At 44.4% G+C, this 72,089-nt stretch overlaps 2 protein-coding genes across 3 annotated transcripts; both read right to left on the reverse strand.

The window, feature by feature from the left end:
- Window positions 1-3,689: 3,689 nt before the first annotated feature.
- Window positions 3,690-12,528, reverse strand: LSMEM1 (leucine rich single-pass membrane protein 1). The gene is made up of 3 exons (XM_066634080.1): window positions 12,405-12,528; window positions 7,976-8,116; window positions 3,690-4,651 (listed from the first exon to the last, which is right to left on the reverse strand). The coding sequence occupies exons 1-3, from the start codon at window positions 12,526-12,528 to the stop codon at window positions 4,464-4,466; spliced, it is 453 nt and encodes a 150-aa protein (XP_066490177.1). The 3' UTR covers window positions 3,690-4,463.
- Window positions 12,529-23,714: 11,186 nt separating this feature from the next.
- Window positions 23,715-39,270, reverse strand: IFRD1 (interferon related developmental regulator 1). Of its 2 annotated transcripts, XM_066633953.1 has the most exons (13): window positions 38,920-39,270; window positions 36,408-36,440; window positions 35,082-35,186; window positions 33,419-33,500; window positions 31,858-31,982; window positions 31,599-31,756; window positions 30,588-30,638; window positions 30,288-30,466; window positions 30,076-30,184; window positions 27,602-27,736; window positions 26,771-26,899; window positions 26,419-26,514; window positions 23,715-24,343 (listed from the first exon to the last, which is right to left on the reverse strand). In XM_066633953.1, exons 1-13 carry the CDS (start codon window positions 38,966-38,968, stop codon window positions 24,254-24,256), a joined length of 1,341 nt encoding a protein of 446 aa, XP_066490050.1. In that variant the 5' UTR covers window positions 38,969-39,270; the 3' UTR covers window positions 23,715-24,253. The 2 variants fall into 2 exon arrangements, with proteins under 2 accessions (XP_066490050.1, XP_066490051.1); XM_066633954.1 differs by lacking the exon at window positions 36,408-36,440.
- Window positions 39,271-72,089: the final 32,819 nt, after the last annotated feature.

The raw sequence follows: 72,089 nt of genomic DNA on the forward strand, positions 1-72,089 counted from the left end.
AGAGAAAGAGAGAGCTCCACCTCACTGCATGTGTTCTGGCTACAGAGGTTCTTGCCCCCTCTTCAGCCCCAGCTGGCTCAGGGGCTTCAGGAATGTTACTGTTCCTTTGCAAGGGGAACCTCTTCCAGGGCTCCAGGGCTATTCCCTGCCTGGGTGAGGCAGAGCCTTTTTGCAGTGTTTTGGGCTGCCTGGAAACGGAGCAGGGCAAAGGAAGCAAAGGTGTGTGTGACATTCAGTACCCCACCCAATTCTCATTGAGACAAATTCACAGATAAAAAATCTGTGCATAAATAGGCTGCACCTGTACTTTGATCTCAATACATGACTGCCAACATAAAAACAAATGAGTTGTCAGAAGCCACCCAGATGGATTTGTTATGTCAGAGGAGAGACATGTGCAGCTGCTATTGGAGAATCAGGATCAGAAAGTAAGTTAAGAATGAAGTCCCAAATTACTACTGAAGAGTCAAGCCAAGAATGAAACCAGCTCAGTTCAGAGGAGTTAAACCAGGAGCCAGGCCTGAAACCAGAAGTTAAGACTGAGGAGTAAAGTCAGGAATCAAAACTGGAAATGACTTTTTATGCCTTTAAAGGGCATTAGGAGGGCCAGGGAAGACATAAAAACAAGATGAAAAACTTGTAGTGGTGTTTTTGCCTGTCAGAAGTATACTGAATCCCTCTGCAGGTTTCAGAACAACTCCGGTTGTGTTTGGAGCTTAGGTGGGCTCCAAAAAACATGGGAGGGGGGTCCAAGAACAGATCCCTTGAAGATAGTTTATGGAAATTACATCAGCACAGGAGGTGCACCGCCTTTAGGTAATGACTGGGCTCTCAATGTCTTTTTCTGCTCACAAAAATTAAAAATTAATAAATATAAATACATATAAAAGCTTTCAGATTTTTTTGTTTGTTTTAGCCCTGCAATGCTGAGGTTACAATATGAACTGCCTTCTCAGAATTTCAGCTGATTAAGTAATTGCCCATCAATAATGAGAAAAAATAGCTTCTCCTTCATTAAACTCAAGTAATAGCAACTTTTCCCCCCAGAAGCTTGCAGATAAAACTATACTTCTCAAAGTGTGGGGTGGGTGGGAAGCAGGAAAAGAGTAATGGGAAGAGAATTCAATTGGGGAAGCAAAGGAAGCTCTGTGCTTGATAGATGCTGAAATTGCCCTTCCACCCATCTGCATGACTGTCTGCTGTCCAGAATTATAAATCAGCGGCTTGGATGTAAGGCTGCTTCTTCTGGGATAAGCACAATGCTGTTCAAGACTTTAAATTGGAGTGCCATGGAGTGAATTTTAATTAGTAGTGAAGTAGCTTTGAAGCCAGTGAAGGGTTAGGAAATAGAGAAGTTCTCTAAATCTTTTCATGGACTGAAGAAACTGGAGCAGATTCTGATAATCAAATGCTATTTGATTCATTCCTATATACACAGTTTCTCTTTTATAAAGCTCAAATTTTGAACATCTTGTTAATTTATGAGTATGGCAGTCTGTAAAATTTTGGCCAGAAGCACCTACCTTAGTCGTAATAGAGCTGGACACCAAATTGTGCACCTGATTTTTACAGTTGTTCAGCTGCCAAATTTCCAAAATATTAACTTTTGTACTTAGTGACAGTGACTTTTTATTTCTTTGGAGAATGCATTCTTGTGATGCTTCAAAGTAGACCTGATTTGTACAGGATGCAGGCTATGGGTAAACTTCTTACCCATATATAAATTCCACTCACGTTTAGTCACATTGAAATGCGGTCTAGACCAGTGATTGGTAGCATTCTGGTGTTACATGCAGTGTCATGCAGTGAGGTCAATGGCTGGAGTGACACTTGCTGTGGCACCACAAGGCATTCGGTGGCACTACCTGGAAGCCGCAAAGCATTGTGGGGGGCTACTTGGCCACAATCAGAGGAAAGGTTGAGCTCATTGCTGCCACACCTCTGGTCTCTCCTTGTGTAATAACAAGTACCTGTTGCTATACTGGAGGAGACCAGAGGTGCAACAGTGATGAGTTCAGTCTCCCCTCTGATTGTGCAACCATTCGGAAACTGGGTGGAGAACAGGCAATCAGCACACGCATGAGGCTATTTCCATTGGAATATGAGAGGTGAGGCTCTGCCTCCCCTGACTGCATGTCCCTGGTTGCATGAGAATGAGCCATCACTTGTGGCAAGTTCATGTCAACATGACCAAGCATATGTGGTGTATTTATATGAGTAGAAGTTTCCGTTTGGGCCCACGTGCCTGTATCAGGCTTGCCTTACCCCGGAGGAGATAACAACCTCACTGTTTTTTGTCCTGTTGATGTTTGATCTCCTAGGAGAGTAACCGCTCCGCCCTTTGGATGTCAAGTTACTTCTCAATGAATCATTATTCCCTGTAATACTTTAATCCCAGAAGAAGTCATGACTAAAAAAAAATAGCAATATAAATGGACAATCAAAAAGAGACCATAGGTAAGTGAATTGGAATGACTTTGAAACTTGGAACAACGTCATCAAAATGAAAAAAGATAGATTAATAGATATACTATCTATTTCAGGGGTGTCAAACATAAGGCCCAGGGGCCAGATGCAGCCTCAGACGCTTTTTATCTGGCCCTCAGGCTCTCAGCTGCTGAGCAGTGCTGAGGTGTTACTGCTGAAAAGGCAGCCCACATGAAAATTGGACTTTCCCATATCTTGAAATATGATTTGCATATTTTCTCTTCTGCCATTTGCAGCTAATGAGCTTCTATGTGAGAACAAAGTGCTGATTTCTGGCCATTAGCTGCTTAATGATGTCACTTTCTGCTTAATGATGTCACTTCCGGTCCTCAGCAGACACCCTGAATGCTAATTTCGGCCCTCTATAAGAAACGGGTTTGACACCCCTGATCTATCTACCTAATATATAATACTTGAACATTCAGATGTGAGAAGGGTACATCCTCCTTAAGCATAGCAGACTAGCAGACACAGGTTTCCAAAAAGTTTTATCAAATGCTACGTCAAGTTTGATCATTCACATGTGGAAATGTATGTGTAGGTAGGAAATGAACAGATGAATCCATACAGATAGAACTTTCATATCACCAGATATCAACTCAAACACAAGTAACTTTCAGTGGAGACATTTGGCTGACAAGTCATTGAATGTTGAGAAATCAACTGACATCGGTGAGGAACCATTTGTGAACCAGTCCAGCAATTCCACTGATACCAAAAGAGTCTCACCTAATTAATCATTTCTATAAACATAAAAGACTCATACACCTGCACTTGCTGTAATGCTGTAATCTAAGGTATTCAATGCTGTAATCTAAGGTATGCACTTGCTGTAAATGCTGTAATCTAAAGTATTCAATCTAGACACTTTATGATGCACACTTATGGAGCTTTATAGAAAGGAAGTATACTATTTTCGTTTTTATTCTAATTTTATACAGAGCTAGAATAGCAAATCACAATACCCCACCCCCGCTGGATTTTCAGCTATAGCTTTTGATAGAATTGAGATATTTCAGCGTGGTTTGTTTTATTGCATTCTGCATGAAATTATGCAATGATTGATAAATAAGAAGGTATTCAAAAATACCAAGTTTTAAAAATTTTTGGTAAGTAGTGGTGTCATCCCACTATGTACATAACCCAGTGCGGCCCACCCCCCCTAGCGACACCACTGCCTTTATGGCTGTCACAAAGCACGATGCCATGCCATGTGGCCTGGCCACAAGCAGCTAGGTCCATAAACCAATAGACCATACTCGTCTGCTGGTGCCAGTCAGCACAGGGGCTGGAGACAGGAAGGAGGAAGAATGGGGCAGAGATCAGGGCAACAAGGAGGGCAGAACAAGACTGGGAACGAGGTGGTAGAGGTAGCAGTGGTGCCACTGATATCCTATCCCCTTCCCAGCCTCAATCTGCATTCCCTATACAGCTGGCGCAGGTCCAAGTAGACACATTCAAGAGGCGAGGGCTTACCCCTGTTCAAGGGAACAAATGTTCCCTTACCTGGAAGAGACTTTGGGGGTCTGAAATTCCCCCACGGGATACAGTCTGCACGCCATTGCCACAACTACACCACCACTTGGGAAGTTACATTGGATTGGGCTGTAGGTTCTAGACATAGCATCTCATAAGCAAATACTTGCTGAATGTATGAAACTACCTTATCCTGAGTCAGACCATGGGTCCATCTTGCTCACCGTCATCTATCCTGGTTAGTAGCACCTCTCCTGGTTTCAGACAAAAGTATTTTCCAGCCCAGTATTTTACAGATAATTTGTTAAGAAAATTTTGTAGAAACTGCTCCTCATGAATTGCTTTTCCAGGCTTGCTTTAAGAGTTATGGACTAGACAGGATGATTAACAAAAAGCTCTGTTGCGCAGAATATGTTTGAAATTGGATTAACCAATTGAGAAAGGATGTTATTGCACAAAGCGGCCCATTGCCCCAGTATCTCCTGATCAGCATTCTTCAGTCAATAGCCTGGAAGATCTGGATCTGATTGTCTTATTTGCATGGTACTGAAGTTTCCGATATTCTCCATCAGTTTGGTCTGGTTGAGGTACTGTAAAATCATGTCATTTAATTTCTTGAGGTCTTCAATGCTTTTCCTTTCTAGTACTATTTTTCTTGACACTTCGTTCATCTTGTCTCCCGTGTGAACTGGAAAAGAAGAGCTGGCCAGGTTTCAATCGGTACTCATGTTGACAGATTAATGGTAGTGCATAAGGCAGCATATTAAATCATTGCTCTAGATCAGGGGTGCCCAAACCCCGGCCCGGGGGCCACTTGCGGCCCTCGAGGCCTCTCAATGCGGCCCTCAGGGAGCCCCCAGTCTCCAATGAGCCTCTGGCCCTCTGGAGATTTGTTGAAGTCCGCACTGGCCCAACGCAACTTCTCTCAGCGTGAGGGCGACTGTTTGACCTCTCACGTGAGCTGTGGGATGAGAACTCCCTCCACTGCTTGCTCTTTCACATCTGCGATGCAGCAGCGGCAGCAAAGGAAAGGCCAGACTTGCTTTGTGCAAGGCCTTTTATAGGCCTTGAGCTATTGCAAGACCTTCATTCATTCATATAAGTTCATCTTTAATATATTCATTTATGTAAACTTATGTAAATTTATTCAAATTTTAAATGTAAATTAATTCTCCCCCCCGGCCCCCGACACAGTGTCAGAGAGCTGATGTGGCCCTCCTGCCAAAAACTTTGGACACCCCTGCTCTAGATCATTGGTTCTCAAACTCTCTGGGTTTGAGGACTAGGATAAGTTTTTGCGAGGGTGGGGTGGAAAGCAGCAATGTGTTCCCCTGGATTGTGCTGCTGCAGGGGAAGAAGGGACTTTTTTTTTTTTAACCTACTGCCAGGATCCGAGGGGGGGTGCAGGGAGCCCCACAGAGCCCTCTACAGGGTTCCTTGTGGCTTTTAGAAAGTAAAAAAAAGCTATTGCAACCCACTTCTGGTTTTATAATCGCAACCCGGAAGTGTGTCACAATTGCTTTTTTTACTTTCTACAAGCCGCAAGGAGACCTTCAGATGGGGCTCCCTGCATCCCGTAGACCCTGGCAGCAGGTAAATTAGTTTTTAAAAAGCTCCCTCTTCCCCCGCAGTGGCATGATCCTGGATATTGCGTTGCTACCTTCCCCCTACTGCTGCCCCTTTAAGGGTAAGGAGCAGTGGTTCGCCAGCTGGTGGGTCGTGACCCACCAGTTTGAGAACCACTGCTCTAGATTTTTCTCTTTAAATTGAATAGTGGAATAGTTGTGGAACAATTGCTTTGGTGCACAGTCAGGTTGGCACTTGGGGCCCAATCCTAACCAACGTTCCAGCTCCGATACAGCCACAATGCAGACCCATGGTAAGGGAACAATTGTTCCTCTCCATGACTGCCCCCCCATCACATGATTCAGTGTTTGCCCCATTGGCACAGCTGAATCAGCACTGGAAAGTTGGATAGGATTGGGCCCATAATCTCTCTTTCCCACACTTCCACTGGGTCCACTTTCAGGTGTCTTGCAGGAGCAAAATGTTGCTTGAACCGGAAATGCTGTTGCATGTCCTTGTCAACCCAGCCACTTGGTATACCCATACCCTGCCAAAGAGAAAAGAAACAGTAGTCCTGGGCAAATGTGCTCATTCATGTGCACAGGAATAGAAAACCCTGGACAACATGCACAGTAGAATAGAGGATTCAGCATCTCCAAAATACCCTACATTCATTCAAACATCCCTGACACCTGAAAAGGGGGGGAAGGTTGTAGGCCTGTTGTTTATACTATGCAGGAATCTCTTCCAACTCCCCACCCCCATCCAAAATTTTGGTCCAAACTACACATGCCTTTAAATGAACCATCATGTAGTTAAAGGTAAATGCACCATCATGTTCGCGTGTGGATTGGTACCACGGTGTGGTGGTAGGAGATATTTGACCCTTTTCCTCCTCATTGTTTTCCTGCCAACCTGTTTCCTGCCTCATTGTTTTCCTGCCAACCCCACCGGCTCCTATTTAATCCTGAAAGTGCTGTGCAAAAACAAACCTTTATGCAAAGTTACATAAAACGGTGAACATTCACACACCCATGTATATACACTCACTTCTTCCTACACATGCAACAGGAAAGAAAGAGGGGGAGGAGAGATAAAGAAAGCAAAGGGGGGAATTGGTGAGGAGAGAGGGGCATATATTCAAGCCAAATGGCACCATTAGCTCTAAAAAAAATGGAAGTGATCAAACTTCATTACCACTGACAGCAGCCCCTAGGGCAGTGGCATCATGTATCTGGTGTACTCCCTGGGGCATTTGGTGGGCCGCTGTGAGATACAGGAAGCTGGACTAGATGGGCCTATGGCCTGATCCAGTGGGGCTGTTCTTATGTTCTTATGCAACGTCAGGACATCACGTAACATTGTGATGTCACTTCCGGGTTTGGAGAAGGGTGGCAGCAGCTTCACAATGTAGCAGCTTCCTGTCCAACGTTCGGCTTCTGTCAACATGCTGCAGGCCCCCAAGCACAGCACTATGCTTGGAGGTTTGCTGCAGCTCAGCAGAAACCAACAGTTGCTGAGGAAGTTGCTGCTCAATGGGCCCCCCCCCTTAACTGGTGCCTAGGGCACATGCTGTACATGCCATACCCTAGCTACACCTCTGTCCATTACCCAGGTCCCATCTGTATCTTTTCATACAGATGACATGCTCCCTCCATGCCTGCTGCAAACTGTGCCAATGCTGAATTGATAGTAGAATTTTAGTTTTCCAGTGAGTTAAAATCTGCTACTCACAGAACTCTGTACTAAAGGATTTTCTTGCTACTGGTATATATTGTTCTTTTGTTCTTGGGCAGCCCAACTAACTATAACTCCCTGTGTGGCAATGCAGTGCTGCCAACACAGCATCTGATGAATCCCACGAGGGAATTTCAGCATGTTGAGGCCTCCTCGGGATAAGGGAACATTAGCTCCCTTGCCCTGGAGTAACCCCCAGCAGCTACCATGGGTCAACTTGCAACTGCACCAGCAATATTGCTCACCATGTGTTGACCCATGAAGGTGGATCAGCAGACCCAAGGAGGAGGTTAGGATTCAGCAGGTGCTGCTGCCACCAAACCTGCCCCTTTCCTGAGCCTGATCTACCCTCTACCCTGCCCCATCTCCTCCCTGTTCCACCCACTCCCTGCCCCCCTCTCTCCAACCTCCCATGTGACCTTACCTGCACCGGCAGGTGTTCTCAGTCCATCTGTGCATGGACCTGGCCACTCACCACTTGAGGCAGAGGTAAAGCCACATACTCTAGCAGTCTCGCATTTGCAATAGCTGTTAAGCGCATTTTTCCAGTGGAACACATGTTCTGCCACCATAATGCACCCATAAGATTCGGCCATCTTTTTATTCCAGTGTCCCATAATTGCTTGCTAGAAAACATTTCATTGAATGCAGGCCATTCCATCCCAGCCTAGACAAGCAATATCCATAGGACTACGGTGTATTTACTTACCTATTAGGATGATTACGAAAGATACAAGCGCCAGGCTGACAATTAGAGTAATGATCAGTATGACAAAGAACCAGCCTTGGCATCTCAGGTTGCCTTGTGTCGCTAAACAACCAGTGTGGTCTGAGGTGTCTTCCCAAACTGCTGTGAAACAAAAATGAGATTCTAAGCAAAAAGTATTAAATGGTCAATGAAAATTAACAGAGTAAATTGGCACTGGTTCCAGCAAGGGAAGAGCAGAACAAATCCTTATTTCTGAATGGGATCCATCTATTTTTCCCCCACCCTAAGTAACATTCATCAGCTTTGCCGGGCACAAACAAAACAGCTGGTCCTCATTTCTTTAGCAATTCTGACCTAGAAAAATAACTCCAAAAATTGCACGTTTTCCATAATCAACACATTGCCTGAAAACACTCTCTTAAGTTTACCCTCTCCATTCTAAAATATCAGTAAGATGAGCAGCTCCAGCTATCTTAAACAAGGCTGGTACCTGGGATCATCTCACTAAGATACTCAGGGCCATCAAAAGGACCATAGTTGACTTCTGAAGCCATGATAATAAAAAAAAATAGTGGCCACCAGCTGATGCTCTTGCTCCTGTCAAGATAACCCTCCCCCAATCTCCCATAGAGGCTTATCAAAGTAGTGGCAGCTCGGAGTGCTCTTTGGCAGCCATCCCAGTAACTGCCATCTTCCATCATCTATAACACAATGCCCCTGGCATTGTGACCAGTGATGCAACAGGAGAATTGCATTCCTGGTTAAAGGAGATGTTGGCCACCAGTATATCTAGTCAACCAGTACATTTTGCTACTATGTCTGCCCAACTCCCTCACCAAGGGGACCACAAAGCCGCTTGGCCATGAGCCCCTACAAACATGGTGCTGCACTGGTTAAATGAAGAGATTATAATTGATCACAGAGATAGAAATAATGTCTCCAGTGCATTGACTCCAGACTTCAGAAAAGAACACCACACACTATCAGAGACCTACACGCATAAATTTTAAAACTGATATTCTCAGGAAGTCAAGGTTTGCTCTGAGTTCTGTACTACAGATCACCCAGCTTGTAGTATCCTAGCATTCTCTCAGGTTGTATAAATTCTTGCTTGAGGAGCTGACGGTCCTCAATAGCTTTCCAGGGCTAGTCTCTCTTTCTTAGCATTTAATGTCTTCTTGCTGACGCATAAATTGAAGCTTGCCGACTTTTAATGGTTGTTTTTTCTCCTCATTTCCTCTGCCTTCATCACAAATTCATTAGGCACTAAGTTCTACCACCACTGATGTGGCTTCCCAGATACAATAATACAATTTGGAGTAGTGCTGGTGAAGGCTTTCTAAAGCTCTGTGGGCTATCAGGAGAATTCTTAACAAATGTCTCTTGTCCGCTCTGCCTAATGAACACATCTCACCAAGTGAGTTGGCCAAGAATACAAGATGACGGTATTTGTAAGTAATCAGTGAACAAGGAACCCTGCCAAGCTACTAACAGGGTGTCCCCTTTAAAGTTCGGAGCACAAATGGAAATGCAGTCTAGTCTCTGCTGAAACCAATTAGAAGTGGATTTGGAAGTATTCCCAGCCTGCAGTGCTATATGTATATTTAATATTACAAATGTTTAGCCAGTATTGACTTGTGAGCAACAGGATGCAGTTGTGTATATTGTTGACATTTCAGTGTGGCTGTTTTCTGTTGGCCTATCATGAAGGGATGTGATGTCCAATCAGGACATGAGAAGCATCTCATTTCAAACAAGAAAACTGTCCATTTAAAACACAAAATCTCTTTTTCTAAGGAGGAAAGTAGCAATGTCGGAATCCAAAGCAGCTGACGGCTTGAAAGAAGGCATCTGACTGAATGTTAGTGGGCCTCAGTGTAGCTATGGCTGCATTCCTGGAACCACATGCTGGACAACAGCCCACTGCTAAAGTCAAAAGATATGGAAATAAATGACCCAGAACGGTATACTCAGTGGTGTCTGCAAAGTCAGACAGTGGTGGCAGAAGCTGTGGTGGCGGCGCAGCATGTGCAAAATGTTTTAAAAGGAGGGTTACGAGATGGGTGTGTGATCTGCTCCAACTGAGGCAGCAGATGCACTTGAACCATGCCAGCTGGACAGCATAGAATTGTCGGCAGGAAATTGGAGAGGTCTGTAAGCATGGGAGAAGCCAGTGGCATAGCTAGGACCTCTGGCATCTGGGGGCACAAAAGTTTTTAACACCCCTCCATTTCCCCATAACACCCCCCCAAAAAAAAAAAATTTTAACACCCCCATGCATCTTAGAGGCCTCCAAAAGGTTAAAACTGGAAGAGCCTTTTGGAGACCTCCAGGTGGCCATCAGAGACTGAGGGTTGGGGGCACTGGGTATCTTCTGAGGCTTGGGCTACCACGCATTGAGGGGGTGTCTTAGAGGTCTCTGAAAGGAACTTTCCCTGGGCCTTACTCTTAGAAGGCACCAAAAGGCACTTCTGATTTTCGCTGTAAACTGGAAGCGCCTTTCAGGGGCATCTGAGGGCCCAATCCTATCCAACTTTCTAGCACCAGTGCAGCCACGATACAGCCCCCAGGTAAGTGAGCAAATGTTCCCATACCTTGAGGAGGTCTCTGTGAGTGCCTCCCCACTACAGGATGCAGCGCACACCTCATTGGCACAGTTGCACTGGCACTGGAAAATTGGATAGGATTGGGCCTTAAGACATCCCCTCAAAGTGTGGTACCTGGGGCAATGTACCCCCTGCCCCCTCTTAGCTACACCACCAGGAGGAGCTGAGGGAACCTGGCCCCTCGGGATATTCCAAACCTCCTTTTTGAGTGTTTAGTTTTTTATTTTAAAAGAAAAGTAACTTTTGGCCCTTTTTATTAAAAAAAAAAAATCAATCTGGGCAACATTCTACTTGACCACTCACGAACGAATCAAAATGTGGAGTGCAGCCAAGAAATTAGGCCTTTGAAAGAGCTTTCAGAACAGTAAGGGAGATGAGAATAAATGGCTAAAAATAATCTTGTTGCCATGTGTACATCTGAGACAAAAACACAGGAGAAATACAATGAGGATAGAGTAATTTTAAAACATTATCCAATGAGGCTACATGGAATGAGGCAACTGTTTCACTTCTCAAAAGACTGGTATGTAACCATATCCCACACCAAAGTAATGCAATCCCCAGGATTCCTGGCATTTGCTCCTCCTTTGTGAAAGAGAAGATCACTGTTTAGTTGTAAGACCAGCAGTGAACCAGCAGTGGGGCAAATGCCCCAGGCGCTGAGTCTGCACAATGGTAGGACCATGAGGGAAGCCTTACTGAGGGTCCCAACACAGTCGGAAACTGCACTTCCGGTTTCCTGTAAGTCTCATTGGCACAGACCGCGGGGGAAGCCTCCAAACAATTTCCCAGTCGGTCTAGAGGTCGCGCGAGACTCTATGGTGCTTAAAAGATAGAGGGAGGGGCTTTGCATGTGGGAGGGACAGTATCTTGAGGGGAAGGCATCGCAGACCTTTGCTCTGGGAGCAAGGAGGGCTAAGTTTGCCACTGGTTTCAGATCAGAATAGAATGATCAGAGGGAGCTTTATATTCTGGCATGCTTCTTATTCTAAATAATCTGATTACTTTCCAGGGGCAAAAAATGTGTACAGCAGCTAGATGCGTCTGGAAAAAGAATAAGACACAACAAAAGCAGGCTCCCATCCCTTTCATAGCTATGTCAAAGGAAGGGTTTGTGGCAGTTGGCATGTGCCTTACCCCTGCAGCATTGTGACATTGTGTCTTACCCCTGCACCTTCCCAACCTCTCTCTTTGGTATGAGTTAAAAATCAGGGACGGTTGTAGGAGCTGCAGAACCCAATGCCAAGCAGTTTTGTTGGGGGGGCGGGAGGGCTGTTAACAATGCCATGAGTCCTATTGCAACTGGTTCACATGGATCGTTGCAAAGTGGGTCTGAGAGCATGTCTTTGAATTTCTATCTTTCAAATGAACACAGCAGTCAGACTGATTTAAGCTACATTCTCTCCTCAACCATTTTTAGGAGTTCTAGTACCCGTTACTTTAATCTTGCAAAGTGCTGAGCCACGCCGCTGTGATTCAAGAACAAGACATACAAGTACTCTTACATTACAAGTAGTTCTTGAATATATTTTGCTACTTTTACTTTTCTGAAAATACAATTGGGTGCATCAAATCATTCTTTGTAGGATCAAAGCCATCTGAGGGGAAAACCTCGAAGGGAATGTGTGTTATCATAGTTGCTCTGACATCTGCATGTCAGTATCAATCAGGTGCATCAATAGTGCATTACCAAGTTGCACCAGTTAACATCTGGTGCCTTCTGTCAAAACCACTCAGAGAACACACTTCAATGTGTTTCGAAATGGGTAACGCAGTTTTGATGCCTTGAGAAGTGATTTACCAATGACATTTCCCATACATACTTTGGTGGTGAGGCTGAGCGACACAAAGATTTTGTTCATTTAAGCTGTTTAAGGAGTCAACAGCATAAAGCTTTCCTTCTTCACGAGAGTTTTGGAAGTCTGTTTCAAGAAAAGAATTCTTCATCATACCTAAAAGACAACAACATAGTTAATATTTCAGAAACAGACCCTGGGAAAAATAGAGGCATTTCTAAGCAGCAGTTTCCTCAGTGAAAACACCAAAATAGAGAGAGAGGTTTGGGTGTAATTGTACAGAACAACACACATTTTGCTGTCTTAAAAGTTAGACCTATTCCTGGGTATATTTGGGGTGCTGATTCCAAAAATGGCATGGGTTTTGCCCTATCATGTCTTCTTTCAGAGATACGGCACAGCCTTGTTAGTGAATGGCTTGAGCAGCTTCCTCATGAAGAAGCCTATGCCATGGCTTCCTCATGAGGAAGCTGCTTGAACCATTCACTAATGAGGTGATGCCGTATCTCCAAAACTAGGTGTGATAGGGCAAAACTGATGTAATTTTTGGAATCAGCACACCAAATTTCTATAAAACCACTATAAATTTTGAAAAAAGAAGTTTTCCTGATCCTCAGTTTCACAGGCCTGTGTTACTGCTGTTTTGTGACACAATGGCTATGCTGATACTGCTAGGCCCCATAGAATGGAAAATGGGGAGTTGCCAGAGGCCCTTTGTGGTTTGAGGATGTCAAACTCGTACATTTTACCAATTTGAAAGCATCCTAAATCTGAGTTGCAAATGTATTCAGAAGGAGAGCAGTATCACCTTGAGAACTTGCATCAACGGGAATACCTCCCGCATAACTTATGATCCTGTGTCAGGCAGGACCTACAAGTTCCATCACTGCTGGAAGTCTTCATTGTGCAATACTGAGCTGTTCTCCCCACTTCCTTTCATTCCAGGTTGGAATGGAGAGAAGGAGCAGACAGGCCAACAGCATGCACTCAGTTCTGAAATGCGAAGGGAAGGGAAGAAGAGGAGAGGCAGAGAGTTGAAGGAGTTACCAGTGGCATAGCTGAGAGATCTGGTGCCTAGGGACACAAAAATTTTTAACACCCCCTGGGGTTCAGATGCGCAGAACAGCCTCAGTACTGCCCAGCATGGAGAGACCATATGTGGCCTCCCCGCACCTCAGAACGCCTTCTGGAGGCCTTAGAAAGACATTTCCAATTTTAGTGAATACTAGATGTGCCTTTTTAAGGCCTCTGGCAGGCCTTCTAAAATCCAGAGAGACAGTGTATAGCCTCCCTGGGCCTCAGAAGGCCTGCTGGAGGCCCCCACCTGCCTCTGGATCCACTTTCAGGGGTGCAGGTTGGCATCCCCTCAAAGCATGGTATCCAGGGCAATATACCCCATGCCCTACCTTAGCTACACCACTGAGAATGACGTGACAAGGAGAGCAGGAAGGTAGGTGGGAGACTGAGGGGGAGCCACAGTTGGAGGTTGCGGCACTTGGCCAAAACAAGCCCTCCAAAAATTCATTTCTGTGTGCAACTAATTGGTTGCTTGTAGTCACCATGTATACAAAAAGAGCTCAAGAGGAAACAGGTACGTTGGAGGACTGGGCTCAGAAGGAGAAGAGTTGTGAAGTGACACAACAGACTGAACCATTTCTCCGCAACATGGCAAAAGGCTAGCACAGGAAAGAAAGGGATTAAACTCTTTATCCTTTATATGTTTGTTTCTTTTCTTGCAGGATGATGGCTTTTTTTCCCACGGGGGACCATTCATTTCACACCTGGAGTCTGAAGTGGTATAGCCTATGCTATCACATGAAGACTGCACCAGCCCATTCTACTGTACATGTAGACCATGCTTAAGAAAGGATGCCAGGCAATGGACGAGGGTCCAGGCATTGCCTTTCACCTTCAGAGAGGAGTGAGTTGCCTTTACCAGTCCTATGGGACAATCCGATCCCAAGCCAGCATGCAAGACTCATGGTCGTCAGCAGCCCCCAGAAGAGAAGCAGGCCACCTCACTGGATTTCCTCATGTGGATTTCTAGCATACTGTGGGGACAGGATTGTCTCAGTTCCCAGGAGGAGGGTGGCTTAAAAGATGTGAAATGGAGGCGGAAGAGAATGACACAAATATAAACCACAGAAAAGAAGACAAATACAGAAGGGGAAGCGCTCTAAAAAGTCATGAAACCAGTCTTTGTGTTGCTGGAGCTCATAGAAGCCTGTTCCGTTTCACCCTTTACTCTCTTGGCTCTTCACCAAGGACACTCTGAATAGCAGGGAGACACTCGGTTGCCAATTGCCTTTAAGGTGTTGGAAAACACAAGTTCCCTGCGTCACAATTTCCTCCACACACCCCTGGTACTTTGAGTCTAGTAGTGGCCGATTCAGTTGCTCCTCAACAAGATGCAAATTCTATTCTCTTGAGTTCTAGTTCCAGGAATTGCCTAGAGAAAATGTCAACAGACTTGTTTGCAAAGTTTGACACCCGCCACAGTATTAGAGAAAACTTTATGGACTCTCACAGACTCCTGCCAGTAGCTATAGAATGCCAGTCACCATGCTTTTGCAGCCACCCAGCCAAGGGCCACAGGTGCTCTCTCTCTTGTGGCTGTCGTATACTTGGTCTCACTCCCAGGGTTTTGGGTGCTCCCAGAGTTGTTGGTTCTGAACCCTAGAGCCCTCAAAGATCCCTGTTCGGTAGTACTGCCACCACCCTGTAAGAGCCAGTGCCTCAGTCCAGGGAAACCGAGACCCTCTAGGCTTAACTATATCCCTTGTAGGCACTGAGCACTTTCTTTACTTAAAGTCTCAGTCCTCAAGTCACTAGTCCTCAATGAGGATTTTTGGTAGCTTGCTGAACGGCTAGGCAGGATTCTGAAACTTTGTCCCCAACAGACAATGAACCAACATGGTAAAAGGATTTTTACTTTATTAAGTGCATAGGGTTACAAAAAGTTACAGAAGGCAGCAAATGCTAGAGGCATAAAAACTTCTAGGAAACATATCAGCATAAAACAACAAAGCTAACTGGCTAACTATTATTCTCTAACCCTCACCTGGGTCAGCTTCTTTTGTAGATCCTCGGGTCAGTTACCTAAGAGGCCACATGGTCCTGGTGGGGCAGGATGTGCACCCACCTCCTATCCCACCAAGAGACAAGACCAAAAAGACCATGTCCTCCAGAAGTGGGGCTGGAAGCTCGCCCTCTCAGCTCTTCCCTCCCCCCTGGAGATCTGCAGCTGCATTCCATCCTTGATGGGCGTCTTTCTGGCTGCCTAGGTGCTACATAATCACCTTCCATTGAGTTGTAAATTCCTAGCAGCTAGGAAATGCAAGCCACTTCTGTGTTACTGTTTTAGCTTGGTTCAGGCCTTGCAATGCTACTAGGCCTAAACTGTACATATTCATGGCAGTGGCCCTCAGTGATATCACTGCTCCTGTCCTTGCTGGACATTGCTCACCAGTCCCCCCTTCCCCATTTGTGCATGGGTCTGCAAAACATCTCGCTTGCGTAATTTGGGTTGTCCTGGTTTGGTGTGCAGACGTCGTAAAATCTCCTCCACAGACGCTGTCTTAAAATGCAGTACAATCATATTTAAACTCTGTCAACAAACTGGGTGTGCTTCATAAATTGCTTCAGGAAGGCAATTTACTTCGCTGATTACCAGCACAGCATCCAGAATGAGGCAAGATTGGAGACACAGCCCTTCTACCCTCAGCCTAGCAGTTTACGAGGGTTTTCCATAGCGAAGGCAAATAGCAGCTGGAGTTGGAGGCAAGGTGTTCATCATGACTGTGACCCAGGAAAAAGTTTTAACCACCCCTCCCACCCACAGTGTGGTCCAAATTCTGATAGTGTGTGCAGAAACAATCGCACATGCGCCCCCTACCACCAACCACTTTCCCTTCCTCTGTTGTCTTTCTTGTGTCAATATCTAGATCAGTGATTTTCAACCTTTTTTATCTCATGGCACACCAACATGGTGCCAATATGGTCAAGACACACAATTGGTTTTTTAAGGATATATTTTTATCATTTTAAAAAACGGATATTAAGATATAGAAATATCAAACAAAATGCATTAGCACAAGCTTACACAGAATAATACAACCTGATTGGAACAGCCTACTGAAGAATGATGCTGGTTCTGCCCTCCCCCAGACTCTCCTCGTAACCTTACTAATTAATGAGCCTCTCACAACCTCCCATGGCACACACCTGTGGACCATTCGCAGCACACCAATGTGTCGTGACACAGGTTGAAAATCGTTTTTGTACACCCTTTGAGACAGAGATCTGCCTCTTCACTCTTGCAAAGCAGCATGCACACTGGTGGCAATTATAAATAAGGAATGATCCGCTGCTATTGACAAAAGAAAAAGTAAAAAAGATAAGAGCAATTGCTGCATTAAGTACAGCATGCAAATGGAGCCATTCTATACAAACTGTGGGGTGACCAGGATAAATTTGGGATGACACCAATCCACAACTCCCCATGGCCAATTCTCATCTGCACTGCACTGCAATTTTGTATAAGCGTGGCTTTCTGCTGTGTAGCAACACTCAACCCTGCTGCACAAACTCTAACAAGGACTTCCAATCGGTGTGCCGTGAAAGGTCCACAGGTGCAGGAGTTTGGCACACAACAGGTGAAAAACACCTCTGGGTTCTGCAGCTCTGTTTCCAGGGCAGACGATTCATTACTACAAGCAGTTGCCCCAAAAAAGTTGCAAAACTGAGAAGAGTCTCCTGGAAGTGACATGGCAAGAGGCAAAAACCATAGAGAAGATTGCAGAGGTCACTGTGCCATGTGAAGAACATGGAAAACAGTGGCACTCACTGACTGCTGCATCTGCTAGTATCTCCTACACTCCAGTCATATTTGTGTGTTTCTTAGCTGGAAGTCAATCATTTGAACATTAGCATTTTCCAACACTCGAGAGCTAAGGCAGTGTTTCTCAAACTGTGGGTCATGAGCCATTTTCAGGTGGCTCCCCATTCATTTCAATATTTTATTTTTAGTGTATCGATGCTACCATGGTATGTGACTGCATTTGCGGAAATGTGACAGATCTGTACTTTGAACCGGCTGCTTTTAACAATGATAATAAATGAGACTTATCCTTGGGTAAGTATGGGTAGGATTGCAGCCTAGGATTGTCAAAAATTTTCCTGCTTGATGATGGCACTTCTGGTCATGACGTCACTTTCGCTGAGTCTTGACAGATTCTCATTCTAAAAAGTGAGTCCTGGTGCTAAAAATTTTAGAACCACTGAGCTAAGGGGTTCCAGTTCATACAAAAGAGGGGATGGACATTGCTGAATGTTTAAAACAACATTTGCAAACCTTTATTATATTCAGACTCAAGGGTGAATCCACTGAGGATGGAGGGAAGAGACTCCAACAGCAACTGACAAGTTCTGTCTGATAGGAAATATTTCATGTATGTCAGTAGTTCTCACACATTTAGTACTGGGACCCACTTTTTAGAATGAGAATCTGTCAGGACCCACCAGAAGTGACGTCATGACCAGAAGTGACATCAACAAGCAGGATAATTTTTAACAATCCTAGGCTGCAATCCTACTCAGGTTTAAGTCCCATTGATTATCATTGTTAAAAGAATATACATAGTAGCTTGTTAAAAGTACAGGTCTGTAACATTTCCCCAAATGCAGTCACATATCATGGTGGCATCAAGTCTAATATATTAAAAATAAAATATTGAAATGAATGGGGACCCACCTGAAATTGGCTCGCGACCCACCTAGTGAGTCCCGACCCGCAGTTTGAGGAACACTGATGTATGTAATACTGATTTCCGGATAGATAGATTATCACACCATTAGGGAAATATCACCTGAGAAAGGTAACAACATCCCAACAGCCTTGTCATTATGGCTCTTTCCGGAATCCTCCTTTGAAGATCTTCATAGCCAGCCGTACAGCTCATCTCAGGATACACCCTGATGTTTCAACACAACCGCAGAGTTTCAAACTTGCACTACCAGATACTCAGGGCGCTCTTTGTATTTTGAAAGGAAAACGTTTCTCAATTTTGCCATTGCAGAGTCAGCAAGAACAGACTTAGGAAAGACACTTGTCTAATAGTTTCAGTAAATGTTCTTAGTTCTGACTGGTTGGATTTCAAGTGCAATTTGAAACACCTAAAGTGACTATTCCATTATGCTCTCATGTTGTATTAAAATTAAAAACAAGTTGCATCCATTTTGTGTGTTCTTTTTGCTTTCTGTGCCTTGGAAGAAACTAGAATTGACCTGACCTAACACCTGATGGAGCACAAAATACTCCTGTGTTTTTTAAGAGTGCTAATATAATCTTCCTGCCATTTGAATGAGTCACAGTCAGTAATGTTCTGGCTGATGACTCATAACTCCTATTACAACTTTCCCCAAACATTTAATTTCTTTGGGATAAAGCCCCAACTTAACAGAAAGGGATATTGCAAACTTTTGTTAACTAAAAAATAAATCAATTCTTGATAGATTTAAAGCGTTACTTACACCGTAAACACACGCAGCGCCTGTTCAGAGGAATTCCAGGATCACGTTCCGGCGGCAAACATTTTGTACGCTGTTCCTCTTGTCCTCTGGAACTCCATGGGAGTGTTTCTACTGCTGCACCCACCAGCTCAACTCTGAAACAGAGTGTCCTTTCCATCTATATTTAGGATTCACTTCAGCCAAGTTGTCAGGTTTCAAATATTTGACCAGATAGTGTGTTTTTCTTTTTCTTATTTTGTACAGAGAGCCTCAGAGACTTTTAAAAGTATATGAACAGCTATGAATCTGCCCTCTTAAGAAACTGCTGGAGATTTTCACACTTCTGCACTCCTCATCTCAAGTTTAAAAGTTGCTGGCATAAATGGCATTCATTTATTAATCATTGGAGACAACTTGGCATCTCAACAGATGCATCCTAGGGCCTAATGGCACCAGGGACTGTGACACAATGATGCAGTGACATCATTCCCCCCCGTGTCACCCCTATGCCAGCCACCCTCCCTCACTTCTGGAAGGGCTCCATTTCAGAACCAAACAAAGGCAAGGGTGAACGTCCAATTTGCTGCACCCCCCCCCCCAGAGCCTGAGAAACACCCGGAGCACTGCAGAGCACGGTCCCGGTCTCTTCCATCTGCTACTTACCTCTCCAACACGCCCTTGTGACCTGGTGTCCACCCACCTCAGCCATCCACTCCATCCGCCACTGCAAGACAGATGGTCTCTAGTTGCTGAGAAGCAATGAGGGGTTTATTACCTTTAAAGTTCGTGGGTCTCCTGGAAGCACCTGGTTGTCAATTGTTGGAAACAGATAGTGGACCTTTGATCTGACCCAGCAAGGTTCTTCTGTTTTTTATCAAGTATAAAAAACAGGCTGTTAATAATAGTGGTCCCAGGAATAACCTTCCCAGACAGTCAGGATGTGCCTACATTATAACCATTTAGGTACCAGATTCCCAGGGTTTTTTATAAAATTATGCTCCTGCTCATCGGTTCAGATCTATTTTTAGACCTGTTCATAAACCACAACCCTACACAAGGACAGTCCATCCATGAGGCTAACAGAAGTGGTTGCTTCATATTGGTGAGGTGAGCCAATCTATCTGCCTTCCTGCCTCCACTGCTGCTCCTTTTCCTTCCACTCCCTGCACTGGAAAAGGAGGGGGCAGAGAGGATTGGGAAATGTGGAGAGGAGGAGAGTACCGAGTTAGAACACTAGAGAAAGGGAGGACCAGACGCTAGCACATCACTGAGTAAAGGGGGTAGCATTTGGATGATGATTCAGGCACCAGAAGGTCTTGAGTCAGCCTATGTGTACACCCAACATACATAGGAGGAAATAGGATGGTGTTCATGTCCCTAACACTATTATCATGCCTGCCACCACTCCATGTTCATATGTTGAACATGCTGCACGAAAGGGATGCTTATACATGTGCACCTCTACACATTAGGCTGCTCTCCCAATCGAGATTGCTGATCACAAGAATAGCCTTCAACAAAGGTTGGCTACCTACAGCTCAAGGGCCAGACCTCCCTCCCCCAAGTCATCCAACGCATGCTGAGCTTGGCTTGGGAGGCAAAACCTCCTGCCCAATTTGCCACATGCCAGACAGGCCATGGTTAAGCCACCAGCCCAGGCTCTGCCATGCCCTGTCTGGCACTTGGCTTCACCTCCCAAGCCAAGCTCCACAGAGCTGCTTCCCAGAAATTGAGCAATAAATATCTCCTAGTGTCCAGCCCCTTTGCCTGAAAAGGTTGCCAACCCCTGGCCTACATGTTTAGTTCCACATACATAAACTCCCCCTTTCAGATGACCTGCTCGTTGGAGAAATGTCTGGTTGTGTCTGTTGGGTGTTCCCTGGGGCATTTGGTGGGCCACTGTGGGAAACAGGAAGCTGGACTAGATGGGCCTTTTGCCTGATCCAGCAGGGCTCTTCTTATGTTCTTAGAAGGCAGGGGAATAGAATTCAATTTCACCCTCCACAGACTGAATGTATATGTTGGAGTGGGCATGCATGAGCAGGAACCCAATACTTGACAACCTTTCAGAGAATGAAGAATCCCCAGTTAGCAAATGACAAAGGAAAGTGAGCAATGTCACCAAAGTTAAAATTGCAGGCTTGAAATAGGACACTATCCTACTCACAACTTCCAGATGCAGCCAAGACCATCTCCAATACCCTGAAATTCTTAGTCCATTTGGAATAAAACATGAGATGGAACTCGGTACCAATTTGGCACCTGTGCAGTTGGCATTCAGCAGACGAGGTAGCAGCCAGTAGCTGCTGGCACTGCTAAACTGTGTATTAACTCAAGCCCATTACTCAGTGAAACTGTCCTTTATCGCCAAAATTAATTTGGACTTTGATCGGGCAACAGATTACAGTCCCAGTACCTTTATGACTGGCACAGTCAATTTACCTTTAGCAAAGTAAATCATGAGCTTGAAGGCTGGGGAAAGTATATTGTCTCATAAAAACCAACACATTTTAAACTTTCCCAAGCAATTAGCTTAACCCATTTCTGCCCAGCCCACAGGAGTGCACATTTGATCTCTGTTGCATATCCGCAACATTGGACAGAAACAGCTTAAAGAAAAAACATCAGCAGGCCAGGCAAAACAACGGAAGCCACTTTAAACCAAGTCACTTTAAACCATTGGCCCACTTGGCTCAGCATTGACGACACTGCCTGGCAGTGGCTTCCAGGATTTCTGATAGAAAATGTTATCTGCCCTACTTGGGGGTAGGGTTAGAGCCTGGGAGCATAAATCACATTCGGCATTCCCAGCCCCAGTGTCCTGCCTCACCCCAGCAGTGTCTTTTCTAGCGGCTGTCTGCTGCTGTTCTTCTGCATCTTTGACTGTGAGCCTTTTAGGGACAGGGAGCCATCACTTATTTGATGTTTCTCTGTAAACCACTTCATGAACTTTTTCTTTGAAAGGCAATCTATAAATACTGAATTGGACACCTCTCCTGATTGGATTCACATCTACCAATTCAGCTGTGCAATTGACTTACTAACCAGGATCATCCTTGGGGGGATAGTGATGTGGGTGGATTCTCCATACTGGTTGCTTGCCCACTTTCCCACATTTTCTGAAGCAGGGCATATCCTAGGCTGCCCCTAGTTTGCTTGTTCTCTTGGCAGAGCTGGGGCCTCTAAACTACAGCCTACAGGCTGGATCCAGTGTGCCCAAGAAAATCCTCTCAGGCAGAGTGGTGGCGCAGCCTTACCGTTTCATCCCTCTGCCTCCTGTCTGTGCCGTCTTTGTAGAAACTCCTGCCAGGCAACCTTCCCCCAGGAAATCAGGGCATCGAGCATTCGGCGGCAATTGGCAGCAGAAGCCACTGCTTGGCACGAGTTTCTACGATTGGGCACAAGTAGTGGAGGAGGCAAGGTGGAACAGTAAGGCTTCACCACTCTTTCAAAGATAATTTTCACAGTGCACCACAAGCTGTAGTTTGGAGGCCCCTGAGCTAGGGAATTCTCAACTTGCCTTTCATATTTAACATCCAAACCACTGGGTAAGATCACCTATGTATTTGAGAGAAGGCAGGATCAGTACGCTAGTGGCATCCAACTGTTTCTCATCTAAACTGATATGTTGTGAATGGGGTCTGGAATCCATTGCTAACTGAATGGCAGCTAAGCAAGCTCAGGGCAGAAATCACTGAAGCATCAATGATGAATGGCTCAGATACACTTGAAGTTTAGCCTGCTCCAAATTAGGCTGAACTGCCCCTTACAATTAGTTGGCAACGATAGGCCCTCAGCCTCTGACACTGTAGATATTGTTTCAACACTTTATTTGGCCTACTATGAACGCTTTCTTCCCCCATCACCAGTACATTTTACAGAACTGTCTCAAATTTTTAATTTGTTGTGCTATTTTCTGTTTTTATTTTGTTTTAAGCCACCTTGAAGACAAGATATACCTCCCTAAAATAAAATGAATCTGTTGGCAAACATAGCACAGGATGTCTTTAATTAGCTTTTGTTGATTCAACTATTTCATTTTCTTCTACAATCTTGCCACTGCCATTCACACCTTGGTGCACTGCAGCAGGAATGCTACCAGACATGGAACTGCTCTTAAAAAGCATTTAGAAGCTACAGCTGGTTCAGAATGCTGTAGAGGGCAGCTTCTGTTAACCCAAACATACTGTTCCAAGCCTAGCCTACTGCTGAAATATCTTCACCAGCTACCAGCTGGTTTCAGTACCCAATTCAAAATGGCAGTACTGACCTATAGTCCTAAGCTGGCTTCAATCCAAAATGCCTTCTTTTCATGAACCTGACCTTATGCAAATGATGACTGATGAGTCTGACCTCTGCCATCTGAGGCAAGATGTGTGGTGATCAAAGGTGGGGCTTTATGACACCTAAACTTTGGAATTTCATCTTTTCTTTAAGAAACAAATGAAAATTCATTCTGAAGGCTTTTGGGGGAGGGGAAAGGAGAGAGTAAGACTTGGTTGGTTTTTGTCTATTTTAGTTATGACAGTTTAGGATTGGCATCTTCAATAACTCACATATAAGATTTCAGTGTATATGATAGCCATCTACATAGAGACTTGGGGGTTTCAGAAGGCAATGCTGCATCAATACCATTGATTTTTGAACCACAGTCGCACTGAGAAGGCTCTTTCACAATATTCCTTTTCTGGAAGGGAGTAAAAGTGGCTTTATCTACAAATATTTGGTCTACCCAATAGCAAAGCGACCTTTAAAGCTATATTGCTCTTGCAGAATACACAAGACTCTTTCACATAAACTCATTTCATATATAAACAGACATAGGCATAAACTTAAATATCTTTATTATCCAAGTTTCAGCATATTATGCATAACATTTGTGTGCTACTTTATCATAAAAGCTGAGATTCAGGGCTCCTACATGGTATTCCAAGGTCACTGTTGCAGCCTGAAGGTCAGTTTCAAAGTGTTCAGTTGACTATAAATAGGAGGTGGTTCAGTGGCATGTTAACCCCTGCAGAGGATTCTTCCTGTTAGATTTTTTCACCTATTTCATTAGATTGCTAAAAACAATGAGTTGAATCAAAACAGTCTCAGCACCATATGACTAATAGTGTTGTAAGAATTATGCCTAATTCATGAGCCAATCTTACCCTCCATAAAGAGTTAGAAGTCCCCCCATATTCTATCTACAGTACATATCTCTCTACGCAGTAACATACATCACATCACTTGTTATATATAAGTTCAAGACATCAAAAAGGTTGAGACATCAAAAAAGCCTCATTTCATGTTAATCGCTGCAATTACACTCAGCAGGAATTAGATCTTAACAGAAATCAAGCTCAAAGTCTTCAAGAGCTGTTCTAGAACACTTCGCCCACATCTGCTCGTTTATCACGATATTTGCTTCTAGCCTTTGTCCGAGCTTTGAATGCTGCAGAGTTGTATAAGTGCTACAGAAAGGAGAAAAAAACCATGAACTCACACACACATACAGTGTTATGCACTATTAAAAATTAGAAAGGTCTATATGAGATTGTGTGGATTTCAAATTGAAGTGATTTACAGTTCCTGCATAGGACTTTGTGGCCACCCTGAACTCTTGTCAGCTTTATTTAAAGACACTTTGCTGTGTTCTACGGTACAATCTGTAAAGGAGTTAATTAGCAGAACCAAATTAAGATGAAGGATTGCAACCAGATGAAAGATTACACTGAAGCAACCATCAAACAGGATTTCCTGCTGCTCTTCCTTTCAGGGAAACATTCTGCAACTTAAAATCTTGTTACTCAACCCGCCCCAGCACTTAAGTGCATGTGGTTTCTGATTTCTAATTCCATCCTGCCTTTCAGGTTTTGTTACCTGAAAATTCAGGAAAATGACCATCTCAAGAGATTAAGATGCTGCTGACCATCCAAACAACTATGCATCATCATCAGTCTTTATGTCACATTCTAACTCAGTGATAAAATATTGAGAGGTCTGGTTGCAGAATTTCCTGCACCAAACACAGCCAAAGCCTATGGGCAAGTTCACGGGCAATTTCTGTCATCTGCACAGTGCTCCTCAAAAGCATTCATGAAGCAACACAAGGAGGGTGCTACTGCAAATACAGAAGTTGCCAATAGACTTCGGTTCATGGAGGTGCTCTCCAAGAACATGCATTCTTGGGAATAATTCATGTACCAACATGATGCAGGAACAAGTCGGACCACACAAACTGGTCTTACAATTTGTATAAACATGTGCCATGCCCTGTGGGACAGCGGAACCAGTCCTTGGAGTCTATGTACCCTACTTCCTCCAGTAGATGAACAACTGGGAAAGAGGGCAACCAGAGCACTATAAAAGGGTTTTATCATATCTAACAGAGGGGGAAGATAGTTGTATTTACTTGGGAGCTAATGCCCTTTCAGGAAGTTTAATAAATGTGCTTGTATTTTTTTGTACTTTCTGGTTATATTTTCCATGAATCCAGAGGCCATGCTCCCTCTGGAACCATTCAATGCATTTGTATTGTTTTGCAAGTTTGCCTGCTCAGTCACCCCAAAGACTTGTCACTAAGCACCACCCATATATTGTCAAGTCTATCTTTGCAGCCCTAAGAGCTAATTATAACCATTGTCTATAGACAATGATGTTCAAGGATGTTTAATTCTACACTTCATGCTGTTGCAGGGCAAATAACTACAGGTGTAGACCCTTCATATTACAGGCACTGAAGTCAGAATCACCCAGTCAAGTAGCTTTGTTACCATGAGGTGCGGTTTAACACTACCTTTTGCCATAAAATTAACTAGAACAGAACCATTTGTAACAGATACAATCTGGAACCACCCTTGGCAAACACAGGCTTTAGCTGTGGAAAGCGCTTAAACACTGCAAGCCCACAGAACTCTAGAGAAGTTGGGTCTCACATATGTAGATACTGCATATCTATTATCTCATCCTGTCCTCCTAATCCCAAGTCGTATCCTGTTTCTCATGTTATATCAAATTCACACAACAGAGTATTGAAAGGCATTCATAGCAGCTGCCTACGATTGTCACACTACCTTTTTAACTAGAATGCCTAAAAGACATTCCCTTACCTGAGCTGGCTTCCAGTTGAGATAGGCTGGGCAGAACAGAATAAGTTTCTTTTCGTTATACACAAAGACCAGAAAGAAACAAATGCCAATTGTGTAGCCTTATAAATTCACAAAATTAATCCAGTAAATCCCAATTTCTACTTCAGTTCTGTCTTTTTCTACCACTGCTGCTCTCTTCCACTATTCCTACACAAATAGACTGCAGGCCATGAGGGGAAAAAAAAACCAAGCCTTATATTAGGCAGTGCCAAATGGACCAAACTATTTTTCTGTTTTTTAATCTATAAGCGGTACTGCGTGCAAGCACTAATTACCCACACAGGATGCCTTCAAGACAAAATTACTGCTGCACTTCATCCAAGTGACAAATTACAAGGCAGAAACAGAGTTGTAGAGACAATAGGTCATTTTAGCATAACATAAAACGAGCAACTCACCCTTTCAAAACGGGGTATCTTCATGGTTTTAAGAGCTGCCTCATCCAGCATCAGTGGTGGCCCAAGTTCAAAAACATTCCGAAGAAGCTCGTTGGACTGTAGAAAAACCATCCCCATTAGAGCTGTGCAAATACTGCATTACCAGCAGTCAGTGATAGCCGTTTTAACACATCTAATATCAAAGGCTTCTAGATGTTAACTGAAGTTCAATTATATGTCTATGGCTAAAACTCTAGGATGTTTTCCAGCTAAACTGGGACATCACAAAGCTATTTTATACTAGTATAAGCCAAGCTTAAAACATAGCTTAAAAACCACCACTAGATGCTAGGCAAGACTAAAAAAAGTTTACCTGCAAGTGATGTTGCATCCCAGATCCTAGGATTTCTTTGAAAGTATCATATGTTTGTTTTTTAACCCAACAATCAATGTACATGCGCTCAGGCCCAAATTTGACTGTCTCTGTTGAGAAGTCATGCTCCTATGGGGGAAAAAACGGAAGAACACAGTTTTACACAGAAGTTACATATGGATTATGACACTGGCAGCCCAACCCGTATTTGCTATTACCCAAAGACAATACATAAGCTAATTTTTTAGAAAACATGAAAGCAGGATTCAAGGTATTAACAATTCATGAAGTTAGCACAAAGGGCCCAGTAAATGCATGAACATATTTCCCAACATATTTGGGAAGTACAGGCTAAAATCAGTCAGCAGGGTATGGATCAAGGCAGTGGTATGCTACAACACATACACCCCACAGCCCCGTATTCAAAACACAGGCCCCCAAATTGCTATTAGTTATGAAAGTGAACACATACAGGTCCAAAATCCCCATTCATCTCATCCTTGTCAAAGACAAGGGCAGAGGTAGACCTCATCCAGGCATCCCCATCACAACTGTTGCCTTAACTCTTGTTTAACATGCTAATCACTTATCTCTCTTAAAAAATTAAATTTCTAGAAAACCAAACTGTAGGTTTATTCTGAAAATTTACATTTCTGCTTATCTGAAGGCTACTTGTCTTAATGACCTGTTTTGGCAATTCCTGGCTCTTGATTGCTGTTCTGTCATCTGATAGCAATTTGCTCTTGGATAATACTGTATACTGCTGCTGATGAAGGGCTGAAGAGCCAAGAGTGTTTTGATCAGCATATTTTGTATCACACTGCTACTTACCTCTACAGCTCGCAAGACATCTCTGAACACAGAGCGTTGCTTTCTTTTGTCCACTTTGGCACGGTGCTTGTTCCCATCTGTAGCCAGAGCCCTTAGTTTCTGGGTTAGAGGCTCCATATCTTCATAAAAGAAATCCTAGACAGGGTTTAAAAAAAAAAGGTTATCTGCAGTGTCATTCTGTATATGGGTTCACACTTCAGAACTTCAAGAGCCTGAACTGGTTTTGTTATTTAAAAGCAGGCTTCGTTTAGTTCAGAGATTCAACTGGAATAAAATGGGCGAACTCAGTACAATATAAGATCAAGGCATCACTTCACTGAAGACCAAGAACTTTAAGTAGCCACATGAGCAGACCTATGAGACTCAATTGAACACTTCTAAAATCTAAATTTGTTCATGCCACCCAAACCCAGAACCTGAAGGGGATAAGACTATAGCATCAGTGGTCGAGCACTTGCTTTGCAACCTGGCACCTTTAGGTAAGACTGGGAAAGATCCCTGGGAAGCCACCGCCAGGCAACAGAGATAATACTCAGCCATATGTTATGTAGCCTACTGTTTAAGAGAAACAGCCTAAGGTTATAATGTCTACTGCCATAGGCTTGTGCTGCTTTGGAAGGAATACATGTATCAGTTAGCTGGTCTAATGCGAGTAATTCAAAGCATCCAGGTTTTAAGTGGCAGTCCTGTGCACCTTGCATCTCTTTTCCCTTCTTTGTCTTTCATGTTCACCCCCTTTGATCACAACTATGTCCTCCTAACCCTGATTTAACTTATCACACTAGCCTATGTAATGCCATGTCATCTCTTCCAATGATTCAGATGACATTTACTGGTGATAGTTATATACAGGATTGAAAGAATGAGCAGGTTGATTTGTTTTCTAGTAAGGACAACATCCATAATGGTAGTGGATCCCTGGGCATGGCGGAAACCAGGAAGGGGAGCCATGGAATTACTGTATAAAACCGACTGCCATATACAGTGTATAGGACTGGAGCCCTACTAGGGAGCCGCAACCAATGGGAGACACTAGGTGAACATGTTTGGGAACCACTGCACAATGGGTAGGAGTTGGTCAAGCAGATGCAATTAAAATGTTACTAACCGTTAAGGGATTCGCAGTTTGAACTTGCATTTGTCATTCCCTTGAAAGTTAATGTTCTACAGGTCAGACTCAAAAAGGCAGCTAGTTACAACTGTATGAATCACAAAGTGCTCGTATACTGTGTAATGCACTGGGTGTCATAACTCATTTGACATTGTTCTTTTTTCTCCGTTATCCTATCTTGCCAAGAATTTTTTCTTACTAGCTTCCCAAGATGGGCACATAGGTAAGCTGGGGCTATTTTGTTCAATGCTGTCAAAGAAAATGGTAATGATGTTAAATAAAGGCCCATTAAAACAAACTGAAGTCTTAAAACAAGTCAGACTAAACAAGGTCTCACTTTATCAACTCCACAGTATTCCACAACACTTTTATGACTAATGGCCTACCATTTACCAAGGCAGACTAAACTGTGACACCCTATGAAGTCACATTACAGTATCTACTGTATTTAAAAGAACGGGATTCTCATACAGTGACAATCAGTGGCTCCAACTTCCTCTGACAGGTTTACAATGTTAAAAGTTCTGAGCCAAATGTTTAAATTAGGTCTATGGCATGGGTGGCATCTTGACTGTTGCTGCTCTCAGACATCTGAAGTTTATCACTATGGCTCTTACATTAAGCAAGTTCAGCTGCCCCAGTCTAAGGAAACCTGATTCATCAGGCTTCTGTTCTTCATTAGGCTTCTGTTCTAAGTTATTCTTTCCTGTACTAACAGAAAGTGGTTTTCTGGATCTTTTGCAGCAATGACACATGGCCCATTTCATTTTCACAACAGAATGGTTATTTTTTGACAAGTCACCAGAACAGGCAGGACTTGTACAATTTCCAACTTCTTCTACTTTGTAACTATTCTCTCAGTTACTTAAATCACCCAGACACATCAGAAGAGGCAAGATAAAACATTACCCATCAACAATAAGTGCCTGGTTTACTTGAGATTAAGCTTGAGATTCACAATAGTCCCTCACAAAAAAATAGGCAGCTTCTTAAGGCAAGATCTTCACTAGTAGCCCAAGCCTGACCTGCACTGGACCACATGGACTGTGCTGTATCTTATGCAGGTTAGGAGCAAGTTGGAGGTCACCTTGGGATATTTGGAGATATTTTCCCCCTTACCCTGTGTCAAGCCCCAGTCTGGCCTATGGGGCTACTTGGATCTATGCCAGTTACTTAGCTGGCACAAATTCAACCAGCCCATTTAAGGCTGCCTGGGCTGGGGATAGGATACGGCATGCATTGCTGCCACTGATCCTGCATCCCTCCTAGGCCCAATACACAAAGCCTTATTTTTCCAGCTGGACAGAGTTTCTACAATACATATCAAACATGTTGCAAAAAACATATGGTTTCTTGAACTTACTGCATCTGATCCTCTTGCCAATTCAAACAGGAGTGCCAATGTTTCACCAGCAGCAATCCTCATGTTTACATCGTCACAGGACAGCAGAATGGGAAATTTATGCAAATGCCTAGAAAAATTAAGAGCATCTTGAAGGACTGCCTTGATGCAAAGCAATATTAGACTGAAAAATACTATTCCCAGTACGGGTGTCTAAGGAAGGAAATACATACATTTCAATCTTTTTCTTCACTTCATTCATCGGACAGATGGTCAACAGAAGAGTCCATGCTGAGAGGGCGCTGATGTGAAGAACAGTGTTCTGGGTGCTGGAGATTCCATTCAAATTTCTCTCCTTCTGGTAAGATTTTGTGAAGATACTTTCCAGGCATTCCATGGTTGAATATAATTCCTGTTTGTTTTTTTTTTAAAGCAGGCCAAGACAGTCACTACACAGCACTATTCAATTAATCCTAATGTAATTTATTTAATTCATCCTAATGTAATTAATTCCATCAAAGAAGTTAACTTACGGTAATATCTTCAGTGGCAATAAAGCAACAAACTCCTAAACAGGTGGCACACTGGATACAAGAAAACAGAATTAGTAATTTTACCCAAGTACTTTTTATAATATTTTAAACTCAGAATTATCAGCATCTAGTGGTCTAATCTCTAATATTCGTTCTACTTAAAAACTGGCTTATCACCCAGCATTCATCTGGCCACTGAGACAACTCATTCCACTTGTTTAGAAACAGCAACATTAAGGTGAAGTTTACATTTTAATTGCTCGGTCAAATGCTGTTTACGTTAGATTTTTCAACAATGATTTAACAAGAAACAAAGGACATTTATGAATTGGATCAGTCTAATACTATGAGATCAGGTCAACAGTCTGCCCCTAATTTTGGCCCATTCTAGATAAGGTACCACAGAATACTGAATAGCCAGCCTTCAAACGTTCAATGTTTGTTCACTAATACTCCAAGATTACTTGTTTATTTGTATTAAAATGCAGAGAGCACCTATTTATGGACTCTTTATAGCAATATGCTATCAACAGTCCCACAAAACTGAGTGAGGGTAAATCAAAGAGGAGCTATTGCTTCTTAACCATTTTTTACTACTATTCAACATGACAGACTGCTGGGTTTGTACAGATCAGTGGTTTCCACCCTTTACAAGTCAGAGGACCACTGAGGCAAAAACTGGAATTGTAATCGATGTCCAACTGGGCAAGTAGCCCTGGAAGTGACTGGAACACAGGTGCGGCCTAAAGGGGGCAGGGTTAGCCCATGGGGTGACAACATGCTATGGGGCGATACTCCGCACAGCCACCACGCCCCTTCATGAATGTCTCTGATCAGAAGCGCCTATTAAAAACACCAACAGCCTATGTTTTGTGAAACCTCATGGACCACTTTTCAGGTGTTAGGTCCATGGACCACAGGTTAGGAACCACCGGTATGGACAGATGCATAAATGATATTTCATAAGAGAAGATTCCCATTTTAAATGCCAAATATCCATTTCATACTTACAGCCTGTCTGGCTTGTACACTTGCTGCCCCATCACCAAGTATCTTCTTCAGAACTGGCGCAAGCGTCTTAAAGATCTCTTCACTTTCAATTCCTGAACCCAGCTGCACACAAAGTAGGGAAGCCAGTCCTGCTGCAGCACGCTGCTCATCGCTCTTGCCTACACACACAGAACCAATCAGGACTGAATGCAACAAGCTGAAGGCAAATTAATCCTCACAAGAGGATATCAATTTATAGCAAGACACAGGAATGAGTTACCTTTCTTTATACAGCGCTCAATGCTGTCTGTTAGTGTCATTCTCCTTTCCAGAATGAAGTCATACAATATTTTGGAAGTCAAGGCATTTTTAAGTCCTTCCAGAGCAGACTGCCGTGTCTTTGCACTATAGAGGGGGGGTAAAAGTCAACCTTATCAGTTAAAAACTCAGCCAATTTTTGATACATGCATACCGCCCCCCCACAGCCTCAGAATGCCTCCAGGCAAAAACTGGAAGTGCCTTTCTAAAGCTACCAAGAGGCCTTCGGAGGCTTGGAGAGGAATCCCCTCAAGGTGTGATACTTGGAGCAATGAACCCCCCAGCCATGTCACTGGGCTAAAGATTGAAACTTGGAATCCATATCTGACTATCTTCCCATGTTGACATAAACATCAACTCAGCTTGGCAGTGGTTAAGCTTTTCTCCTATACGAACCCAATCGTACGTTTCATCATCTCTTAATGGCATCCTAAAGGGAAGCCTTATGGTTCCCAACGTCTTGACAAATTATTTATACCAGGGGGTCTCCAAACCCCAGCCCAGGGGCCAGATGCCCAGCCCAGGGGCCCATGGCAAGCCTCTATTCGGCCCGCAGCCAGCCTCTTGTCCCCTGAGAGCACCTGGCCCACTCAACTGAACATAACTGGAGCTGTGCTCTGGTTGTGTCTGGAGGGTGTTCTGAGAGCCAGAAAGGTTGAATGAATGAACCCATTCATTCATTCATTTATTCACTCATCTAAGTTTCATTTCTAATTTATTTATTTAAATTTTATATTTACATTTTTTTCCGGCCCTCAGCACTGCACCAGATATTTGATGCAGCCCTCTGGTCAAAAAGTTTGGAGATGCCTGGTTTATACATTCCTCCTGCATAGCTCCCTTTTTCCCCCTTTCCTGGAATATGACCTGACTCCATAACTTCAAGAAAAGCCAAAGGGCAACTAGCTCAGGGACAGAGCATATCTTTGCATAAAAGAGGCCCCAGGTTCAATCCCTGGCAACTCCAGGTTGGACTGGGAAAGATCCCATCTGAAATGATGGTTCAGCATTGTCAGTCAGTGCAGACAAGGCTGGCATAGATGACATGTCTGATTTGTTATAAGGCAGCTTCATTAAAAAAAAGAATTTTTAAATCAAACAGGAAGAGAAGCAAGCTGTCAAGCACAGTTCTAAAGAGAGCAGGTGCATAGTATCATTAAAACTATTACTGGCAGCAACAGCTGTAGCACATTCAGTGAATAACCAGGTGCTTGCTTGAAGCAGTGATGGGCTGAGAAGTTATGACAGCTGAATTGAAATCTCATTGAAAAAATGAGATAGTGGGGAAAAAACAGCCTGAAAAATGGTATTTAAATACTAACTGACCTTATCTAGCAATAAAAATGAGTAATAACCAATTTTTATGAGTTAAGAAAGTAGCTCTCCAAATTGCAAAACTCACAGGATTAGCCATCCTACTGAGGTGGTACCCCTCCATAAAGTATGCACTACTGTAAGGTTTGCTCATGCACAATCTGAAAAGAAAAACATATGCCAACTTCAGACACTCCATCAAAAAATACCTCTTGTCCAATGTAAGGTCAATAAGGCCCTTCAGTTTGTATTCCAGATCTTCTTGTGCTGCTTCCTCATCAACTTCAGGCCCTACACAGAAGCAAAAGGTGACTTAACTATAAAAGTATTTACTAACAGAAATTTTAATTCATAGGGTCTAAGGGTCTGGTCTGCACACCTACAATCCCACTATAATCACAGAATGATCATTGGTTTCTAGATCTTTGCAGCAAGGACACATACCCCATTTCTTCTTCACAGCAGACAGGGGGTTCCTTGAAAAGTTACAAGAACACAGGAATTGTGCAATTGCCAACATCTGGTTCCATTTTGTAACTATTCACTGAGTTACTTAAATGCCCCAGACACATTAGAAAGGAAGCAAAGTAAAACTTTATTCTTTAGCAACAAATGCTCTGGTCTACTTATGTTAACAGATGACTTTTGAAGAACAGCCTGAGATTCACAAGAACAGTCATTTCCTTGCCCTACAAAAAGGCAGTATCTTCACTAAAATCTTACATAAAACTGATTAACTTCTCAAAACCTGTAGCTGAAAGTGGGATGTTGAGAGTTGTGTGATGGAACGAAAGCTTCTGCAAAACTACAACTGTCAGATTTTCTTTAAGACTTACAGTGTACAACAGAAAGAAAATGTACAACAGCTCACGGAAATGAACTTTTTAGTTTTAATTCAAGAATTATAAAACAAATCTTGTTAAAATGTTGACAAATGCTTTTCCACAGAACAAAGAATGCTCTAATCATTCCCTCTGTTTTCACAACACCATAGGCCTTGTACTGATGTTAAGAGTACAAGCAATACCTAGGATGCAATGTGTCTTGTACTAACTAGATCATAATCCAAGCAGCTTCCTCTCAGTCTGATTCAGGTCATGTGTTAAAGTATCTTCTGCCAGAAGTCAGATCATACTAGATCTCCCATGGCTTAAGAAAGCACTACCAACCTAATGCCGTTAAGAAACCAGCACTACAGATTTGTACTCTTCCCTCTTAGGCCTTCCTTCTCAATTTTACCTGCCCGCAGGTTTTTCTGCAGCCTCATTTATCAATTACACTTTTCTTCTGTGTGTACCACGCAACACTGTGTCACCATCAGCTGTCCTTCTGTCCCTAACCCATGGAGCTCTGCACCTCCTTCTCTTTATACAGCTCTGCACTATGCGCTTGCTTCCTTCCTTCCTTCTGCTTTGCTCCAAGAGTGTCCCACCATACTTCTATTCCTCAGCAAATACACATGCACACAGCTTTCCCTCTTGCAGCATTCACATTAATGAAAGTCCCTTAAATGGACCTTGCAGCACAGCTGACTAGATGCAACAGACTGGGAAAAAACCGGTATCAATTCCACCATGTGCATGTGAATCCAAGAAGACAACGGAACAGGAGCAACACAGAGGATCTGATGCAGGCACTCCCTCCATGCTCACCTCCACTTTTGACGGGCTTGGGCAGGGGTTACCAAGCTTCCACAAGGATGTGGGGAAAATGTGCACAATGGGTATTCTGAATTCTGGAAGGAGTTACCAGAAATGACTGTGATTGGCCTGTGGGCCTTATGATGTGCAGGCCAGCCCTAGGAGCTTACTACTACTTTCTACCAAATGCAATTCTGTCCAGCTTTCCGGTAAGACCCATAAATCAACATACCATCTTCAGCAGAGCTAGTTGGATCACTGAAGCCACTGCAGTGGCTCATAGTTTCAATTGATGCATCTTCATCACTAAAAGGCTGCATGTTTCTGTTCTGGGCACCTGGAAAAAAGCATTTAGCAGGTAGTTAATATTATGAGATACCTTCAACAGCCTGCCCTCATCAACTCTACTGTCATACCTTTCTAAGAGAAAGCAAGTCAGCTGACATTTAACTAGCTGCCTATGTCAAAGACACAAATATTGCCGCAAACCAGAAAAGTGCTCTCTGATTTAACAGTTGCCCCCTGTTCAATCTATACCAATATCATGTACTAACAAAGGCATAAGTTTTTAGAAAACCCATTTCCAAAAAAACCCATATGTATGATATAGCAGATGCCATGCCTAAAGGAACTAAATATTGCAGCATTAAAATACTAATCATTTAAAACACGTGGTTTATCAGCTAAATGATGAACATTGCTGTTCTTAGCAATTTATAAGTTGTATTTTATTCCATTGCTTGACTTGTTCAACACCACGGGGTAGCATGCCTGAAAAGACAGGCTATAAATCCATATAACAGGAACACTGCTTGAGATTGCAAACATCTTCACCCACACTCTTCTGATATATGGAGCCTGGCCAAAAGCTTGCTGGGATAGGAGGCAGTTTTTGCAAAAAATGTCTGCCCCTGAACATGGTGAGAACACAGCTTGGGCAGACATAGAAATCAGTTTCTTAAAGGAGAGATTTCTGCCCCTCATTTGGCATCAAAAGTATCCTTCAATCATTACATGCTGCATTTATAAACCCTAATCTTTTAGCTTTATCTAAGGCTTTAGCATAAATATTTCCAGGTGGAATGGCTAAAAATCACTGTAAGTTTAGGAAGGCATAGTTAAAATTTAAGACACAACAAACTTAGACAGTGAGAACTAAGACCAATCAAACAGATTTGTTTATTCAGCTGTATCATGCAGTCATTATCACTGACTTTGAACTGCTGTATGTTTACCTGTGCTGACCTAGCAACCAGTTAGTGTTGTACTATCAATAGCAACCATCAGTATTAAGGTTTTGCTGAGATTCATCAATGCCCAACAGTTCTTGTACAAGTGTCAGAAAGCCACATGGCTTATCACACTTCTACTTATCTTTTCATTCTCCCCAAAAGCAATATCATCCCCACACTCTAGAGATTATGGAATTTGAAAGTTCAGCAGAGGCAAGGCAAATCTATTCAACTTGCTTGAATTCAACCTATTTCATCACTAGACCAAAAAAATATTGACAATCCCCATCTTCTAGTTAAGATTTATTTATGAAAATAGCTCTCACCTGATTCAGTTTGTTTCAGACTCTGAGTAATTCCTGTGGAATTTTAGAAAGGCTTATTTAAGGAGCTACACCACACCACCTCTTTTCTATGGTGACATTATAATGCAGTTGTAACACATCAGATTTACAATATTACTGTTTCTATAGTACCTGCGAGCATGGAACTTTACAAATTAGAAGATAAATACTTGACCAAGGGGACTCTCAATCTAAAATACTGGCCATCAGAATTAATGTTTAAAACTACCCAGGGATCTTGAAGTTGTCATTCACTTGCTAACAGAGCCTGGGGGCTTTCTATAATCAAGCAAGTGTTGTGTGGCAGTCACATTTGGCTCTGAACAGGAAAAGTATAGAAAAATCAGGCACAAACAAAAGTAAACACTCCAGCAAACCTAAGAGCACTGCTTTAAGCGATGAGAAATAATGAAAACTGAACTGATATAAAAACTGATATCTTACAATTCCCAAGCTTACAAAGCGGTTTACAGAGAAATTCAAATAACTAAAATGCTCCCTGTCCCAAAAGGGCTCAGGATATAAAAACATGAAGAACAGCACCAGCAAACAGCCACTGGAAAAGACACTGTGCTGGGGTGAAGAGGGACAGTTACTCTCCTGCTACTAAACATGAAGAACACCATTTGAAATGTGCCTCTTGCCCAGTTAGCAGGGGTTGGCTAATAGCTATTTAATTGGAGCTAGCTACTTAACAGGGGTTAGCTATAACCTCAAAGGAGCTATCTATTCATTTCCAGTGAGTCTCAAACTTTTAGCACCAGGACCCACTTTATAGAATGAGATTCTGTCAGGACCCACTGGAAGTGATGTCATGACCAGAAGTGACATCATCAAATTTTGAACAGTCCTAGGCTGCAATCCTATCCACACTTACCCAGGAATAAGTTCCATTTCCTATCATTGTTAAAAGCATACACACAATAGCCTGCTGAAAGTATAGATGTGTGCCATTTCCCCAAATGCAGTCACATACCATGACAGCATCAAGTCTACCATATTAAAAATAAAACATTAACATGAATGGCAACCCACCTGAAATTGGCTTGCAGTGACCCACCCAGTGGGTCTGGACCCACAGTTTGAGAACATAAGAACAGCCCCACTTGATCAGGCCATAGGCCCATCTAGTCCAACTTCCTGTATCTCACAGCGGCCCACCAAATGCCCCAGGGAGTACACCAGATAACAAGAGACCTACATCCTGGTGCCCTCCCTTGCATCTAACATAGCCCATTTCTAAAATCAGGAGGTTGCACATACACATCATGGCTTGTAACCCATAATAGATTTTTCCTCCAGAAACTTGTCCAATCCCCTTTTAAAGGCATCCAGGCCAGATGCCGTCACTCAGCTTTCCTGGATGTCCCCTGGTTCTGGTGTTATGTGAGAGTGTAAAGAGCATCTCCCACTTCATCCTTCCCGTGCATAATTTTGTAAGCCTCAATCATGCCCTCCCCTCAGGCGCCTCTTTTCTAGGCTGAAGAGGCCCAAACACCATAGCCTTTCCTCATAAGGAAGGTGCCCCAGCCCAGTAATCATCTTAGTCGCTCTCTTTTCCACCTTTTCCATTTCCACTATGTCCTTCCTTTACTGAACAGGGTAAAGGTTAACTCAGGGTAAAACTGAGTTACCCTGTTAGTGTTATTAAATAGTTATTTAACCTCTCCTAACAACAATACATCAAGGTCTTGACTTTAAATGAGACACAATAAAGGTGAGTTGAGGGTGTGGAGATGCAATAGGATGGCTAGGCAGGGACAAGGGAGTCAATGAACCAGATGCCTCAGGGAGCACCCAAGACCACAAGAGAGCTGCATCCTGCTGCCACTCCCTTGCACCTGGCTTTCTGAGGTAGCCTACTTCTAAAAGCAGGTTGCACATCCCCACCACGGCCTGTAACCTGTGATGGACTTTTCCTCCATAAGTCTGCCCAACTCCCTTTTAAAAGCAACCAGACCAGATGCCTGTCACCACATCCTGGGGCAAGGAGTTCCACAGGCCAATCAGATCCTGGGACAAGAAATATTTCCTTTATTAGCTACTTAATAGGGGGTCTAACTGCCCACTTCCCCCGTTAGCAGGGGCTGAACGCAGTCACTTAAGGCCACTAGCAAAAACACATTAAGGCCCTGACTTCCAGCGAGCCACAATGGCTGGGAGTCCAGGGCTGTACAAGGGTGAGGATGGAACTGGATTGCTGGGCAGGGCCTAGGGAGCCAAAGCACGGCGAGGCACAGTCCAGGACGGGGTCACGTGACGCGCCCTCACTGCATGCCTGCCCCCTCCCCGACTGGAACAAGGCTCGCGCCACCAAGCCCTCAAAACCTACTCCTCTCGCCCTCCCCCGCCCCTCGCCTTCACACCGCACGGCATTCTGGGACACGCAGTTCTCATTAGTAACCCGGGAATGGGACGCGACGGGAGAAAAAACTACAGCCCCCAGGATGCCCGGCGGCGAGGGCGACGCAAGTGCACTCAGTCCTCGCCTCACCTGACGTGCCGCGCGAGGTGCCCCCTCCGCGTCGCTTCGACTTGGGCATGGCGGCGGCCCAGGCGGCGGCGGTGGTCGCTGCGCGCGGCTCCCGATGCTCCGGCCTGGCTGGCTGGCTGGCTGGCTTCTCCTGCCTCAGTCCCCTCCCCGGCCCGGGCGGCGGCGTCGATCAGCCGATGGAGGAGCAGGCGCGCTTTTTACTATGGCAACGTCTCTGTGAGGCCGGCTCTCCGGACCGAGGCGGCAGTGGGTGTGGTTGAAGGAGGCAGGCGATGGGCGAATCTGTGGCAGCGGCAGAAATCCCCGTGGATGCTCGTGAACGGAATCGATGCATCTTTCTCCTCTCAGACGCCAGGAACCAAAGGCGCGGGGTTGGCGCTGGCGCCGCTTTTATACCCTTCCAAGCTGAGGCGAGTGACGTTCAACAGGCGTGACCGTGAACTAGTCAATCGCGCCTCAGCATTCTGGTGACGTCAAAGCGCGCGTCCGCACATTGCACTCTGGGGTTTGTGGTTTTTATATTCTGCCGACGTTGACAAGGGCGGTGCCTCTTATCGACCGCCGGGCTGGGGCAGAGTCGGGCTGACTGATGTTAACAAGCATGGCCAATGGCGAGCCAGCATTCTGATGACGTCAACGCGCGCGCACGCATTGGACTCTGGGGCTTGTGGTTTTTATACCCTTTTTCGCGGAGTCCTGCTGACGTTGACAAGTGCAGTGCCTCGAACGGCGCAGCGTCGTGGATAGCATGAAACGGTCCCGTTGCCGCGTTGCATCGCGGGAACTGTAGTCTTTGAGCCTTGGTGGCTCCATTATGGTACACCAAGGTCTCACGTCTGCTGTAGAGCGTCTATAGCTTGTCCTCATATGACCCTGCGCTGCAGGTTGACTGTTCCAGCCGGGCAGCCTCAGAGGGGAAGGTTATTTGCTTGCAGGGGCCTTCCTAGAGGGAGTCTCTGCTGCAACTGTGCAGTGATGCATGGCTACTATGCATGCCTACTCAGAAGTAAATCTCATTATAGGCAATGGGGCTTACTCCCAGGTAAGTGTGGGTAGGATTGCAGTTTAAGAGCCCAATCCATGTCTACTCAGAAGCAAGTCCCATTATAGTCAATGGGGTTTACTCCCAGGTAAGTGTGGATAGGATTGTTGCGTAAGAGCCCAATCCTATGCATGCCTACTCAGAAGCAAGTCCCATTATGTCAATAGAACTTACTCCCAAGGTAGGATTACTGTTTATATCAGCTGCTTCTTGGTGGTGATAGCTGAGCAGATGGAGCTCTTTGAAGGAAGGTCTCAGATTCTGAAACACCCACAAGGAGTCTCTGGAAGGGAATTTTTATTATTCTCTCACAAGGTAGAATCAGAAACAGATGCATATCATTTTCTCATTTTCTGATTTCAGTTCCAAGAAGTGGAAGCAGAGTCAGGCCAGAGCTGGGTCCCACTTTTTAAAACCACAATCTATCACAACCCACATAGCTTTACTAGACCAAAACAAGAGAGAGAAATAATACTTTATTGATAATTATTAATTAGTAATCAAGAGTCCTGTGCTCCTGAGGCTGCTAGAGGCCTTACATACCTTTCCTCATGATGCTGTCATATCTTTCCTTCTGATCTTCTCAGGGAGTGTCTCTGGCCAGCTGCTTCCACCCAATAATCCAGGTGAAGTGTCTGCTGGGGCAACAGAACACAGAAGCAGCTGCCAGAGTCACTTCCTGACAAGACTGAAAGGAAAGACATGACAGCACCACATGGAATGGTAAACTCCAGACACAGCAGATACAGTGTTTTGCAGGTGCCAAATCAGGCCCACAAGCTGGGGTTGGTTGCCTGCTGGTCAGTGGTGATCCTCCTATCCAGGGCCGTGACCACAAGCTTCCACCCCCTCCCACTGTCCAGGTTGTCACATCCTACCTCTCTTCTGGAGGCCCAGGGAAGCAGCACACTGGGCCCAATCCTATCCAATTTTCCAGTGCTGGTGTAGCTGTGCCAATGGGGTGTACACTACATCCTGTACTGGGGAGGCAGTCACAGAGGCCTCCTCAAGGTATGGGAACATTTGTTCCCTTGTCTCGGGTCTGCATTATGGCTACACTTGTGCTGGAAATTTGGACAGGATTGGGCCCTGCCGCCCCAACCTTCTGAAGCCTTGTGAAGTCCTTAGAGAGCAGAAAAACATCACTTCCGGTTTCACGGAGGAAACTAGAAGTTTCCACTGATTCATTTCTAATGTGCCTTTGCCTTGCTTGCCTTATTGTATTTTAGCACCGTATTAAAAACCATTCTACTATTTAAAAACCATTTAAAACCATTTGAAAGTACTAGATTTGTGATATATATATTTTCCAAAGTAACTTGGTAATGATACTATTTAAACTACTTCCTAATGACCTTTGGAAGCTACCTTATCAAATGACACTGACTGTCATTGCTGCTGTGTTGTACTGGTCACTGATAAAAATAGATTGTTTTTATTATTTTTATCACAGAAACAGTTTCTCTCAGTGGCGTAACACTAGAATGATTAATATGTCCATAGTGTAAGAGTCTGAGGTCACTCCACTGAACCCATTATGTATAATTGGGCATCCCTGACTTAGCTCATAAATTTCTCAACAAGATGAGTCATTGAAAAGAATTTTGCCTACAAACTCTCTCTCTCTCTCTCTCTCTCTCTTTCTCTGTCATTTCCTTTCAAGTCTATTATTAAACGTTCTTTACATCCTGTTTCCTCATATATAATAATTATCACAGCTTGACCATGTATGGCACTTAGATATGCTGGGATAAAGATCCAAGATAAGATATATATCTGTTTTAAAGACTGTGTTCTAGTAAGAACAAGTGCCCTAAGCCATTTTTCTTGGAAAACTATCAACATAGTTTGTAAGTTGAACTTTGCCTTTCAGGTGAAGAAAAAACAATGTTCTTATTTGATAGTAATTTTCCTGTGTAAACTGTTCTCAGGTCTGCAAGCAGTTGTTTTTGTTTTTTTAATACTTCTGGGAAACATGTTGGCTCGAATAGAAATATTGCATAATTTATACCACTAAAAAGTAATCTGCCCAATAAGTGTGGTGACAGTATAATATCATTTTTGTTACAGAGGCAGACTAACTGAATATTAATAGCCTAACATTCTGCTAGGCTGATTTCCTGCACCCTGCATTCTTCAGTGGACCAAGAATGTTGCTTGCTTAAGCAAGGAACACCCATACTTCAAGCTCTACTACAGAAAAATGAAAATAATGGGTGTGTGAGAGGGGTACAGGGGATGCTATTTACATAGGGTTTCCCCATATATGCGATTTCCACATCCCTTGGGGGGAAGAACAGAACCCCCGAAGATATAGGGGGGTGTCCGTATTATGCAAATACAGTTTTCATAGACTTTAATATAGAAAAGGACGTGGCTATAACCCAGTTGCTCTCTGAATTATATCAAACCCTCACTGATAAACCCTCACTGGTGTTCACCTATTTCCAATAGTCAAGATGGAAAAAATTTACTTTCCCTGAGTGTCAGCATTGCAGTTTTCAGTGGCCAGATAATCAAGCATTGGAGTTATAGATCACCCTGGAATTCAACTTCCTAAACCAGGGGTCTCCAAACTGTGGCCTGGGGGCCAAATCTGGCCCACCACTAGATTTTAACTGGCCCTCAGCAACTTGTCTTTTTTAGAGCATTTGCTAGTGTTTAATATTTTTACTCATTATACAGGTATTTATTTCTCAATTTAAGCATGGCATTATTTCTTTGTAATTGTCACATTTTTCTTTTCTTCTGAATTATATCATACTGATTACAAAAAAAAATCCAAGTAAAACTTATTCATTCATTTAAATTTCATTCATTCATTAATTTCTTTTTGGCCCACAAAAATGTACCAAATATACGGATGTGGCTATGATGTGGCCTTTGTACTGAAAAGTTTCTGTTTGGTTAACCACTGAGATCATACATACCTTGCCACCTGTTTTCCAATTTGTGTGACAGAGTGTGGCCAGACTGACCCGGGTTACTTTGAGGCAATTGGGCTCTCACTAGGCCTACCTTGCTGTGATTTCAGCTTTGTGTCCTCCCAGCTCAGATGCTCACAGTCTTACAAAACAGTGGGTAGAAAACCAACTACATGGTGAGAATTATAAGGACAGCCTATTCATGCTGTCTTTTTAAATTTTTCAGTGTAGCACCAAGCAAAATTGAATTTACTCAGTTAAAGTATGGTCAGTCACGGAGTGAGTGAAGAGAATCTGATGTTAGACAAAGAGATCATTTATTTCCTCATGAGCTATACAGCTAACAGCTCAGTCCTAGGCTGTGCTGGAACAGGCAGGCTGACTGACTTGTGCTTGCTCTAGGTTTTTTGGGGTGTGATATTAAAACACCACTCTAGTGGCTCGCACAAAGCTATAATTAGTGGGCAGTAAAGGGATTTTTTGGGCACGGTGCATTTCTTTTAAACACACATAGTATACTTTCCGGGAGCATGCCACAAATTCCAGGACTATCATAAAGGCTGATGCCAAAAGTCTTTCCTTCATATCTCTATATCACTTGGAAGACTGGAAGTCAAGCTGGCTGTTTGATGTGTAGACTATGTGCACATTGAGAGGTGAAAATTGTAAAGTGTCTTGTGTACAGAATCATTTATTTATTTAAAAGATTTATATGCCACCTTTCCTAGGCAGCAATCTATTGTTGTTTATTAATTCTTATCCTACCATTCCACCATGTTTTCAAGCCTGTACACAAAACAACAGTTTAAAATACTGTGGAAAGTGAGGAAAGGATCATTCAGATTTGACTCTCCCTATTGGTCAGCTGGACATGGTTGGCCTGCAGTGGGTGTGGACCACAGGGAAAACTTGGTCTCTCTGACCCATTTCTGACCTATACATTCCAGCTGTTCCCGGGACACCAGTCTACCCACTTACGTAACCTCACTTCGTGACCTTTAAAGCCCTTCACAGTTTGAGTTCAGGTTATCTGAGGGACCGTCTTGTCCCAAACATTCCAGCCCATTCTCTTAGGTCATCTGAGAGGACTCTCCTACAAGTGCCACCTTTGTTCCAAATTAGAGGGATGGCAGCATGTGGGCGAGCCTTCTCCGTAGTGACACCTCAATTACGGAATTCCCTGCCAGGGGATTAAGGACTATCCCCTCCCTCGTGTCTTTTCAGCAAGTGCTCCAAACATTTGTTTTGTCTGGTGTTTGGGTGATGGGTTGATGTCTTTGCATCTGTAATAGTGTTTTGGTTGTGCTACTTCTTTCTGGTCCAAACAGTTCCTCCCCCCCCCCCATGGTTTCATCATTTTCATTAATTATTATTTTATGTATTGTTTTATACTTTGTACGTGTTACTGTGGAACCTTTTAAGCTGCCTTCAACATGGGAAATGTGTGATATAAATGTTTCAAATAAACAGTTTCACTGGCAGGGATCATTCCTCTTGGATGACAGTGTTGTACCATCACATTTCCAATAGGTTTGAAGGCAGGCTGAGCAGCATGAACAGAGTGAATCACCAAGAATTAAGGAGAGTATTTAACAATTTCTATTGCATAGTAATGCAGTGTTAGATCACGTGTCAACCAGCTTGGAATTCTGTGAACCATTAGCTCTGAGATCAGCATTCCAAAATGGTGAGACAACTGTTGACGTCTAACCACACCTGGACTCTAACCACACCTGGTTAAGGCAAGTCAGAAACAAAGTCCTCTACACTTTGCCTCTACACTAACCTTTGGCTCCAAAGGGGAAAAAATGATCATGAAATAAGAGAATGTATGCTAATAGATAACCTAAGAGTGTAATCCTAACATTGCGCTGGGCCAGCTCAAGTCCCTTTCACATGCCATAAAGCACGTTTGCATCTTCAAGTGTCACCAGGCCAGCAGAAGGACATGCGCTGACCCACAGTGGCTGCATCCAGCCTCCACGCTGATGGAGGAGCTCAACTGGTGCGGAGTTTGGGGGGCGGGGGAGGGCAGGCAGCCGGTGGGCCTGTGGACAGACAGCAGAAGAGCATAGGGTGGAGCCAGGACCCGGCACCTCTTTACTTGGCACAGATCCCATTGGCAGCAGCTCTCTCCAGGGTAAGAGGAAGTAAGTCCCCTTGCCCCGGGCTGAGCCACTTTCAGCCCCAAACTTGCGTTGGATATGGGGCAGGCATTCCAGCCTCCGTATTCCAGCACAAGTTAGGATTGCGCTGCCCATTACTAAAGAAGACTAAATCACAAAACCATTCTGTATGCAGAGACCAGGCTACGGAGGCCTTTTCAGCACCTAATCTACACTTCCCCATCCCCTTCCATGTCATAACCCAGCAGTAATGTACCAGCAGATCTCATTGGACAACAATTCAGACCCTTCTTGCTCTTTCACTGGGGCCCAAATCCTAACCAACCCACCTGCACTGACACAGCTGTGACAATGGAGTATGCATTCTGCAGTTGGGTGGCAGTCACAGAGACCCCCTCAAGGTACTTAGCAGCTTGCACAATGTAGTCCATACACACAGGTATAGGCCCTCATTATCTGCTAGGTTCTGTTCTCAGAACCCCTGCAGATACTAAAATCCGCAGATGATTAAATCTGTGGATTATGGCCTCTTCTGAGGTCTGGGGAGGCCACTTAGAATGCTCATTTCAGGCAAAAAAAGTGACTTCCAGTTTCTCAGAAAAACTGTTGTTTTTATTCCCTTAAAAGGCATTCTGGGACCCAGGGAAACTCAGACCTCAGAACACCCACCAGCTGTGACGGGAGCACAGCTCTGAACACATTCAGCTGGCCCAGGTGGCCCCCTGCATGAGTTCAAAATCCACAGATGATGAAATCCCTGGGTACCAAATGTGCAGATAATGTGGGCCCACCTGTATGTATGCATGTATGTAATCATGAATGTCTAAAATCTGGTGAATGTTGACATGGAGTTATACAGGTGTTTCTCCAGCATGAAAGGAAATGCAGGTTCCTTGTAAAGGCAGGGCACAGAAGAAAATAGAGACATGGGAAAGCATAAGCTAAAAGAAAGAACCTGGTATAACACCAGCCAACCATAAAATACTTATTTTTTTATGTATTTAAAATATTTGCACCCTTCACCTTTCAGGCACCATAAAAAACTGACCAAAGGAACTTAATACTAGCCACATATAAAAGCAAACAAAAACATTTGCAGTCTTTATGGTGACACTAGACTTTTAATCAGGCGTTTAAAGAAATAGTATTGGGGAAGGGTTTTTTTTTCTCCCCACTAGCTGTCTTCTCAGTGCTTCTTCAGTCTAACACACCTTTCATTTTTCTTTTCTATGTGTCTCCCAACCCTCCACATTTTCTTTTTTCCTTCTGTAATGATCCCAACTCTTCCCAGCTCCTGTCTGTCAACCTAGTAGTCCCTTCTGTTACAGTACTGTCAGTATGCAATGTCGGCTTTTAGTGACAGAACATGGGGGGAAAAAGCTGCATAAAAAATTATTTAATGCAGAGGGTTGCAGTTTTTCACCCATCCATGTTAGAAAGCCTTGGTGATGGAACACTTTTGGATGGTTGAACTTCATCTGCACTGCATTTATTTTGCATAATATCAATGTATGTCAAGGGAATCCATGACCCACTTTTGAAGCAGGGACTCAGACAGGTTGAATGAAGCCTTTCCCTGAAGGACACCATTGTATCTGGGCCAGGTTTCTTTTTTTGATTTCTTAGAAGGCAGATGTTCTTGAAGAGACCTGTGGTGATGGTGCAATCTAATTCCTAAAATTTGCTAACGCGGCCTCCACTGTTCTCAGATCGGAAGTCTTCACAAATGGGAGAAAGAGATTGAAAGAATCCTGGACATATCTACCGTAGGTGGAATCTTCGGAATTCAGGTATTCCAAAGCAGAGGCAGCCCCAAATCTCCTGGTACCTGAGATGGCATAGCGAATGCTGCCCCTTCTTACCTGGTGATTTGTCGGACTCTGCTCCTTCCAGTTCCAGTATTGGAAAAGGAAGTGTGAAAGAGATGACAGTCTTTAGAAGAAGAGCAGCAGAAGAGGAAGTGTGGAGAAGAAGAGGGTCTTCAACTGTCAAGCTCACCACATTCCTCTCCTCCAGCAGCGTAGCCACGGGGGGGGCACCGTGCGGTAAATATTGCAGGTGCCTAAGTGGCCCTTTCCATTCACCTTTGGAGCCATTCTGGGCTCCATACCACCAGGCGGCCCATTCCTAACATGTGTTGGTGCAGTCAGGACACATGGCGTGAGCTAGGTTAGGAGGAGGTTGGAGGTCTACTCTGAGTAAGGGGATATTTTTCCCCTTATGCAAAGTAAACTCCCAACCTGCCCTATGGGGCTTCTTGTATCTGTGCCAGCTATGTAAGCTGGTGCAAATTCAGGAAGCTCAGTGTAATGCTGCAAGGCCAGGAGGGATGATTGGATATGGTGGAGGACGCCTCCACCAATGCTAGCCCCCTCTCGGGCTGGGATCCCAACAGAAGATCACAGAGAAGGTCACAACAGGAGATGCTGAGTCATCTCTCTGATACTGCAGGGCTCGTTGTGTATATAAGTAGAACCATTTGAGAGTGGCCCAGCAAATTCTTCCCAAGCCCCTCAGTCCAATGGCACAGTTGTATCCAAAGCTTCATTGTGATGGATAAGCGGCTAATGCAGACGAGAATGAGACTCTCATCGTATGCGCACTTTCCTGGGAGTCCCATTGAACACAATGGGACTTAGATATATGCATTGGATTGTGTTGTGAGAGGCAGGGACAGTAAACCACCACTGAATGGATGACTAATAAATTGTACACATGATCAAAAGACAATTACAGGTGGAACGTTAGTATCCACAGGAGTTTAATTCTGGAACCCCTTATAGATACCAAAATCCTCTGATACCAGGGTCCATATTTCAAGGGTTTTAAAAAGAAAAAAGCACCGAAATCAGGTTTACTGCCTTCACTTGGCCAAACGGAGCCATAGAGCTATTTTTAGTGCTTGCAGATCCATTTCTGAGTCGCACAAAAGTTCCTTGCTCCTCCCAGGTTCACCCTAGAATGCCTCTGGGCATGACCTGGAACCTCCTCACAACCCAGAAATGGGTCTAAGGCTGCAATCCTAACCACACTGTCCTGAAAGTAAGCCCCATTGAACAAAATAGGACTTACTTCTGAGTAGACCTGATTAGGATTAGGATTATTTTTACCCTTAGTGGTAAAAATAGCTCTACAGCCAGGAAAACGGCACAAGGTATGAAAAGGCACCTTTTTATTCTTTTAAAAGCCTTTAAATACAGCCCCAGGTATCCACTGGCACCTGCGGTGAATCAAATCCGCAAGTGCCAGACCCACAGATACCACGGGTCCACGTTATCCCTTTAAACAACACTGGACACCATGGTGGTTTGGGAGGGAATGGAGTTGCTACATTTTGTCAGGGTTGAAATCAAGCTGCTCCCCCACAAAGCCGGTTTGCGACTGTGTTTATGCTTTCCCCTAAGACAGTGTTTTGATGGTTTAGGGCAGGGGTGGGCAAGCTTTCAACTTTAGGGATCCTAGACCTTTAACAGTTGTATAGGAGAGGGAATTTCAGCAGGTGCAGCTTGTTACTTCACAGATGACAAGCTGCACCTGCTGAAATTTTCACTCCTACACAATTGTTAAAGGTCCAGGATCCCTAAAGTTGAAATTTTTCCCACCCCTGGTTTAGGGGAAAGGGTGGACTTAACAAAGTGTCCAGTGCGCTCCTGAGTCCCCAATCATTGTAATTTGATTATGGAAAATTCCCCAAATCTGTCTCCAGTTTAAGCACTAAAAAAGCAAGCAGCATGTGTAAATGTTGTGCATTTACAGTTGCTGTCCTGCGAGTGCAGCTGTGTCAATAGCTAGGATATTTTCAGCGGCGGTTACAGAGTTCACCTCTCATCACCTGCAACCATGCTTTTGCAGTTGTCACCCTTTGTTCTGCGTTAAATAAATTATAGGAACGGCTGATGTGGAGCTGGTCATGCTGCTGCCACCTGCTGCTTGAAGGAGCACATTTCACTTAAGATAAGATCAGCACTGTTCTCCCGCCCCCCCAACCCAGGAAAGAACACCTGCCATGCCACCAGATGGGTGCCTTTATCCCTGTTAACCTCCAACCTGAAACCTTGTATTCCCCCCTACTAACTTCTGGCATCTTCCCCCCCCCCCCGTATTTTTTTCTGAAGTTGATTTGATGTTTTAAGCTGGGTATGGTGAAGGCCAGCTTGTCCGTGATACTTCTGCAATGGCAGTCTGAAGCTATTGCCTCAGGCAATGCATTGAAAAGAGACACTTGTTGTCTTCTGGTGAATACTAGGGGTGTTGCAAGGTGTGGAGGGTGACACCCACTCCAGGCTATGCCCACGCTGGTAATGCCACTGCAAAAGTATCAAGCTGATATAACCAGAATCTGGAAAAAAAATTATATGTTGGCCAAACTTGAGTCTGTATTCTAAAGGAAAGTCTCCCATTTACTAACCTCACTTACTGCCGCACCTCATGACTGTGGCTGAAGTGTGTAGAAAATTCCCCGTGGGTGTGTATTCAGAAAATTCAGATGTGTGTGTATGCCAACTATATATTGGATTTCACTTTTGGCAAGCTAGCAAACTGCTTTTTCCTTCTATCGCTCAAAATTACAAACAAGTGGTAAATGTGACTTCCAAGTTACAGCCTTGTTAGTAGCTCCTGAGTAATTTCCTAGAGGTACCTCCTCTGATTAGCAAACAGGTCTAATGAAGTGCTGTTTTCATTCAAGCCAGTTCCTCAGGGGCTTGAAGGAGCAGGTACAGAAGTGGTTTTCTGCTTGGCCCTGGCTGTCTTCCCCAGGGACGGATTAAGCTAATGATGTGCTCCTTGTTCACCTTATACCAAGAAAAAACTGAAGGAATTGTCACAGCCCCTTGAGTGTAAAATTTTTCTCCACAGGGAAAGATTTCACTGGCCCCTTTCGTCTGCTTATCAGCCAAGAAAATGTGCCCAAGTAAACATTTTGTTCAGCCGTGCTTGCCACAGAGTTGCTCTGATGTATAGGCCTCCCCTGGGGTGGGCTTGATATACTGACATGTGGAGAACTCCCAAGCAATCATTTAACCAGTAATGAAGAAACACAGCTGTGCAGATACTGTTTTGGGATTTCGGTTCTCTTCTGGCTAATCTGTTGTTGATGAAGGAGCTATTATAGGGGCCAAAATGGATCATTATGGTTTCAGTGACACCTGTGCGGCTCACAATAGCACTAAGCTAAAAAACGACTGAATTTTAACAACGAACAGGGGTTTTTTATTGTTTTTTTAAACAGGAAATTGAAATTCTCATGTGTCCAGGCATTCAGCCACTCATGTTCAGGTATCCAATCTGGTAGCCAGCTACTGAGCTCAGGGTGACCAGATGCTTTGGAAGATGGAGTACCTATACCTTTAACCATTATATATTTTGGCACGTGAAGCTTTTTAAACCCTTCCATGTTGAGCTGCAGCTGCCAAAATTTCCTCTTCTATGCAATCACCCTGCCTGAGCTAGGAACTTCCATATACATGATTAAATACTGTAGCAACTTGTTGATGGAAAAAAAAAAAACTACATCTTCAAAGGGACCCAAAGGGGGGATGCAAATAACTGTTCTATCCACGCATTCATCGGGTCCCGTGCAGGTCCCAAATTCTCTCCTGGTCAACCACAAAACATGCACTCAGTTATGACATAAAAAGAGTTTTATTAGCTTAACAGTCCAATCCTATGCTTGTCTACTCAGAAGTAAGTTCCACTGAGTTCAGTGGGGCTTACTCCCAGGAGAGTGTGCACAGGACTACATCCTGAGGGCCCAATCCTATCCAACTTTCCAGCTCCAGTATAGCCACAGTGCAGCCCTATGGCAGGGAAACAAATGTTCCCATACCTTGAGAAGGCCCCAGTGGCTGCCCCTGCACCATAGGATGCAGCGCACACCCCACTGGCACAACTGCATCAGCACTGGAAAACTGAATAGGATTGGGCCCTAAATCAGTTAGTAGTAAGGGATCCTCATTCCACCCCTTGGTAAATTTGGGGGTGGAAAAGGAAAGGGATCCAAGAACAAATGAGTTAGAATAAGTAGGCTTTCCAGATACAAAGGGGGACAAAGGGCCTATAACTTTAACCAGTGTTTGAGAAACTGTGGGTCAGACCCACTAGGTGGGCTAATTTCAGGTGGGTCCCCATTCATTTCAATGTTTTATTTTTTATATATTAGACTTGATGCTACCATGGCATGTGACTGCATTTGGGAAAATGTTAGACCTGTACTTTTAACAAGCTACTATGTATATTCTTTTAACAATGATAGTAGTAAATGGGTCTTACTCCTGGGTAACTGTGGGTAGGATTGCAGCCTAAAAATGTTGCTGCTTGATGATGTAACTTCTGGTCATGACATCCCTTCTGGTGGGTCCTGACAGATTCTCATTCTAAAAAGTGGGTCCCGGTGCTAAATGTGTGAGTACCACTGCCTTTAACCAATGTGTAGACGAGGGAATTTTGACTGGGGCACCTTTTTAAGCCCTTCTATGTTGAGCTGCACCTGCCAAAATTCCTTCTTCTCTACAATGTTTAAAGGTATAGGCACTTTGTCCCCCTTTTAATCTAGTAACCCTATGAACAGGCATATTTAAAGGCAGCAGCAAAATAACAGGAACTAAATTATCTGCACTATTTTCTAAAGACTACATTCTGCCGTCCTAGTCCCAGGTCTATCAGATGAGCCTCCGGCAGGTCTGGAGTTAAAAGACAGACAGTTCTAAGCTCACATTGCTCACTTTAATGCTAAAATCCTATGTTGGTTCAGGGGTGTCCAAAGTTTTTGGCAGGAGGGCCACATCATCTCTCTGACACCGTGTTGGGGGCCGAATTAATTTGTTTCAAATTTGAATAAATTTACATAAATGAATATATTAAAGATGAACTTATATGAATGAATGAAGGTCTTGCAGTAGTTCAAGGCCTATAAAAGGCCTTGCACAAAGCAAGGCTGGCCTTTCCTTTCCTGCTGCTACTGCATCACAGACGTGAAACAACAAGCAATGGAGGGAGCCCTCATCCCACAGCTCACTCGAGAGGCCAAACAGTTGCCCTCACGCTGAGAGCAGTTGCATCGGGCCAGTGTGGGCTCCAACAAATCTCTGGAGGGCCAGAGGCTCATCGGAGGCTAGGGGCTTCCTGAGGGCCACATAGAGAGGCCTTGAGAGCCGCAAGTGGCCCCCGGGCTGGGGTTTGGGCACCCCTGGTTTAGACCAATCAAGTATCTCAAATTCTGCTGACTCATGATGTTTCCCATCCATCACCCTGTCACTCTCTTCCTAGGTCTCCACTACATCGCTTAACTCTAACACCTGACTTCTGCCCTTGAAGCTCTTGTCCACCAGATAACTGACCACATGTTTCAAGCAATAATTCTCTCTCGTAACCTCTTCTTAGAACAGTTTTAATCTCCAACTTGGCTATGGTTCTGCAAATACTCTCAGGCACTTCAAAGAAGTTCACATCCACATGCTATTAGCCCTTATGGCAGGGGTGGCCAACCTTTCAATGTTGGGGCTCCTGGGCCTTTAACAATTGTATAGAAGAGGGGTTTTCAGTAGCTTGTCAGACAAGTCATCTCCCCCCCCCCCAGTGCAGCAAAGCCAAAATGTCTACCACTGTAACAGGGGTGTGTGTGTGTGTGGAGGTCACCTCTGGGTAAGGGAGCAATAATTCCCTTACCCAGGGGTAAGCTTCCATGGCATGGAGGGGGGCTCTACTTGGACCCACCCTAGCTAAATTGCTGGCACAGGTTCACTTGGACGCATGCCACATGATCAGGTTCAGAAAGGGGATTAGGATTCAGCTGCTACCGTATCCGCATCCTTTTGTCCACCCATCCCCCACCCCTGCTGCTGTACTGTTCTACCCTCCCCCCATTGCCATCTCACTCCATCCTCCCCCCACCACATCCTGCTTTCCACCACCTTGCCTCCATCACCTGCATCTTCTGTCTGCTCCAAAGGGCTCCGCCCTTCCCTCTGGCATTCTAGCAGTGTGCAAGTTTGCACACTATTGGAGAGCTTTTACAGCTGGTGCTGACTGTTTTATAGCAGTCAGCACCAACAGAATGTGAGTTCTACTGCCACCCAGTCTCAATAGGATTGGGTCACAAGTCTGCCAATATTCTCTTTCTTAAAAACAATGCAGAAAACCACAGCAGCACTAGCCACAGAAGGTTTTTTTTTTTCTTAACGTCTCATAAAATTCACAATAGCTCCTTGTTCTGTATGTAGCTAGTCCTAGAAAGACACTATCAACTGTTGTGAATTTTGGATGATCCCCCAGTGAAAGTTTATTATGAGATTATATTAATACGGAAAAAATACAGTAGTATTAGAGAACACAGGGGCATAATTCAGTCACCTAAAAATCAGGGATGCATTGTGTTTGCTACCCTGCATTCAGCCTTTAAAATGTAGTTTTCAAATGTAAAAAAAAATAGCATTGTGGTTAGCATTAGCCCCTATATAAAGGGTCCCAAGTCATCTCCTATCAAGAAATCCCACGCAAGAAATGAGCATTGGACTGCCTTGAGCTGGACTGTAGTGCATGGCTGAGCAAATCATGTTTGACTTGAAATGCTAGAAAGAGGGGGGAGGGAGCTGTCATGTTCCATTCACATCAAGGGGCCACAAATTATCACAGGCAAAACTGATGCCCTCTCTGTCCCTCAAGTGGAAGATTGCAGGCAGTAGGAAGACAAGTGCATGATTTCTACTCCGGAGTGCAAGCAGATGCCTCTGTGCTGTGTCACTCACCAGGTTGCGTAGTGTGGAGGAGTCATAAGAGGCAAAGTGGTTGAGTAATGCGAGCTCTGTTCAGACATAATAGAACATTTGTAAGATGACAGCCGACCATAGCAACAGTGTGTTCATGGTAACAAGCTCAGTGATTGATAGAAAACCTTGCTCCATTCAACACAGGCAGGAGAGAAGGAGCAGGATTGGTGCTGGTGGAGAAAAGTCACCTTCCCATGCCAGGTTCTGCACAGCAGGATGGAGATAATGAAGGATATATTGGGTTGCATACTAATTTATTCTTCTCCTTGCATGCCTGTGCATGCCTGATGGCCCAATCCTATTCGGGGCCTGTGCCAGCACAGCACATGTTCTGCTGACACATGCTGTAACAAGAACCCTATAAAGTACTTTGTGACAGTGTTAGTAGCTGACACATGGGCAGAAAGGCCAGGAGCCTTCCCACGCACAATGACAGCCATTGGGCTGCCCTTTGGACCAGGTAAGTCCAGTGCCCGGATGGAGAAGGGCGGGGGAGAGCGGAGAAAGGGTGGAACATGGAGGACATGGGTGAGTGTGGGCGGATCAGGCCCAGGAGGGGGCAGGATCAGCAGTGCCAGCACACACTGCTAGCCCCCTAACCTGGGCCCAATCTGCCTGTACCGATCAATTCACACTTGCACCAGTGATGTCGCTGGCACAAATCCAAGCAGACCCATAGCAGCTACTGGGGGTTACACTGGGACTAAGGGACAAATGTCCCCTTCCCTGAGGAGATCTCCTGCAGTCAAAAACCTCCCACAGGATACGGTGGTAGCTGCGCAGTGCTGCTACATCACCGTGTGGGGATTTAGGGCCAAATCCTATCCAACTTTGCAGCACTGGTGCAGTCGGCACAATGGGGCATGCACTGTGTCCTGTGGTGTGTGCAATCACAGCGGCCTCCTCCAGGCAAAGGAATTTGTTTCCTTTCTTCAGGACTGCATTGCTGAAGCACTGGCACTAGAAAGTTGGATAGGATTGGGCCCTTAGCTAGTATTTTGCAGCTGGTACTGAGAGGTAGCTGCATCTCCATGTGGGGATTTAGATAGGATTTTACAGCTGTCACTGAGAGTGGGAGGTTCTTGCATACAGAAATCTAAAAGATATCTTGATTTGGCTTTTGCATATGTGCAACACCTTGTGCCACACATTAGACAAGATGTCACATATGCCTTTTTTAGGACCTCATTGTTGCGCAGTCTCCCACATGTGCTTAGGCAAGTTCCTGGGGAACAGTGCTAAATGCTACCTTATTTCCACAGGCACTCCTTAGGACACTACTCTAAACATGTAAACAGGAGAAGAGACTTTGGGTCCAATCCTGTCCAACTTTCTAGCACTGGTGCAACCACATTGCAACCCCAAAGTCAAAGAACAAATGTTCCCATACCTTGAGGAGGCCTCTGGGACTGCCTCCCCACCACAGGATGCAGTGAACGTTCCATTGGCACGGCTGCACCGGCACTGGAAAATTGGATAGGATTGGGCCCTTTGGCAAAAAAAAGAATGTGTCTCCTGCACAGCAGTAATGGGAAGGAATACACACTTCTGAAACAGAAGAGACCTCAAGAGATGATAGAAAGTGGCCAGGAGAAAACTGAGTTAGAGGAGATAGGAAAGTGAGTTCTATAAATTGTTACTTAACACAAGCCAAGCCATTAATATATCTTCCTGACCTCATTATTAGAGTCTTAGAGTCTAAGAAGTGATAAAGCTTGGGAGAGGATAGATGTTTACCAGGAGGATACAGCAGACAGAGCCCTTAAATCTACCCTAGTGCATAAAGTCCATTTTGGGTCTGGTGAATCTCCCTTAACAATTGAATCACTTCAAAAGCATCAGCTTGTTATAATGATTGCTGCAGACAGGATGTGTTCATCTATACATTATTTCTTGCCTACAGCCAAAGTTCTCCCTACTGTCTCCAAGATAATGGGCTCCATGGTTACATGGACCAAATGAACTTCTGTAGAATTATGTGGACATGCGTTACTTTTATTGTTGCTTTTACAGGAACCATATTGCTTCCCGGACCCCACTAATCCTGTATTGAGATTTCCATTGTTTTCTTGAAGTCAACCACCTTGCAGCTGCTTTGATTCTGGAAACTCTGATTCCTTGCTCATTTACCGACTCTTGTACGTTTGCTTACCAGAAGCTTCAAGTAAATATTCAAAGCTTCCTTTAGTCTTGTTGTGTGGACTTCCTCGATTCTGAGTAGCAAGAACCCAAACTCCAAGTATGATAAAGTCACAGCAGCTATGCAGATTCCGAGACTATTACACCGTGCCAGCGATTTTCAGTTTTTTTCATCACATGGCACACTGAAAAGGTGCTAAAATTGTTGAGGCACACCTTCTGTTTCTCCACCATTAACAAGGCAAATCACTGCCGGCAGGAGGGCCCACTTCCCCCAATAGTCCTACTAATAAATGATCCTCCCCCAAACTCCCATGGCCCACCTGTGGACCATTTGCAGCACACCAATGTGCCACAGCACACTGGTTGAAAATCACTTCCCTGTTCCCTTGCTGGACATGCACCTCTGTTTATTCAGAAGAATCCTCTTCCTTTCTTTAAGCCATTTCTACCCAGGGTTGCATATACGCAACAGGGATCAAATGTGTATACCTATGGGTCAGGCAAAAATGGGTTAATGCACAAACCCCATCAAGCAGAACTAGCAGGTAATATTACCAGACAAGCAGGTAATATACTCCTTAAACATTAACTTAACAGTCGTAGTTATCTATCATTTCCTCAACAGCCCATTCATTTTTCATTATGGTTTTTTTTTCATAACCCTTTTAGCACTACCTAAGAATCTTTACACTACATTATATTTAGCCATTGGCTTACCCATATCAAAAATTTCTTCAGGGCTATGGAATTTCCATTACACTGTTTTGTTAACGTTTTGTGAGCAGAATAGTCTCTTGTGCAAAACATGAAATGCATTGTCTATAACACAACAGGCCAACAGGGAGCAGTACCACCCTGCACTTTGCTTCCCCTAAAGAACACTCAGCATCCACAGGGCTCAATGCTGACTTTCAGCCTTTTCTTAAATACATATATATCCTTTCTTTCCAAGCATGTCGCATAGAATGGGAACCATCAAATAGACTGCTAGAGCATGTCTGCTACTAGGATTGCTTCAGCTAGCAAAGGCCAAATGGCCTTGACTTCAGTGAGCTCTTGGTAATGTCGGCCTCTTTCTCAAGGGAAGTTACCATATTGGCACGACATGCAAAAAGCTGGTATAGCTCACCCCACACTGCAAAAAAGAAAAAAAAAAAACCAGAGAGGAAAAATAACAAATAAGAGACTGGAGATTAGGGCTCTTAGAGATAGTGGCTGGTGGGGGGAGAGGGGGGTTGCAGCATCATAAGTTAGTCCCAAGGCATGATCTGAGGGTGCATGATACAACCATCTTATTGAGCCTGCAATCCTCAACATGCTTTCTTGGGAATAAACCCCATAAAATATAATGGAATTTACTTCTGAGTAGACATGCATAGGCTTGTGCTATACATCTAAAAGCTAAATAAATCCAGGAAGATGCCAGTATTTACTATTTAACAATACAGGTCACCCAATGAATCAGTAACCAACAAAAAGCCAGTGGCCAACAGACAGTGCAATCCTAATACTGCCTTGAGCCAGCACAAGTTCCTTGTGCCAGCTCCCAAGTGTCGTAAATGTGCCATAGGTCTAGCAGAGATGGGCCAGTGCTGGGACAGGGTGGTCCCGGGAAAGAAATGGGCCCAGGAGGGGGTCGGACCATGTGTGGCAGCACAGGCCAGATCAGAACCCCTGTCCCTGGCTCAAGCAGCATTACACAGGCCACTTGGATTTGTGTCCGTGAAATCGTGGGTGCAGATCCAAGCAGCCCCAATAGGGATGCCTGGGGCATTTCTCAGACTAAGGGGAATAAAATCCCCTTATTCTGGGTTGTGCCCCAGCCTGCACCAAACCTGCACTGGATACAGTGCAGGCTGGTCGGTCTGCCTGTTTCAGCACAGGTTAGGATTGCACCCTTAATGACACTCGCACAACTAAAAAAAATGTTCTTGTATTAGGTTTGATACAGGGAAATAAGAGCTGACTCATACTAACACCTTATTGGTTCCCTGCTGTGTCATAACAACACCTCATTGGCTCTCAAAACAATCAATCACACTGGTCAGTTTTGAGTTAAGAAAATCCACTTCTTGTTATATAAGGCAGTTGTGTTTTCCTTTTTACGGGTTATTTGGTCATAACCTTTGATAGAATGCAGCTATTTCTATGTGGTTTGTTTCATTGCATTCTGCATTAAATCACCCATCAAATGATATATAACATGATGGTATTGTTCAAAAATACCAAGATTTTCACAATTGTGGCCAGTAGTGGTGTATGGTCTGCACCCTCGAGTGACACCACTGATCCCTGGCTGCCCCACGTAGGGGTAGGAAAAATCCCTGTCAGCAACCCTGCAGAGTAGCTGCCAGGCAGCACAGACAGAGCTCACCAAGATGGACCAAAGGCCTGACTCAGTACAAAGCAGTTTCCTATGTTTCGGAATATACTAATATCCATTTATTTAGCTTAGCTAACAGTGCAGCCAACTGCTGTATATTAAAAATGCTGGCAATGCCACACAGCCAAGCAATTTCCCTGGCTATCATTCAGAGAGTAATCACTTTGGATTTTCACCTCGGATGATCCAAGCACACTGAAGCCAACTGATTTGTCTCTGTGGGTTACTTATAATAGATTATTTTTCCAGAGCTATCTAATTAACACGAGACATTTCCATATTTCACCCTTGATAGCTTCTGCCAAACCCCTTTGGTTAAGTCTGTCCATAAATGCCTAGAAGGTATATGCTTAACCAGCAGGAATGGACCAGGCCACATTTTTCTTAAGATAATAAAATAAAATTTGGGATTTGTCCACTGACTACATGCTGACACTGTACCTGGGCATGCACAAAATAGCACAGAAGTTGATGTGCAACTCTGGATTGGATATTTGGGGCTACTCTTGGTATCCTCAAATGCTTAAATCTCTGGCTGAACTGGAAGTAGCTGGTTCCAATATCCGCTCTCTGAGTGAATGTGTAGCTAGAACTTCATTCCCAGGCATGCTGTGTACATTCTATGGCGAATGAGCCATGTTATTCTGAATGAATGTGCAGGGTGTCCCCTTGTATCCGCAGAGGATACATTCCCACATCCCCTGCGGATACCGAAACTGCAGATCAAAGTCTTTGTAGCCTGTTATAGAATGTAGCCCATTCCTCCTCTAACATTAAGGTAGAGACTTGGGTCTCTTTCTTTGTAGCCTGTTATAGAATGTTAGAGGAGGAATGGGAGAAGCAGTCATCTGGAATGCTAGAGAGACAGCCAAAACAATCTTCTTAGTGGGGGGAGACAGTCTTCTTAGTGGGGGGGGGGCAGGAATCACAGATAAGTGAATCTGCGGATACGAGATCTGTGGATACAAGGGGGCAGCTGTATGTACAGTCTTGAGAATTTGGGAGCATATACAATTTCATACGGTTTTCATGTCATTTTTCAGGAGGTGATATATTTTATTAGTCTTGATGCTGCAAAGTTGCTGAAGCTAAGCAAAGACCAGTGGCATCACTAGGGGAGTGCACAGGGTCCGGGCCACACCGGGTGACATACACGGGGGGGAGATGACACCGCTACTAGCCAAAAAATTTTAAATCTTGGTATTTTTGAATAATACCCTCACATTATATATCATTCAATGTGTAATTTCATGTGGAATGCAATGAAACAAATCACACTGAAATATTTCTATTCTATCAAAAGCTGTAGCTAAAAATCCAGCAGGGGCGAGGCCATGGCGGCTCATCATGCCCACCGCCTGGGGCGTTGCATGGGAGGAGGTCCATCTTGGGGGGTGGCACTGGCTTCCCACACTGGGCGATACAAACCCTAGTGATGCCTCTGGCAAGAACAGACTTGAGTTGTATCCTAGCCAAGAACCCACTGAAGTTAAGAGTAGGAAATAAATATAAATGGTACTCAGCCCTGGTGCAGTGCTTTGTGAGTGTGCAAGGAACTTCATGTGTATTATCTTGATGTTGTTCTGAAAACTACTCTGCAGGGTAAATACTATATTCCTATTCTCATATTGCAGCTGAAGCTGAGAGGGAGCAGTTTATTTAAGGACACCATAATGGTTTTACAGCAGAGATCTGAAGTGGGAAAGTCCTGATTTGCAGCTCAGACTCTTCACTACTACACTATTTCAGCTCCACAAATATTTTTTAAATGCCTTTTGTTGCGCACAGCAAACCATTAGTCCCACTGACATTCATGAGAGCCATGCGCATGGGTATGTATTTAGAACTGAGGCTTCCATTTCTTTGCCAGTTATTTTCATCCTATCTGGGCAAATGCAGCACATAATTTTTACATTTAATCAGACTTCTCCACAATTAACTTCTTACAAATAGATAAATATTCCCCCTCTGTGCTTCTGTTAACGGCCTGCGGAGAATTTAATTTAGTCTTATGTGCATCAGTTTCTTGATGAAGGATTTTAGAGGTTTCTTCTGCACTCTCCAGCTGTGATCCTATTTTATTAAAAGAAAAAATTGGTCTCATCTTTATAAGGAAATTAACTTCTAATGGCAGCATGCTTTTCCCATTATAATCTCCTGTTTTCCAGTGAGAGCAAGTGACGTCACCCATTATTTCTGATCTTCAATGTCACTAGTAAGCTCAGTGTTCCCACACTAATACCGAAATGCAGCAAGGAAGATCCAGGCGAAGAAACAGACCTCTCTGTGAATACAAATATGATTGCAAATCCACCTTGCCAAGCTAATTTGCTCCGTTGGATGCCTTGGTATGGTGTGTCTTGATGCTTGATAAGGATGTACATCCCTATCTGGGGTGGGGGATCATGTGTGTGTGAGATTAGTGCTGGATGAAGGCCACCACCTTTAGTGAATGTGGGCTTGCCTGTGGGTGGACATGCACTGAGCAGGGCCTTCTCTGCTGTGGTGCCACAATTGTGGACCTCCTAGGGACAAAGAGCAGAACTGCCCACATTTTTACATGGAAACATATTTGGAACACAGAGGAGGCAAGGGGTCACAAGCCAACAAAGTCAGAAGAACAGGGCGAGTGCATACTGGGAATAGGATAACAAAAACCAGCACAACAAATTGTGCATGAATTCCCAACACCTTTCCTCCCTCATTCTGTGTTTTCTCACAGAAAGTGGCATCATTAGGGGGCTTGGGGGTACAAACCACACTGGGCGATTCCGTCAGGGGGTTTATTGCACCCCAAGTCCCGTAAGGCTTGTAGTAGAGGAACACCCCTTCCTCAACTCGAAGAGCACTTATGCACAGCAAGGCGAGGAGCCAGGGAACACTGGATGGCACCAACCCTAGTGACACCACTGCTCCCAGGACCAGCTATTTTCTACATCTTGGAGCCCCTCCTGCAGCTGTCCTGAATGGCCAAACCTGATGATGTTGCCAACTCTGTGACCACATTGGATACTTCTCCTCAAGCCTCCTGCTGATTCTCTGCAGAGTGAAGGCCTTGCTACCTTTTCCCTTGGCAGGCTTTCCCATCTATGCTTAGATGGGGGTAACATGGAGGGTGGGGACCCATCCTGCCTCCTTTCGGGTGGAATAAGACTCTTCCACTTCTTTTCACTGAGTCTGGTCTGCTTTGATTAGAGGTTGCATGGAAAAGAGGGAGCAGACACAGAGAGGAAGCAGCTCCATGTCTCTTCAAATACCTAGTTTGGCCCTGGCTGATAGACTGGTAACTGCCTCTGCTGTCTCCTTAGGTACAGTGCAGCATGATCACTGATCAGTGGAGCCTTTCTGGTTCCATCAGGCCTTTCCTGTGAAACTTTCAGGAAATTCTTGTTGATTTTAGTTCACAAATGACTGCTGTTTGCTTTTTATAATTGCAATCTTTGCTCTTAGTTTTTTTTAATCCAGGTTCTTAAACCGGGAACACAATCCTTCCTCACCTTGAGTGAAGTGGTACATGCAGTTGTCATTTCTCTTTCAAATAACATAAGAAGAGCCCTGCTGGATTAGGCCAAGGTCCCACCTAGTTCAGCTTCCTATATCTCACCCCAAGGTGTGGTCCACGTCTTCCTGTGGCCCACCAGTTGCCTCAGGGAGCCCACAAGACAGCATGACATCTGTGTCTTGTTGCCACTTCCTTGCACCTGGCATTCAGAGTCAGGCCACCTCTAAAACCTGGAGATTGCATATTGTCATCATGGGGCTTGTAACTTGTGATGGACTTTTTTTGCATAAATTTGTCTACGACCAGGTGCCACCGCAACATCCTGTGGCAGGGAGTTCCACATATTAATTCCCTAACTGGCTCCAGGGTGTACATAACTGTATAAGCATCACGGCATGTGGTTTGTGTGCATCTTTCAGACACCCATCCTGCTATTCCCTCTTCTTCTCAGAGTTCTGACCCACAAGTGACAGAGGGAGAGATGCGCAGTGTGGAATTTTTCCTCCTATGCTCGTACATTGCATAGTGCATTTTTCTAGGGGGGAAAAAAACCCAGTTTCAAAGACTTCTCAATCAAATCAGTCAGACAACCTGGCTGGGAATCCTAAGGAAAGCAACCAAGAAGCTTGAACTGCCGGTGCTGAGGTTTCTATCCTGCTATCCTTTCTACGTTGCTGCTTCCCCAGAGGGGAAAAAAAGAGAACACGCTGTTCAAAGGGGAAATCTTCAAAAGAAGTGAATGGTGAAACCAGACTTGAAAACCACATGCAAAAGAAAACAAGAAACTGGCAGGGAGCCTTGTTTCAATAGAAGAGCCGAACAACAGCGCTCCAGTTTGTTCCCTTTGCTTGGTTGTTTTCCTAAGTAGGCTTTGGACTTGGGAAACCTGCTTTGTGATACAATGTACACTCCAGGCAAACGGTATACATGGTGCTCCTGATTTGTACGCACAGGAACTGCTGAGCTGGCACAGCAAACAACTGGTTGCGTCACTGAAGTTGACCCCCCCTTTTTTTTGCATACGTTATTTGGGCTTAGCCCAAAGTATCTGGCACATGAGTTCCAAAATCATTGACAGGACTGTATCCTGAAATGCATAAACAGGATTTTGGTTTCAACTCTTGTTTCAACACTAGCTATTAATCTGGAATTACCATCCTTGTTCGACATGGCAGCAGCCTTACTGATGAACCAATTCTTGAATTGCCTCTTCCTTTGTCTGCTCCTTTCCTTTCTGGGGTATGTGTGTGTGTGTGTGTGTTTGTGAGAGAGAGAGAGAGAATTGGTAGGTTCTTTTCTTTTCTATATGGAGAAATAGTGCTATTTTGTGAGGAAAATCAAAATTTTCTGTCTCAAAACTAGAGAAAAACCAGTAATTAAAGAAACAATTAAGGGACAATAAAGAGGTCATCAGTAATTTTGCTGCAGCACCTAACAAGAAACACTTAAGAGGCATGCCTCAAGATGGAAGCTTCTAATTATAGCTGCAGGGGACCTTAGTTGAATGGAAATTTCTGAGGAAACACTAGAAGAATCTTGACCATAGGGATGCATGGGCATAGCCAGCTAACATAGCATTAAGTGAAGTGCTGTGAGGAGACACGGTTTCAGTTCTGCTTCTAACTGGGAAAGCAATGCTTCAGTAGCTCTAAAAGACCCTTGTGTGGAAGCAACCTTTGCCTTTTGTTTTCTTGCAAGAACTACAGGGCTGAGATATGCAATATGGCTGCAGAGAGTAGGCTCTACACTAGTCTCAGTAGTTTAGTTGGGGGGGGGGCAAAATGGCAAGTACTGCAGACACTGCAACACGGCCGCTCCCACTCGCTGTTGGAGCCATTCTGGGCAGCGATGGCAACACACAGGGATGCAGTTTGGTTTGGCGAGTGCCTGCCTGGAATATCTCTGACTGCAAGTGAGCACTTAATGGTTAATGGCCACTTAATGGCCACTTAATGGTTGTTGTGGTGCCTGCACTACTGACCATTTCCCCCCCCCCCCCAGCTTTGCAACTGAGTGGACCATTATAATATTGTGTAAAGAATGCTGGAGCTGGGATGCCCTGGTTCAAATCCCAGTTCAGCTATTTGGGAAGCTGTATTATTATTAAGAATACACACACATGCTACTTTTCAACAAAAAAATTTCAGATAGATAGATAGATGGATGGATCATGGATGGATGGATGGATGGTTAGGATTTGAACCATAAAAACACAAGCAAACAAGCCACAAGAAAATACACTCTGCTGGAGTGAATAGAGACAGTTTCTCTCCCTCTGTTAACTATAACAGAACCACTACTAAAAAAAAAAAGAAAAAAGATGCCTGTCAGTTTAGCAGGAGTATTTAAGCAAGTTACGGTCTTTATGACCCCGCTCTGAATATGGTTAATAATATTAGCATCTCTAATGGATAGTTAGGATTACTGAGATAAAGTTTGCAAAATGCTTTGGAACAAAAGAATAACACAGGCAAAATTATGTCCAGGAATCACTGCCTCTATTTCAGATTCAGTTTATAGCCTAATTTGGAAGATACAGTAGTTCTATTAATAACTCTGCTGGCCAAAGTTTTCTTAGGCATCCACCTTGCATGGTGGAAAAAAATGTCTTCAGTACCCAAGATATGTAACATTTGCAATGAACAACATTCTGTGGTCCAGAACCCGACACGGGAAGAGAATAATTCCTATATTCAGAAGCTGTTAATGTTGCCAGTCACCTTGCTTTATTTCCTCTGTTGAACAAACTTTTGTTCTTGAGCCATCTGGCTGGAGATCCACCTGTGAGATTAATAGCAGGACAGTTTTGCAATGTGTGTAGTCACTGCTAGCATAGTTGCTGAGTCTAATTTGGTTCTAGCAGTGCCTGGGTATTGTGCAATATGTTATTGAGCCATCTGGTAGGATGGAGAGAATAGGCTTTTTCATCATCTACTCTTGGATTTAGGCAGTCAGAGGGGAATTGTAGGACAGTAAAATCCACATGAAAGAACCCGTACATCCATGCACACAAGCACACTTAGGCACTACTCTCACTACAGAGAGCGAGGATGGTGTAATGGCTCTGGTGTTGGATTTAGACCTGGAAGATCCAGGTTTAAATCCCCGCTCAGTCATGAAGCTTCCTGGATGACCTTGGGCCAGTCACTCTCAGCCTCACCTACCTCACAGGGTTGTTGTGAGGACAAAAGGCACCATGTACACTACCCTGAGCTCCTTAGAGGAAGGGCAGTATAAAATGTGAAAAATAAGTACTGCTTCCAGGGATGGCCCATAGGTGATGCAAATTGTATTAGCAGCAGCTTGTGGGGTGCCCTTCACCCTGAGCCTGCAGCCACTGCCTCCCTCCAGCCCGCCACGGAAGCCTCAGCACATTGCAATGGACACCACATTGCAGGTTTTATAGAGAACAGCAACAATTTTAATTTTCTTATGAATTCTTAAAAAGTAGTGCTTGTTTATACGGTTTGTATTTTTAAATTTTAACTCACATGCACTTTTTAAATGCACATTTTGATTGCTTTCTAGTATACCCAATGAAGTCTATAATAAATTTTATTTAAGATATAAATATATACCAGGAGGCAATGGGGCAGGGAGGAGGTTGGGTTGGTTCCGGGAAAGGGTTGGGTTTGATGGCAGTGGTACCCACCAAATCCTACCCACCTTCCCAAGCCTTGACCCTTCATGGGTCAATATGAACATGCACCAGCTATAGAGTTGGCACAGATCCGAGTTGACTCATTATGGCTGCTGGGGCTTACCTGAGGGCAAGAGAACAAATGTCCCTTACCCCAACATTTCTCAAATTGTTGGTTGGGACCCACTAAGTGGGTTGCGAGCCAATTTCAGGTGGGTCCCCATTCATTTCAATGTGTATTTTATTTTTAATATATTAGATTTGATGCTACCATGGTTTGTATGCATTTGGGGAAATGTTACAGATCTGTACTTTTAACAGGCTCCTATGTATATGCTTTTAACAATGTATATGCTTTTAACAATGATGTCCCTGGGGGCTGGGGATAAGAATAGGCCCTCAGTTTGGCTGTACTTGTCGTAAGAGGCGACTAAACAGCCACGGGGTAGATGGGACTCGTTAGCCTGGGAAGGCAGCTCATCTGAGAGAAGGAAAACTCGGATCCCAAACCTCCACTGCCTTGTGGCTACATCCAGTTATGGAAAAGGCTTCAGGAGTCAACCTCGAGGCAAAATCTGGAGCCGGAGTCCCTGAGGCAGTTCATGGCTGAACACAGTCATGTTCTGGCAACTCCTGCGACGCCGCTGGAACCAACTGTATTGGCCTCTGCCTTTCCATTGGACCATTTCAGCGATGTGGAGAGGGGGGATTTGCTGCATGGGTAACAGCCTATCCTCCATACCTACTTTACCCAGGCTTCGCGCACTGGAGAGGACACTCTGTTCCAGAACCACCATTCAGAGCATGACACCATAGTCTTCCGAGACTGAAGGATGCCAACAACCAACCAGTCAATGGAGCTTACTTCCAGATAAGTGTGGATAGGATTGCAGCCTTTGGGATGTTTGGGCAATTTTTTTTTAAACAGATCAGCCAGTGCTTGGGAGGGTTAGGAGGGTTCTTCTTTATTTCAAGTAAATTTAACTTAGGGTGAAATTCCAACCTCTTTTGTCGGTGCTTTCCAGCACTGACATAAGCGCAGTGCAGCTCTGAGCTAAAGGAACAAACATTCCCTTACTTTGAGGAGGCCTCTGTGACTGCACCCAACTGCAGGATGCAGCACATGTCCCATTGGCACCGCTATGCCAGTGCTGGATAGCACTGACATAAGGGGTTAGGATTGCGCCCTTAATTTACTTAAAATAAGTAAATTTGACATTGACATTTAGTCAAATGTAAAGTGGGCTCGCAACCCACTTAGTGGGTTCCAACCAACAATTTGAGAAATGCTGGGGTAAGGGTACATTTCGTCAAAGTAAAATAAGTAAACTTATTTTAAGTAAATTAAACTTATACTTATTGTAAACTTTAAATTTATTTAATTTGATTTGATTTTGTTGTATGAAGGGGTTAAAATTTTTTCCTGTTTGATGATGTCAGTTCTGGCAATGACATCACTTACTGGTTAATGACACCACTTCTGGCGTGTCCTGACAGATAGTCTTTCTGAAAAGTGGGTCCCTCTGTTAAAAACTTGGAGAACCATTGCTTTACCCTGAGGAGGCCTCAACATGCCTAAACTACCAGAAAGTGGGGGGAAAAAAATTGCTGCAACTATTTGGCTCTTGATAAAATGGGAGACATTACAACTGTGGGGTTTAGCTGCATTTATTCATCTTCACCTGGAATTGCACCTGAAGAAAATGGCAAAAGTCCCACTGATTTCCATGGAAACAAGCTCTGCAACTATATATTTATGTAAATAACCTGTAATGTTCATGTTTACTCCTAAGCACTCATATAAAATATGATTCTTCAGAGGCGATTCTAATCGAGAGCCAGCTTCGTCATTGGAGACAGAGCAAAGCTATTGCTCTCCTCTGACTAAAGGAGTATAGGAGTTAAAAAAAAAAAAGTATGTAATGCATTGGATATTGCCTCTTGGTAGCCAACAATTTATAGTTTGCCTGTTGAAGCTGCTGTATTTAAAATGGTTCTACTGGGTAGCCTTGAAAAATACCATTTCCTGCCCACTCGTCCCTTTTAATTTTTCATTTCCAGTCTTTGGCAGTTGACTTTGCAGAAGGATCACCTTCCCCTGCATAGATTTGGAGCTTCTCTATAATGTACTGAATGACAGCAAGTGATGCAAAGAATCTATGGCACTAAGCTTGTTTTCGGGGAAGGCAGTTTTCTTTGCAACTTGTCACAGATGCCAAAAACCATTTTTAAAGAGGAGCAAATGTGAAAAGCCCCCAAAGGTAGCCTGAAGTTCATTAATCAGCAAATAAACCGTCTGGTGACAGGAAGTTGCACTTGAGTTTCTTTGTAGCGGTGTGGTAATTACTCACTGGGTTTGTGGAAGTTACCATCAATTTGTCATGAGCCAGCTGCCTCAGGCCACCGTCATACACAGAGCTGCACATGTAGACATAAGTCAGTGGCTATCAACACAGCCGCAACAAGAGACCCGCAGGGATTTAATGACGGGATTAGGGATTAACTGGGCCTCTGTACATTTCAGCACCGGGCAAAACCTGTAACTTGTGCCAAGAAAAATACACGTTTTGTGATGAAAATTCAGATGAAGCCAGTTGGCCTAATGCAGTGGTTCTCAAACATTTGAGCATCGGGACCCACTTTTTAGAATGACATTCTGGCGGGACCCACCACAAGTGATGTCATAGCTGGAAGTGGCAGCATCAATTTAAGCTTCAAACCTAAGCCGCCTGCAATCAGTCAAAGGTCCCATTACACAGCATGCTTGTTCTGTTATTTTGCATAGCTCGGAATCCAAACGTTCCAGCTTGGAAGTCAAAGCAGAAGACAGACTGGGATCCTTCTCCAACCACACAGCACTTCCGTCCCTTTCCAGTGCCCACCTAAACAGGACAAAGCACCATGCTGCTTTCCCACTGGCAGCCCGCCCTGCACCCTGTATTTTCAGCTCTGTATTTTCAATGGTGGCTAAACTAGGTACTACACGACCAACCTGAAATTGGCTTGGGACCCACCTAGTGGGTCCCAACTCACAGTTTGAGAAATGCTGGCCTTAATGCCTCTTACTTAGCAAAATGCTGGTCACAGATTTTGACTTTCATGCCACTTGAATTTGGTGGCCTACTTGTTAGTTAGGAGTGACTCATGGAGCTGGGAGACAAAGAGCCCAAGCCTAGGCATGTCTACTCAGAAGTAAGTCCCATTATAGTCAACAGAACTTAGTCCCAGGTAAGTGTGGATAGAATTGTAGGCTTGGGGCGCAATCCTAACCACTTATGTCAGTGCCTTCCAGCACTGGCATAGCTGTGCCATTGGGACATGTGCTGCATCCTGCAGTTGGGCGTCACTCACGGAGGCCTCCTCAAAGTAAGGGAATATTTGTTCCTTTACCTCAGAGCTGCATTGCCCTTAAGTCAATTCTGGAAAGCACTGACATAAGGGGTTGGGATTGCGCCCTTAGTGGCCTTGTCCCAAATCCCACAGATTCAAAAATATTGATTGACCTTGGTAGCCTACTATAGTTTCCAGTAGCCAGCTAGGATTGGTTTTCTCAACCTCTATCACAGAGGCAAAATACCAGCAACACCTTGCCCTTTCATTTGGTTAGGGACCAGCCTTTTGAACCAGTTGTAGTTTCTGAATACTTTTTAAGGACAGTCCAACATACAGCGCACTGCACTCATGTAAATACAATGTGACCAAGGCATGGGTGACAGTAACCAGATCTGCTTTCTAACACAGGAGACCTAGCGAGGGTCCAAGCCAAAGCTGTGCAAAGGTGCTATGTGTTGTTCAAGCGCCTTGGCCATTTTGAGCCACATGGTCCCACAGGCTGCTTCTGTTCAGGCTTTTCATATTCTGTGTATATGCTTTCTGTAGCCTGTCCTGCCTTTTCATTCTTATTACAGTTCCTTGCTGCTCAAGGCTAATCCACAACTGCATGCTCCAGTTTGTGACTACCTTTAACAATAATCAGGTATGACTAATATATAGCCTTGGTTTCACACCTGACTGTGGGTATCAAGCTAATTGCTGCCTTTGAATTCACACCTCTGAGTTCATGCCCTCTTCATTTCCTGCTTTATATTTATTGGTCAGTAATCCTACTGCAAGTAGGGGGAAGAGAGGATAGAAGGATGTTTGCATGGTTGCAAATTCTTCTCTTTGCAAATGAAACCAGATAAGTAAGAGTTGTGCTTGCAGTTGGTAACATCATAAAAGCAACACTAATGGATCAAGAATCCCTTGCAGGGCCTCCAGAATCCCTTGCAGGGCCAGCAAGGCAGGAAGGGAGGTAGCTAGTTGACTGTGAAAGCCCCACCAATAGCTAATTTTTGCAATCAATTCATGTATGAACCAGTGATTGAAGACCAGCACAGGAAAAAAACTAAAACATAAAAAAGTGATCTATCACCCAGAATTTCTCAGGACACTTCTGATGCAAAACAGTGCAAAGGCAGTCTTCTGCTCTTAAGCCAGAAGCTCTACATAAAACATACAACTTAGAAAACAACTGGGAGTGTGCAATTCAATTCACAACAGAGACAAGCAACAGCAAATGGCTATGACCAAGTTGTTGTTGGCAACCTTCAGTCTCGAAAGACTATGGTATCGCGCTCTGAATGGTGGTTCTGGCACAGCGTCTAGTGTGGCTGAAAAGGCCAATCCAGGAGTGACAATCCCTTCCACACCGGGAGCAAGTGCAGTCTGTCCCTGGTCTGTCTCCCTGGCTATGGGCCTTCCTTCTTTGCTTCTTTGCCTCAGACTGTTGGCCAAGTGTCTCTTCAAACTGGGAAAGGCCATGCTGCACAGCCTGCCTCCAAGCGGGCCGCTCAGAGGCCAGGGTTTCCCACCTGTTGAGGTCCACTCCTAAGGCCTTCAGATCCCTCTTGCAGATGTCCTTGTATCGCAGCTGTGGTCTACCTGTAGGGCGCTTTCCTTGCACGAGTTCTCCATAGAGGAGATCCTTTGGGATCCGGCCATCATCCATTCTCACGACATGACCGAGCCAACACAGGCGTCTCTGTTTCAGCAGTGCATACATGCTAGGGATTCCAGCTCGTTCCAGGACTGTGTTGTTTGGAACTTTGTCCTGCCAGGTGATGCCGAGGATGTATCGGAGGCAGCGCATGTGGAAAACGTTCAGTTTCCTCTCCTGTTGTGAGCGAAGAGTCCATGACTCGCTGAGGTACAGAAGTGTACTCAGGACGCAAGCTCTGTAGACCTGGATCTTGGTATGTTCCGTCAGCTTCTTGTTGGACCAGACTCTCTTTGTGAGTCTGGAAAACATGGTAGCTGCTTTACCGATGTGCTTGTTTAGCTCGGTATCGAGAGAAAGAGTGTCGGAGATCGTTGAGCCAAGGTACACAAAGTCATGGACAACCTCCAGTTCATGTGCAGAGATTGTAATGCAGGAAGGTGAGTCCACATCCTGAACCATGACCTGTGTTTTCCTCAGGCTGATTGTCAGTCCAAAATCTTGGCAGGCCTTGCTAAAACGATCCATGACCAAGTGCAAGCTATGACCAAGTGCAGCTGCACATAGCTGAAACCCTATTTACTCAGAAGCAGACCCATTGCTTTCCCTGGGTGTTATTCCTAAGTAATGGTGCTCTGAATTGTAGTTTGTGAGACATTTGATGGGAGTGTTTCCACTTTCAGGGAAGGTGCATCCTGCAGCTGCAAGAAGCTCAACCTCACCTGGTCTGAGGGCTGTTTCCTCCTCTTGATTTACAGCAGGATCAAGGCTGTCAGGGGGTTTCCTGGTCAGTTTCCCTGATTGCATGGCTTGTAAATAGGGGGCAGAGAAAGAGGGCCCATGGGGAAGGGAGAAGAGAAGGGGGAGGAAACAGTACAGCAGAGTGAAGACTGGTGGAGGGAAGAGAGGGGCTGAAGGGCAGAGAGAAGCAGGCAGTGCAGGAGTGGGGGCGGGTGTGCGGGTGGGCAGGAGGCTGTGTGGGGGGCTCTCCTCCTCCCTCTTGCTTGGAAGAAGCAGATGCAGAGCTGTAGACTCTGCATGAAGATGCAACCCTCCTGTTTCCCTCCCCATCACTGGCGTCGCTAGGGGAGTGCAGGGGGTGCGGGCCGCACCAGGTGAGACGTGGGGGGGTGACACACCCTGGGGGAGGATGCGCAAAATTCACGGCGTTGGGGGCTACCCCATCATGCCATACACCATTGGATGTGGAATGGCCAGCAGAATGCAGTGCAAATAAACAGAATTGAAATTGCTGCTTTCGTTCAAAAATTATGGCCAAAACACCGGAAGGAAAAAATGCATGGAGCCCTATGGAAAGTGAAAGTGAGCCGTATCGCACGTTTACTCATGAGTAGGCATACTTGCCATAGTCCGTTGGAAAGGGCAGGCTGACAGGAATCCAACACCACCACAATGGTCCCGATCCAATGAATGCAGCCCCCCCAAAACTCCCGAGAACTCCCCCTTCCCAGCTGTGAGTCTGAGCCTGAAACAAAGCCACGTGGTTGCGTTTACTCGCAAGTAGGCGGACTTGCCTTAGTCGAGGCAGGCTGAGAGGATTTATTGCCCTATAGGCAAGTATCTACAGTATGTTAAAAGTCAGACCAAATTATTCATGATTATGCAAAACTTGTTTACTATAAATAGAGGTGTTTGTTTCAGGTGATG

Source organism: Tiliqua scincoides, chromosome 7 (genome assembly GCF_035046505.1).
Source record: "Tiliqua scincoides isolate rTilSci1 chromosome 7, rTilSci1.hap2, whole genome shotgun sequence".
Classification (NCBI taxonomy): Eukaryota; Metazoa; Chordata; class Lepidosauria; order Squamata; family Scincidae; genus Tiliqua; species Tiliqua scincoides.

Bases quoted from the DNA above. Each gene is read 5' to 3' on its own strand.
- IFRD1 (XM_066633953.1), bottom strand. From the start codon at position 38,968: ATGCCCAAGTCGAAGCGACGCGGAGGGGGCACCTCGCGCGGCACGTCA. The intron at 36,441-38,919 runs GTGAGGCGAGGA...AAAATTCCACAG, and splicing joins CACCTCGCGCGGCACGTCAG to GAATTACTCAGAGTCTGAAA. The intron at 24,344-26,418 runs GTGAGTTGCTCG...TCCTTTCTGTAG, and splicing joins AGATACCCCGTTTTGAAAGG to CACTTATACAACTCTGCAGC.
- LSMEM1 (XM_066634080.1), bottom strand. From the start codon at position 12,528: ATGAAGAATTCTTTTCTTGAAACAGACTTCCAAAACTCTCGTGAAGAA. The intron at 8,117-12,404 runs GTATGTATGGGA...TTTGTTTCACAG, and splicing joins CGCTCAGCCTCACCACCAAA to CAGTTTGGGAAGACACCTCA. The intron at 4,652-7,975 runs GTAAGTAAATAC...CTTCTTTTCCAG, and splicing joins TTTCGTAATCATCCTAATAG to TTCACACGGGAGACAAGATG.